We start from the raw sequence: 72,089 nt of genomic DNA on the forward strand, positions 1-72,089 counted from the left end.
TATACCACTGAGATACATCATTTTATAGAAATTTTCTTTAAGTGTAGAACTCAAAGTGAACTTGAGCCCCTTTAACCCACATATTTTTCCACGTCCATTGGTATATTATACCCAAAATGTTTAGCCCATTTTACCATACAGTCTTTCACAGATTCTTCTTCCGTTTCAAATTTCAACAAAAGTTTATACATTTTGGAAATAACATGTTTGTCATTTGTACAAAGCTCTTTTTCAAACTCATCTTTTCTTAATCATCATCTCAGTAACTCTCAGCTGATGGAGACCTTCAACATAATTTTAGATGGCCAGACTGCTAAAATTCCAAATATATTTTGAGGATGTCTTCCATTCTCTTTATGAAGAATGAAGATATTGTCTCGAGCAGGGCTTTTTTTCTGGGAAAAGAGGTGGGGGAACTCAGTGGGTTGCCCTCAGAGAAAATGGTCACATGGCTGGTGGCCCCGCCCCCTGAGCTCCAGACAGAGCTGAGACTCCCCTCTGTCTGGAGCTCAGGGGGCGGGGCCACCAGCCATGTGACCATTTTCAAGAGGTTCCGGAACTCCGTTCCACTGCGTTCCCGCTGAAAAAAAGCCCTGGTCTCGAGAAGTGAAGCATGTTTGATTTCTCACCTGTGCTTGCTTAATGACAATGGTCATTGCCATGGCATTTCAGATTGCACAGTTATTGAATCTGCTCTTGTCGCTTGGGGGTAGGATGAGCAAAAATATATTGCGAGGGGACTGAAGTAGTAGTGAAGGAAACTTAGTTGCTCTCCTATAAATTCAATCAGCTCTCCTGTCATTACATTGAAATGGGGATTTGAACAGCCTGAGGCTATTTTAGATTCTAACATGTTTGTTAGTTAACATTTAACATTTGCCTTAACCAGGGCTTTTTTTTCTGGGAAAAGAGGTGGTGGAACTCAGTGGAGGAACTCAGGACCGCTCAGGTCAGCTGGAACAAGGGGGGAGTTTTTTAAAGTTTAAATCGGCCTCTGCGAAAATAGTTACATGGCTGGTGGCTCCGTCCCCTGATCTCCAGACAGAGGGGAGTTTAGATTGCTCTCCATGTCTAAACTCCCCTCTTTCTGGAGATCAGGGGGCGGGGCCACTGGCCATGTGACCATTTTCAAGAGGTGCCGGAACTCCATTCCACTGCTTTCCCGCTGAAAAAAGCCCTGGCCTTAACAGTTTTTAGAAGATGTGAAAACTGTTTTTTTTTAAAAAAAGACTATTCAATAAGCAAATTAATTTTTTTTTAAACATAGTATTTGGTGTCAAAAATTTGGCAACATTTTAAATTTCTGAAAGATGATACTTTGTATCTAATATATCTTGGATTGTATGTGGATGTGTGAACACATTGCCCAGAAATGGCCCTGCCTTGCATGAAATGCAGTGGGATTATGCAAATTCTCAGTCACCTCAGTTTTCATTCTTCAAATTGCTCAGGTGTCTAAGAACTCATGGTTTGAGCGGAAAGCTTGGAAACTGATGTTCAGGTATTATTACTTGCATAAAAAAAGTAGCCCGTTTCTCTCCAAAGCGTTATCAGTCAGCCCTCTCCTTACTGTTGTGGCTTACTGCATTTTTCAGCAGCGCAGCAGTATGCTTTACAGCCTGTGGCTTTATGCTGGCACTGTTGACATCAGGCAGATTTGCAGCAACTGCTTTAGGACTGCCAAGGACATACACTGCTTTAGGACTCCCCAGTTGCTGATTTCGTGTCAAGGACAAAGGAGGAGCAAGACTCAAAAGATACACTGGGAACTAGAAAAGCGTTTTCTTGCTTGTTTCTGTTAGGGTTGCCAATGCCAGCCTCCAAGTACAGTATAGCTAGGGTTACCAGGTCCCTCTCACCTCCTGCTGGAAGGGTAGGGACACCAAGCACTTACCTTGTGCCGTCCACGTAGCTCCTCTTCATGTGTGCACAAAGTGCACATGTGTCCTAGGGCTGACACGGTGATGGCACTTCTGGAAGTGATGTCACTGTGCTGGCCATGCAAGTGCTCCTGTGCTCTGCACAGGGTTGATTTGGCCTGTTTGGGGCCCAAATTTGGCCCAAACGAAGCACAGGAATGCTCCTGCGGCCGACACGATGACATCCCTTTCGGAAGAGATGTCACCACATCTGTTGGGAGTATGCACACAGCACACATTCCTGAGATGCCTGCTGGTGGTGGGCAACCTCCAGGAGCTTGCCATCTCCCACCGATTGCTGGGTGATTGGCAGATGAGGGGGCAAATCCCTGGGCGTTTGCCTGCCACTGGCGGGCACCTGGGAACTCTAGGTATAGCAATCTCTGGGAATTACAACTGATCTCCAGGCAAGAGAGATCAGTTCCCCTGGTCAAAATGGCTTTTTGGAGTGTGAGTTCTATGGTGTTATACCCCACTGTTGTCCCTCCGCTTCCTCAAACCCCATCCCCAGACTCCACCCCCAAATCTCCCAAAATTTCCTAAGCCAGAATTCACAATCCTCATTTCTACTAATCTGAGAGTCTCTCTGGACATATGACATGTGAAGAACACGTGTTGGGAGATGCAATGGAAGCCAGGAAGGGTAGTTTAAAAAGACAGAGCTGGTGGCAGGGCAAAGGCTTTGCTATACACTGGAGATGTGTGAAGGGGCTGTGTGTGAAATGCCAGAAGGGAAACTTCAGCCCATTATAACCTCTCCAGGCCCAAGCCTGGCTCTGGAAGACAGCTTCAGCCTATTTCCATTCCTTGCTGGCCTCTGGTTGAGATCCCACACAGTTTTTGACTGGAGAGGTGAAATTAACAGAGCCTTTGGGGAGCTGAAGATGAAATTAACAAACCCTTTGAGAAGCAATCTCCACCAGCTCTGTCTTTTTAAACTACGCTTCCCAGCTAACATTGCATCTCCCTACACTTGATGAACACATTCTGAGGTGTTTTATGCAGAGAGACTCTGAGTGTTGCTCTGGATCTTTCAAATAATAAATAGTTCCTTGTTAAGTACAGATTTGCCTCAGACTCAGTCTGCTATCCCCACAACAAAGTTTCCAAATTTGGGGAGGGGAGAGGAATATATTACAAATTAAACTCAAAAAATTAAATGCGTGTCTTTTTGAGTTTTACATATTAAATTTATTAAATTTATTGCAGAATTTGAGCTTGCTGGTAACTAAAGTTATAAGTGTTGATTATTAGAATTAAGAAATCATATTGAAGCCTGATAAACTAAACTGGAAAATCCAACTTTAAAAAAATTCTGGGAATAAATAATCTAACACCTGCTCTGCTAATCTAGAATCTTTCCATTACTGTTAATGGGTGCTATATTTGGCCCTTAGATCAGATATAGCCGAAACCCAATTGACTTGCATGGCAGCTTGATTGGCACAAAGGTGGGTACAATTCTGGTATGAATAAAACGTCTGTGCCAAACAAAAATTCACGCAGGTGCGCGCACACAAAAACACACACACACCAGTTTGTCAGAGGAGGAAGAAATACTGTTAATTGAAATACAGAAATACAGAGAAGAAAGTTAATGCACAAATACAGGTGAGTGGGAGAGAAACCATGAGGAAACAGAATCTGATCTATGAGTAGGAAGGAAGGAAGGATGTTTTGCTTGTTTTAAACACACAAAATGTGTGAATGCAACTGAAGGAAATGAATCCAATCCAGAAGTACGCTATCATAATGAAGTTAGCATAACAGGAAGAACTGTTTTCAATTTATTTTCTGAGGAGAATCAAAATATAATGTAAGGTTTTGTTCTTCACCTACTCAAGCAGGGAAAGAGTAACTGTAAATTCTGGTCTCCACATGCAGAAGAATAAGGAGATAGAATGGGTTGTATCAAACAGTAAGTGTGGGGGTTGTCACAATTTACTGTTAGCATGTATGGGAGAAAGGTTTTAGTTTGCATGTTGTGCAGGTTTTCCATTTACAGGAAAAATTTTAGGGGAACTATGAAAAATATAATCCCTCCCGGTCACAGTCTGAAGCGGTATAAGGTTACCATGGCTGTTTTCACACACGCCCTGGGAGATCACACAAACTCATGGCATGAAGCATCTTCCTAGCACGGTCTCCCAGCACGATTCCCTTTAATGGCCCGATGACGTCAGAAAAAGCGCCATTAAACAGGATCATGCCAGGAAATCGTACTAGGAAGACACTTTTATGCTGTGAGTTTCGCACGATCTTCCAGGCATGTGGCCGTGTGAAAACGGCCCATGTCTCCCACTATGGAGGGAGTCGCAACTCCTGCTTCCTACTACTGCTCCATTGGCCAGTGGGAAGAAAATTAATTTAAAAATTGCCCTTGGTGTGATGTCACTTCCAGGGAAAACCTGGAAGAAATATCATGTTGCTCTGGGAATTTTCAGAAACTCTATGCACTGACAGCACCCTGCCTAGACTCCTGCTGTGTGCTGGCCATCAGCTGGCAACCCTAGGTATAACCCATTTTGTCACTTTAATATTCTGCCACTTCATTCTAGAGTAGCCAACTCTGGGAAATTCCTAGAGATTTAGAGGTAGTGGCTGGGGAGGCTGGAGTTTTGGCAGCGGAAGAACTCAGCAGAGATGTGATGCCATAGACTCTGCCCTCTGAATTTTTCTTGCAGGGAATTGATCTCAGATTAGCTGTAATGCTGGGGAGGATCCAGGCCTCACTTTCAGGTTGATAACCCTACCTCATTCCTACCTCAGTCTGCTGCAGATGAAGACCCATCCTCAGCTACAATTAAATAATCTTTCTCATATTGACACTAGGCCAGGTCTAAACATACAAGAGTTAACATGCTGAGGCACTACAGTGAGTTGCACTAGCTACATCAGGCCACAGGCAGCAAGATATAGTCTGAATGCTCATTTTCATTTAAAAAAACTCCGTACAAATAAAAACCTCAAGAAGTGGACAGATTAGAACTTCTGTCTTCAGTATGCAATTCTGTTGCATGCAGCTGTTTACATGAGGGCATGCTAAAGATGGCACTTTCCTAGGCTTGCCTACTGGCAAGCTCATTTGCCCACTGCTGTTTGGAGTGGTGGTGAGAGGAAAATAAACAGTGACATTGGTAAGGTAGGTCTGGGAATCACCAGTAACTCTATGGTTTAGAGCTACCTTTTGTCACTTCTGGGTTTCACCCAGAAGTGATATAATGTTGTCGGCAGCATTGCTGATATCGCTTCCCCATGTCCCCACCTCCAGCAGACCTGGCCACCCTACCTCCTCCTCATCTGCAATCTGGAGAATGAATTTGCTGGCTTGTATTGCTGGGCCATATTCTAAATGGAGCAGTATGCTTATCAGGTTCATATCCTGAGTCTTGGAGACTGACCCTCCAGCCTCTGCCCTGCAGCTCCCTTCTCTCTTCACTTACCTGATGTAGTGGAAACTTGTTGCACCAATTTTGACTGGCCCCGTTGTGGGCACTGGGCAGAAATCGACAGGGAGATCTGGAGGCTTAAGAGGCTTCTCTTTCCTCCTGGGTGCCAGAAGATGTGGGAGACATAGTAGTCCCAAATGCCTGAGTCTGCAGGAAAGGTCCCATAGACTCCAGAATCCCGAGAAAGCTCTCTCTCTCTCCATGTCTCTCACTCCTGGGGTGCTAACCTTTCTGGCACCAGGGAGGAAGCATCTGGAGTAGAATTGCCAAATGCAGGTTGGGAAATGCCTTGGTTTACAGCTGGGGAGGGAGTGGTTAGGAGAAAGGAGGGACCTCAGCGGGGTGTAATGCTATAGAGTCAAACCTCAAAAGCAACCATTTTCTCCAGCAGAATAGATTTCTGGAGATGAGTTGCAGTTCCGGAGGCTTCACCTGGAGGTTGGCAATCCTAATCTAGAGCTCTCTCTCTTTTATTGCCAAAGCCCAGTCAGATAAGCAAAAGCTGGGTATTGGGATCTTGCTCCTTCCTGCAATTTGCCTCCTTACTGCAGCTCCCATCTCACAGGGCTTTTGAGCATGCATGTTCCAGGACCCCCAGCAGATACTTTTTGGTGGCCAAAAGGGACTGCCCTCTTTGGTTTTTTCCACCAGAGGAAAAAGTGGTCGGGTCTTTGTCTAATGCTTCAGGAAAATATCCCTGTATCATGAGGTCAATCCTAGAAGTATTTGCCCAAACCTAGTAAATACTGAGGAGAGGGAGTACCATATAATTCATCTTCTAATTTATTGTAAGATCGCACCCAAATAGCAGCACTTTCTAATATATCTGAGCTGGGATAATGTATCAGTTGATGCTGTGCTGGCCCATTAAAGCAGCAGTTCAGAAAACTCCTTATATCGAACACACTTTCCACTGGAATCAAAGGGCTTGCCTTCAAAGCGCAGCAGTTAGTCTCATTTCCCATGCATTGGTTTCCACAATGTTCCCTTGGATCAGAAGGTGTTTAAATGAAGCCTTGACAGTAAGAACCCAGAGCAATGTTTTAGTATTCTGTGACGTTTTCTTGAAAAGATTCCTCAGATTCTGTGCTTCAGTCAAGATGAAGGTGCCTCTCCTGCTTTTCTTATTTATCACGAATTTTCAGGCATTTCAAATTGTGTCAAGTTTCGTTTGTTGCCTTCCCCTTCTGCGTGTTGCACTGTGGTTGCTTTTAAAAACTCCCCAAAGAGAAGCACGCTGTAGGGGGAACTCGGTTGCACTATTTTCTATTAATGCCAGCCAAGCTCCTCCGCTTTAGGCACACGCAGCTATGTTTGAAGCTGCTGTCTTTGGCGCTTACTAATCGATGCCGTTCAGCGACTCTTAGATCCAGATTCTGTTCAGCATCCCAAGCACCTCAACGGCCAGCAGCAAAAAGAGCTCAGCACAGTTCGTCATATTTCTGTTTGTGCTGCTGCAATTGCAGATGACTCTCAACTGTAGAGGCAGGGGGTGGGTCTCCTAGATTTTTAATCTTGCTAGATTTACAGAACCTTTTCAAGGCCTAAAGAAGGCTGATCCGGGTTCGGGAAAGTAAGACTGAGTTGTCTGCATATAGTAAGAAAGGTACTGAAATGTACCGTAATTAGGTGAGTGCAGAGAAGGATCAATAACAAACCTGGCAAATTAGACAAATACAAAATAAAGATGGTTCTAGAAGGCACTCTGGTTGAACCCCCCCCCCCCGGATGACAGTGAAGGGGGCAGTTAAGTGATTATTGTCCACTGGAGTGAGATCTGCACTGCTGGTTTCCTGCATGTTGGATGGTGTAGGCAATGCTCAATAAGATCATGGAGGATTAATTCATGGAGGATAGGTCTATCAGCGGCTATGAGCCATGATGACTAAGGGAATCTCCACATCATCATCATCATAATCATCATCATCATCACCATCAAAAATGTATATGCTGCCTTTTTACCCAAGGAGATGAACATTAAATGTTTAAAAACATTTTACCAATTTACATTTAAAACATTTACAGTGCAATCCTAAGCAGAGTTGCTCCATTCTAACCCCAATGAAATCAACTGGCCTAGACTGAAGTAACCCTGCTTGGGATTGCACTGTTAAGACACAGGACGAGTTATCACCAAATTATGACTGGTTTCAGTACAGACAGATCAGAGATCTCTACAATTCGGACTCTGCAAAGGGAGGCATAAGAACAGAGAATTCAGAACTAGAGCAGACACTTTTAAAAGATAACAAGAAGGAAATTTCTAAGGTATACCAAGTACTGTTGAAATGGTATACTGAAGATGAAACAGTTAAAGTACAAATGGTGAAGTGGGCCATAAATTTCAATAAAGAAATAACAATGGAGGCATGGGAATACTTGTGGAAGACTACAATGAAGACTACGACGTGTACTAATATCAAAGAGAACATTTACAAAATGATTTATCGTTGGTACATGACACCAAAGAAGATTGCGCTAGGGAATTTGAACACCTCTAACAAATGCTGGAAATGTAAAAAACATGAGGGTTCCCTGTATCATATGTGGTGGACGTGTGAGGTAGCTAGGCAGTACTGGGGGGAAATAATAAGAGTAATAAGTGAGATTTTACAATTTCAAATTAATAAGAACCCAGAACTCCTGCTACTGAACTTGGGAATGGAGGGCATTCCAGCTCAACACAGGACATTGTTATTTTACATGACAGCAGCAGCTAGACTTTTGTATGCGCAAAAATGGAAAGTACAAGAAGTGCCAACTATCGAAGACTGGATTTACAAATTGCTGTATATGGCGGAAATGGACAAAATGACAAGAAAATTGAGAAACCTTGACCCAGGACAGTTCAACACAGACTGGGAGAAGCTGAAACAATATTTGGTGAAGAAATGGGAGATGGGAGGAGAACTGTGGCAGTTTGAGAACTATTGAAATACAATAAAATGCAGAGGGGGGTGACTTTACCGGGGGGGGGGGGAAGAGGTAAATGAAAATTTCTAAGCAGTTATGTCATTAGATTATTATATATAGAATAATATATAGAATATTGATAGAAAATAATTAACCATAAGGATTAATTATAAGGACTGACTAATTAACATTATTTTTGGTAAAATTTGTATAATGTACCAAACTGAATAAGTTTATCTGAAGATATATATGAGTCAAATTGATTGATATTATATGATGGTAGTTATATAGATTTATAATTGAAGGGGAACAAAAACAGTAATGTAATTAAATATAACTAAAGCAGAAAGAAGAAGATATGTAGAATGAGTAACACATAGAGCATAAGTTAAATTGGTTGACTTATATGAATGTATGGTTTATATGGTTTATGATCTATAGAAATATTTGAAATTATGAAAAATGGGATAAATTGTTTATCCAACATGGAAAAAGGGACTCAAAGTTAGATTACAGACTATCAAAAATAGTTAAAGAATTATTGCTTAGAATATAGGGAGAATATATATTTGTTAGATAGAGGAATATAAAAGGAGTAAGGGAAAAGGGACAAAGGGTTGGAAAACTGTTGGAAGTCAACAAAAAGGGGGGGAAAGGGAGGGGGTTAGAAATTGGGAAATGGGAGAATTGATTGTAATGTGAAAATAATTGATCCTAACCCAATAAAAAAATTTTCAAAAAAAAAAAAAAAGGGATTGCACTGTTAAAATAGTATAAAGCTAATTCAATAAAAGCACACACACAAACACACAATGCCAGTAACAAGAGGAAGGGCCAATAAATAACAGTCACTGAGGGTGATAAATAAATTGTTATATATGCCCCAGAAACCCAATTAAAGGATTCCATGTTTGGGCTGTTAGCAGAGTCTATTGTGTGGCATAGGAAGCATGATTATAGGTGGTTGTGAGATCGTTCTGCTGGCTGGTGTGTGTGCAGGAATGAAAATAATAAATCATACACTTGGTTTATATTTAGAAAAGAAGTAAGAGTTCTTTATTGAAGGAACTCCATACTCTGATAGGAAAGGAGGAGAGAAAGATCCTAACTATCTATCTAGTCTAAGGATGGACATGGATGGCAGGGCAAAGCCTGCATCCATGCTGCCAAGATGGAGGGTGGAGAAGGAGAGAGGTGTTGCCTGGAACAAAGCCAGGAAGAGAAGGAATGAGAGGGAGGAAGTCAGGAGGAGGAAATCCTGATAATAGCAATCTGCATATTAAAGGACAGTCAGAGCAGTAAACAATAGCAAATAGTAAACAGAGTGTCCTGACCTCTCTATCTTTCTAATTCTTTGGTTTGTCCCCCTCTGAAACCTGAGGAGAGAGACAGTGCTGGATCCTCCTCTTCCAACAGGTGGTATACAAAACTAAACAAAAAAGTCTGCAGCTGCTGGTGGAAGATAGCAATAGAGAGGGACAGAGCAATCTCCCTGGGGATGAAGGTTCCAAATCTAATCTCGATGTTGCCAGAACATGTGCTACAGTGGCAAGATCTTTCATTCAGAGGCAGGGCGAGGAGGCAATGTCAGGAGGAGACCTTGGCCAATATGCTGTTATTAGGCCCTTCAGGGGCAACTGGTTGGCCACAATGTGAGACAGGATGCTGGACTAGATTGGGCCACTGGTCTGATCCAGCAGAGCTCTTCTTACGTTCATATGTTCATATGTTCACACAGTATATGTGGGCCACATCCATCTGCACTACCCTGGTTCAATTCACACTCAGCAAAAGTAACCATGGATGAGGTCAGGATGTGGCTGGTCTAGTGCCACATCTGTCCCATCTAAAGAGCAGCTGTTCAACTTGCTGTCATGGAAAGGAAGTGTCATGGTACTCTTATGACTGGCTGTATGTAACCAACAACTCCTTGTGTAAGATTCAGGTTGTGGTAAATACTATTATTGCTGCTGGCTGACACGAGCTTGAGGTGTGGGAATAGGAAACACCTGGGAACAAGCAATAAGGTCTGCTGAAAGTAACTCCCTTCCCCTTTTACAGGTACTGATAAAGGCAGGCCATCTTGCCAACAGGGTCTGAAAGCAGGCATGGTGAAGAACTTAAATTTTCCTCATGCCATGTAACAGTCAGCCCAACCATGGTGACATTCCTGGCTGGCCAAACAGTGGGATGAGTAGGGAGTTTTCATGGCGCCCAAATCAGTGCAGCGGTTCCCAGAGTAACTTCAGAGGGCCTTTTCGCCCCACAGAACTTGTCTTGTTTTTCTTATTCTGCCCTTTGCCTTCTTCCCTTGGCAATCACTGGTAGCAGCTTTTCCTCTGAAGCTCTTGACTCCAGAGGTGATGAGGGTGGGATGAGGCAGGGGTTGCTTTGGCTTACACATCTTAATGGTGTAAATATTTATTTCACTTATTCTCTTATTTTTCTCCCTAATGGGGACACAAATCTTACAACATTCTCCCCTAATCCATTTTCTCCTCACAATAATCCCGTGAGGTAGGTTCGAATCAGTGAGTTGGGTGGGAATAAAGGTGGTATGGGGGACCCAGGCTTGATTTTTGACCAGGGCCCCAGAATCACTAACTGCTCCCATTTCTGGTGAGGGACCTGCCTGCCAGTGTCGGCGTGGTGTGAAGCACACATAGCAGCAGCAACACTTCATGGCCTGCCTCTCTCTCTGCCTCCTGCTCAGCAGACTGCCTTGCCAAGCGTCTTGTCCCAAGGTCAACAAATTTTTATCAATTTTTGTTGAACCCATCTAGTAGACATATTCACAAGATGTGACATATAGCCAAACTAGATGAGACGAGTTACCCAAGGTCATAAGAGTGTCTAGAATCATGTATTTTCCTACCCACCTGTGTCCATTTTACCCCTGATGAACATGTGTCCTGTAGCCCTTGTCCGTGCATGTGTTGGGTAACTGGTATAGTTGCCGTTGCGAGTGTCCATAGTCATAATTAACAAGTCGCCATTGCACAGCGTCGATTTTGAGCAGCTTCTGCTTCCCTCTCCCCTCTTTTTGCCCTCAGATCCAGCTTACACTCAAACTGTTTTGCTTTTAATCTGGCAAGTTTTAAATTCTCCCGTTTTCTAGTTGACGCCGCCACCTCCCTACTCCTTCCTGCACCCTCCTTCCCTCTTAACTTCCTCCTCCTCTTCTTCATGCAGCATCTTCAGTCGGGATAAGGAGGAGATGGGAAGAAATATTGTGGCAACACAATTAAGAATCTGAGCAAGCCACCTTCCATCTCCATTATTCCCTGTGGAGAAAACTAGGGGAGATATCTCAGGGGATAGGGGTGGCATTTTGCAAGCAAAATTCACCAAATTTGCAGGGGAGCTAGTCCTATCTGTCCCCTAAAGACCCCCCCAAGTTTCAGGGAGAATTGATCCCAGGAAAGGCATAATCCATGGGTTTCCCCAGTTCCTGTCTATGTTTCTCACAGTAAGAAAAAATGGGGTGGCTGATGGCATCTACTTTGAGGGGCCTCAAAATGACCTCCCCAAGGTCCAAAATTCACCATATTTGCAGGAGACCTACTCCTCACTGTCCTCTAAAGACCTCCCAAGTTTCAGGGAGATTGAACCCCGGGAAAGGCATGATCAATGGGTTGCCCCAGTTCCTGTCATTTTCTCTTCGTGGTAGTAAAAAATTGTGTGGCTGATGGCACCTTCTTTGGAAGGGCCTAAAATGGCCCCCCAAGGTCCAATCTCCCTGAAATTTAGGAGGTATTTAGAAGACAGTTTGCAGTTGGTCCCCTGAAACCTTTGTAGATTTATTTTGCAAAATGCCACCCCCATCCCCCTGGATACCCCCAATAGTTTCCCTCATAGATAATAATGGAGATTGGAGGGGGCCCGAGGACAAACAGGCAGGAAAGAGTTGATTCTGGCTGACAGCAAGAAACGCTGCCGTGGCTTCCAACGTGGGGATTGCCCACCCCCTTTGCATAGATGCTCCCCCTTCCTGGCAGGCCAAGCTGCAAGATCTCAACAGAGGTATGGAACCCCCATTTTCAGCCCCCCCCCCAAGAAACATGGCAAGGTTTTTTCCCCCGATACGTCCAATTGAGTAAACAATTCTGCCTCTCAGAAAAGCTGCAGAGGAAGGTTTGAACATGCGCAAAGAGAAGGTGCATCATGGGATACCGTCTCTTGTCTGGGAGGAATGGGGAAGAAACATGTGCCAATCCAAGCATGGGATTGAGTGCAGTGCAGCCACATTTTGCAAGTGAACAGGAAAGCAACGGGGAAATGTGTAAGTACATTCACGTGTAATACGCATGTAATTTGTCTCGTCTCATGCACTGTTTTCCCTGCCTGAAATAGCCCTGGGGAGGGGTCACTATTTGCACCATTGGGGGCTACATGTATTGATGTGCTGCCTGTTCCACAGTGGAGAAAATGACAAACCTCCAGAGCTATTTCCGGTTGGAAAAACAGAACAGAAGGGGAAGTCTAAGTCCCCCGCTCCAGATTAAAAAATCAGGTTTCTGAGACCTGGGAAGCAGTGAACATAAGAATATGCCTCTCTACTTAACCCAGGAATGTCCCTGGGGAAAACATAAGGGATTGTTAGGGCTGTGGAATGCAACCACTTATGGTGACTCTAGTAGGATCAGTATGCCTGGTCTAGCAACGAGTGGGAGATTGGGTGGAGCAAGGATATGGGGGAGGGCTAACATTACATCAGTCTCCTCATTCCTTGAGAAGTGTGAAGTCATTTCCCAGTTTTCCAGGAAGTGACATCATGCTATTTTCAATGGCGATTTAAAAAAAAATCTTTCTCCCGCTGGCATTCTCCAGCAGGCATATGACAACCTTAGACACTAGTGATTACGATGTTTCTCAAATGGCAATACCTTTGTAACAATACCCCACCAAAAGAGGGTGCCTTTCAAAGCAGATACTAGCCATTAAAATGTTCCCATTTCTTTGGCTGTGCTTAACTATATGTTTCTTGCCAGAGTGTACCACTTGGATGACTGGTGGAGGAGTGATGGGATGTGTGAATGCTCCCCCACATATAAAACTCCCTGCAAATACAAACTTGGCATGTCAAAGAATAGTCTATCGCTGTGAAATGCAAATCATGAATATAAAGGGAGATTTATTTTTTACTTCTCCACATATCTGAGGTGGTACAGTCCATCTACAGTGACATCACTGTTGATTGTGTCTTTTAACTCTGGAAGAAACTGGTGGGATTGTAGAGGCAAGATTTCATATGTGTCAATAACAACACACCATTTTGCTGTGTGAAATTGTTTTCAGGTTCTCTGTTGTTCTGTGCTTTGTACTGAATTCAAAGCCCCTTCTACCTGAAAAATTGACATTTGTTTTGCTAATTGGTTAAGCACATCCATTGACATTTGACATTTGTTTTGCTAATTGGTTAAGCACATCAGAAAAGAAAATGTGCATGCTGAAGAAGTGCACCCCTTGCAAGATGCTTCCCGACCCCTTGCTACTTGCCTGCTGCTTCAGCATGTATTCAAGTAGTGCAGCCAATTAAATGTGCTTTCAAATCAGTGAGCAGAACCTCCAGCAAGTGTGCTGGCAATGGGAAGCCGCATGCTTAAGACATCGGGGTGAGGATTTCAAGCTGCCTCTTGCCATGTTAGCCCACCAAAGACAGCAAGAGAAAATGGCTTTGGGGGCAGGAACCAGAGATTTTAGCAGAGCCTGCGTGCCCTTTAGCTGGGTCTCTAATTACTCCCCAGCCAACATGAACTTATGTTTCCCATACCGAAGCCACTAACCTCCCAACCAGAATACCACAGTGATGGCCAAATCTTTGGTCAGTTGATTCTAGAATAATTTAACAGAGGAAAATGAATCTTCCAGAGCAAGGAGCATATATGCTTTCTATTTTGTTCAGCTTAATGAAATAAAATATCCAAGCCAATGAAAAAATACTAATAATACAACCACAAAAAGCAGACCAGCACACATATTTACAACTGTTAGATCATGGGGTACATCAGTATCTGCTGTAGCTCATCAACATAGCATGTAAACAGTCCATAAACTATTTCTATTCTCCCAGGACTTCTTCCCTTTACCCTCAAGATTGACAAAAGGTGGGCTTTTAGGGGTACAACATTCCAGAGCCCTCGGCCAGCCATGCTGGGAGTCACTGCTGTAACCAAACATCTTGTGGGTATTTTGGTGAATGTGCGCAATGTCCACAAGTGATAGTTGATTGGAGGGGCAGAGGGCATCTTTGTGTGGGGGCCTGTTGGTGACTCTCAGCAGTTTTACTTCCCCTGACAGTTCCCCAATTATTACCTGCCACGATTTTTTTCAAATAATTTTTATGCTGTTTTCTAGTTTTGATACTTGGTCACTGTGTTTGCTGCTAGTATTTGGGTTTATTACTTTTTTATATATTTAGAATGCATTTTGTATTTTACTCTCTTAGCCAGCATAGTGTAGTGGATAAGGTGCTGGACTAGGCTCTAGGAGACCCAGGTTCGAATTCCCACTCTGCTGTGGAAACTGGAAGAGTAATCTAGGGCCAGTCACTGTCTCTCAGCCTAGCTTACTTCACAGGGTTGTTGTTATGAAGGGAAAATTGAGGAGGGAAATATGATGTTATAAGCCACTTTGAGTCCCTGTTGGAGACCAAAAAGGGGTATGTAAATATCTAAATAAATAGATTTATAATGGATTATTAATAACCAATTTGAGACTGATGCTGGGGTAATATACATGGGTATGTGGCTATCCACCTTGGGGTTGTAGGAGGAAAGATGGGACATAAATATTTCAAAAGAAATGCAATAAATAAATAAATAAATAAATAAATAAATAAATAAATAAATAAAAATAAATAAATAAATAAATAGCACGTAAATTAATTTAGTTCTAGCAGGCAAATGAGCTGAAAAACCTAGTGATTTTTGGGCTATGGGTGGTCTTTTGTTAAGGGAAAGAATACAGAAGCCCTTGGACAGTTCTGAGCTATGCACGGGAGGGGGAGAAAAATACATATGTTTTGATTTTGTTTCTTGAAGTGTGTATGCTCTCAACATGGACAAGCACGTCTCAAAACAAACCTCAGTTTACTCAAAGCTTGTCTTTTCTTAATACGCACATTCCCCATTTGTGGTCTGAATCATGTGCTAGGGTTGCCATCCTCCAGGTGGAACCTGCAGTTCTCTTAGAATTACAATTAGACTACAAAGATCAGTTCCCAGGGAGAAAATAACTGCTTTGGAGGATGGACTCTACAGCATCTCATTCCAGCTGAGGTCCCTCCCATCCCCAAACTCCTCTCTCCACAGGATCTGCTCCCAAATCTCCACGAATTTCTCAAGCTGGAGATAACAATTCTAACCATGTCAGGGTTTTTGAGCTGTATATCAATTGTTCACTCACTCACTCCCAGGTTGTTTTTGTGCTATGCTTAAATTGTCAACAGTAAGGGAGAAAATCATTAGCCTGACAGCTGATTACTTCTGAGGATCCAATTTGTTTTCACAAATAAATTGTTAAGTGTTTCTCCCCTGATCACCTAAATAATAAATTCTGATTCCCTTTTGGCTGCATTTAGTAACCCTTTGCAGAGATGAGTCTTCATTGTAAAAAGAGGAATGCAGATTTGTCAGGATTCATTCCAGTGATACAACTGCAACAAGGAGCAGAAATCCGGCGCTCTGCCGCTCCCCAAAGCACATCAAGCCGCTTTAATTACAAATATGTACAAGCTATTTTCAGGATATCACGGAGACACTTCATCCACCACTGATGGAGCTGCCTGTGTAGAAAAGCACGGCAGCCGAAGGATCCGTATATACAGCTATGCTGCATGACACAGCAGGGCAGAATCAAAATAGTGCTGGTGCCTTTTGTATAGACAAGCAAATCCAAAATGATTCAAGCTGCAATAGAACAAGGAGGATGCCAGCCACATTGACCTTTCCAAGCATCACATAAATGCCTTCCACAGCTGATGAGTACTCTAAGTGCAGCTTTTATGAAGTCCTATAAAAATGGAACTATAGCTGTGTGGTCTCTTTTGCTTCCCTGGTAACATGGCAGCTGATACACATGGTAGAGTAGCTGTGCATTAGTATTACACACTCAGGTTTATTACTCTAACAGTGCAATGCTACGCAGAGTTAAACCCTTCTAAAGTCCCTCACGGGGGTAGTAGTTAACAGTGTGGGATTAGGATCTGGGATCTGCAGCTTCAAAATCCTCATGCTGCCTCTCAGCCTGTCCCGCCTCACAAGGTTTTTGTGAGAATAAAATGGAGAAGCAGATAATGTTGTAAGCCCCTTTGGGTCTTATTGGTGAGAAAAGAAGGGTATAAATAGCTAATAAATTGAAGTCAATAGTTTCAGGAAGAGGCCACAGCTCTGTGGCACAGCATCTGCTCCGCATACAGAAGGTCCCCGGTTCGGTCTCCAGCTAAAAGGACAAGATAGGAGGTGATGTGAAAGACCTCAGCCTAACACCCAGGTGAACTGCTGCCAGTCTGAGTAGACAATACTGACCTCAGTGAATCAAGGGTCTGATTCAATATAAGGCAGCTTCATGTGTGGCTTAGAAGGGGGTACCTCTGATTAGCATTGCTGCATCTATGCTGTTATCCAGGAACATCAACTTGACTGACTTCATGGGGGACAATAAGGAAGTCTCTAATCCTATCCAGGGAGGTCCATACCTGCTCAACTGTGTCAAAGCATCCCTATTGGCAACATCCACGTGCACCTTCATTTAGAAGCTCTTGCACAGATCTAGAGAGGGCCCACCTACCGGATTCCCACAGTTTTAGGTTAGTGATCTCGTTTTGTTGGGGCTCCAGCGCCGCAAACGTAAATCACCTAGAAATCTTCCCACTAGATTTAGCAGATGGTAGGTGTGTCCATGCAATTTTGGGGCTTTTACTCCTCTCTACTGCAGGAGTGTGTGCTCACTTCCATCAAGCGGCATCAATAACTCAATCTCAATTTTGCACCTAAATTTATAAAATGCTACAACTCTTACGTGTATGTTTTAAATATCTGCCCTTGCTTAATATGACAAACATGCCTAGAACAAAGGGAATGGAAGTTCATTGAGTCACAAGAAGACGCTGTGGGGTGCCATGCTGTTCATTCTTCAGGCTGATCATTATGGCACCTGAACACTCCTTGCAAGACGTCCTTGAACGGTGCCCAAAGGTTCTCTCTGAAATCAAGCACGATATAAGGCAAATATAATGGGCACTGCACTGCAACATTCCGTACAAACTCTCTAGTGGTACAAAACACTGATGGAAAGGTTTAGCCTAAATTAACATCAAAGGAAAACAAATCAATTAGCCTTGTGCAAATGTGGTGTTGAAATGGCAACTGGGGAGTTGGGGGGAATGTTAGACCTGGGAGCCGGGACATGCTGTTTCCTACATTTCCGAAAACTACTTCAGTAGATGGTTTCTACCAAAGTCAGTATCACGTTACGTTTTATTTAGAACATTTACTTTTCCTTGCTGCCGGAGGGTAGCCATTGAGATCTTCCTGTTCTGTAAAATCATGCTCTGAGCTGTCATGAGAATAGTCCTTCATGGTGCTGTAGAAGACCGGGGCATTGTAGTGGGTAGTGGCTTCAGTCCTTTTCTGCTCACATTTGCATAGTTTTTTGAAGGCAGCTCTAAACTTTTGAGACATCACGTTATAAATTATGGGGTTGATGGCACTGTTCAGGTAGATACAGAGCCTACAGAAGAGGAGGAACCAGCTGTTCAGGTAAGGAGGATCCATGAAGGAGTTGACCACCACCAGGGTGCGGTACGGCATCCACAAAAGGGCAAAGAGGATCACCACCACAGCCAACATCTTGGTCACCTTTCAGTTGAAAAGAGAGAAACAAAAACAGATGAGTTTACTTATTTCCCAGCAGAGAGACGCCTAGTAGAGAACAGGGAAGAGTAGGAAACTTACTCCCAGAGTCTGATGAGCAATTGGGCCATGCAAGCTACAGAACTGGGACATGAAGTATAGTATCACTTGAGGCCTTAAGAATACCACCTTGCTCGCTGCTTTCCCTCCATTTTAGTTAGTGCTACAAAAAAAATTGTTCTTTTATTGATATTTGGAAGACAAACGTCTGAATGGAGCCTTCCGCAAGTTCCACCCTGCCGATAGGCAAAATTAACAGCTGTCCCTACATGCCCTTCCTATGTGGTGGCCCCCACCTTATGGAATGGCCTGCCAGGTGAGGTTAGGAAGGCTCCCACTCTCCTGACTTTCCGCAAACTATACAAAACTGAATTATTCACAAGAGGTTTTTTTATACAAGTAATAGGTCGGTGCTGTGCGGAAATGGCTCAGGGAGACACGATTGTGATAAAGCGACTGTTGACTATGCCACACTGTCTGTTAATGTTAAGAATGCTTCTACCGATTAGTTTCCATGTCATTTAGTATGCCATGCCAAAGGGGTTATGTTTTATTTCACCACTCTTTTGGCTCTGTATTTGGATTTATGTTTGTGTTCAGATTTCTGCCATCCATACCCTGTTGCATTGTTTATTGAGTGTCCCAGACGTTGATCATATTAATCCTACACTGTGTAAACCACTTTGAGTCTCAGTCAGGAAGGTGGCCTATAAATACTACAAACAAACAAACAAACAAACAAACAAACAAACAAACAAACAAACAAACAAACAAACAAACAAACAAACAAACAAACAAACAAACAAACAAACAAACAAACTGGAATAAGCAACACAGTCCTTGCCTCTTTCACTACAAGGAGTGAGCAATGACCAGAGAGAGGGAGCAAAGACACATACGCACCCGAATTATTATACAACCAACTTGGCCATTCATTTCAGTGGGCTTAAGGGCATCTAACTGGGTATGCATGAGAGCAACATTTAGGGCTTTATGTAAAGAATCAGTAGGGTGCAGCATCACATGATTAGCATCATTGCCTAAACTTTATAAAATGACAGGTTTCTAGAAATTTTATTTATAAAAATATTGGGTAAAGCTCTTGGGAGAAACTGAAGAAGGAACAAGCCCGGGAGTAGAAGGAAAGCTGAAAATAGAAAGTAGCTATTGAAGATGAAGAGGTGGAAGATGGAATGTGCTGAGAAGAGTGACTGGCAGTAAATAAAGCAGATGAATAGAAAGCAGGCTCAAATTTAAAATCAACACAATCAAACCAACCAAGACTTCTGACAGAGACTCTAGACAGATCTGATGCAGGAGTGCAAATAGTTTTAGAGCTGGCGTGGTCTAGTGGTACGAATGTCAGACTATAATCTTGGAGACACCAGTCTGAATTTCCACTCTGCAATGGAATCTTGCTGGTTGCCCTTGGGCCAGTCACTCTTCCAGCCCAATCTCCCTCACAGGGTGGTTGATATAAGAATAAAACAGAAGAGGGGAGAACAACATTGTTAGCTGTTCTGAGTCCCCCCGCACCCCCCCCCCCGGGGATGAAAGCAGGGTATAAACAAACAAACAAACAAGGGGAGATAATCAAAAGTGAGGTGGAGTAGGGGAGGGTTAAAAGAAACTGGGGGGAGTCTAAAATATGCTATCCCTGACCTTGATAACCTATGCTAGCTTGATCTCATCAGATTTTGGAAGCTAAGCAGGGTCAGCCCGGGTTAGTACTTTAATGGGAGACTATCAATGAAGTCTAGAGCCTGCTCTGCAGCAAGACCGGAATGAATGAATGAATGAAGGATAGCTACACAGAGGCAGGCAATGCCAGACTGCCTCTAAAGAGCTCTTGCCTTGAAAACCCCATAGTATATCTATAATTTGGCTGCGACTTCACATTAAAAAGAAAAATGCTAAAGTGCAGAATGTAAAGAGGCAGCAGCAGACATCAGAGACTATGAGAGACAGGATGAAACAGGAAGTGAGAAATGAAAATCTTAAAAAAGGATGGCAACACTAAGTCCACCTGACACTCCTCTTGGCAAACTTTGAAGTTTTCCTCCTGAGTAAGGAGTCTTCCCCCAACAAAATGGGCTGTTTTTCCTGTCTAAGGAGCCTCCTGCAAACTTCCTCTGGCAGAAAAGTCACTTAAAAGTTGTAGGAAGGCTCCTTAGACTGTCGAAAAGCTTCAGACTTTGTCAAGTAGCATGGGAGAGTGCGTGCCAATAAATCACAGGAAACCCTAGGTTAAAAGGAAAGAAAAAAATGTATTTTTAAAAAGTAGAGAGGGACTAGGAAGAGAGAAAAGAATGAACTTGGAAGTAGCAAAAAAGATAGGGCTGTATTTTTTTCATAACGTTCGCAAAGATACAAAAATACTCCTTATTCTGTTTTTTAAAATAAAAAATATTTTTAAAAGTTCACAAAAATGACTGATGATCAAAAGACCTCTGGGACTGGTATTCTCATCTCAAGGCCATTCTACACACAACAAAAGGGCAAGTCTCCAGAATTATAAATAGAAATTAAGGCCAAAAAATCTAATTAAAAATTGGCTCTAATCCAGTCAATTACTTATGACCAAGGACTCGACTTGAGATCTACGAGCACAGCTTTGATTTTCTCTAAGAGAAATGTAGAAGAGGGCCAGTTTGGGGTACCAGTGTGGGAGGGGGGGGGAGGTGTTAACTCTTTCTCAACACACTATTTTCTGGATAAAAATTAGTCCACTTGAGTAGATATTAGATCCAGCAAAGGGGGAGGGAAGGGGACTGATTTCTACCTGCAAAATGGGAGGGGGAGGTTAATCTTGCTTGCTCTAATGGTACAGTTCTGATCCATATGGGTCCTTTTGCCACAGCTAGTTTTACTATTAGATAAACTAAGGTAGTTGAATAAGAAAAAAAATGCTCTCTGCAGATGATATGTTGGCATTCTAGTCACACAGATGGGGAAGCCAACCAACTGCATGTTTTGGAAGCGCAATTCATGTAATCACTTAAAGTGTAAATTAGGCAATGCATGGATTTTCCATGTGAGTATGGCTTCCATTTACATGGGAAACATGGATTCTGGTTCATGTGAATGAATATTGTACCTGCATGAAAAAGCCACATTTCCAAGTTCACAAAAAACAGCAGTCATGGCAAACAGGTGCATCATAGGGTCCTGTTTGCTCCTGATAGACATCAAAGTGGGAATGGAAAGATATATGCCTAAAGAACTTCCCACCAACTTCCTCTGACAAACACAGTAGCAGCCTCCTGTCCTTGCCATGGTCATGGCATGGCAACCAACAAGAGATCAGATGGTAGGAACATGAGGTGGGGACAACTGGCAATGGTGTGACATCACTTCCAGAAAAATCCAGAAGTGACATCACACTTCCCTAGGAATCACTGGAAACTCTATGATTTTATGACAGCCCTGTCTAGGAATCTCTGGAAATTCTACGGCTTTACTATATAGTTTTTGCCAATTTGAGAGGACTGATGTTACTTCCAGGTTTTCCCCATTAGTGACATCATGCCATCAGCGTGACAGCCATTTTAATTTTTCTCCAGGTGCAAAGGCCTGGCAACATTAGCTGGCTGCCCTATTGCTTCCTCCTCCATTCAGGAATAGAGATGGGCACGAACAACAATATGAACGAAAAAATCCCACGAACAGCCCAATCTGCTATTCGTGAACAAGCTGTTCGTGAGGCCCCATTCTAAACGAACAGGTGGTCATTGCAAGTCTCATACGTTGCTGTTCATTGCTGTTTGTCAAGCCAGACAGTCTGGCACCTGCAGTCAATTCCCATGGCAACACAGGCAAGGATTGTCTGAACTCTGTCTGAACTCCTGCTGTTGCCCTGGAAACCCCAATCTAAGCCCAATTTAGCTTGATAGGCAGGTCTTCCTTCCAAGTGTGGACTGGAGCTCCAAATGTTACAAGAGGAAAAGACCAGGGGGGAGGGGGGCTCCCACCTCTGGCTTTCAGGGGGAGACAGCTGCTGTTAAAGAGACAGGGTGAGTGCATTGGAGCTTGAATTTTCTTTGTGTGGTGGGATAGGGATCTACCCCTTCAGGTTCCAGGGCTGCTGCCAGGCTCTAGGGTCAAGCTATTATTTATTATTGGTACCTTTCCTGCTGACTGCTCAGGTAGGGTTTCTGGGAGTGGTGCAGTAGGGATCTTGATGGCTGGAGGAGAGCCTGCTGGTCCCCACGAACAACGAACATGTTCATAACAGGATCATGTTCATCAGTGTTCGTTGTTCATTGTTCGTGGATGGCAATGAACAATGAACTCCATGTTTGTTTGTTTTTCTGTTCGTGCCCATGTCTATTCAGGAACTGGAACAGCTCATCCTTCTGAATCCCTCAGGCTTCTTAAAAAAAATTGTGGCAAGCAGTGACCGACGTGGGCGGGAAGCACGCAAGGGGGTCGGCTCCAGCTCCTCTGCCCAGGAGCCACCTGGATCAGGGCTGCTGCTGGCGGGGAGTGCACAAGGGGGGCGGCTCCAGCTCTTCTGCCTAGCAGCCACCTGGATCAGGGACGCTGCCGGCGGGGAACGCGTGAGGGGGGCAGCTCCAGCTCCTCCACCTGGCAGCCACCCAGATTGTGGCTTTGGGAAGAAGAGAGCAGGTGAGCAAGGCTTGCCCACCACCACGCCCCCTACCCCCGCCCCTGGGATCGTGCTTGGTGGGGAAAGCAGGCAAGTGAGACTTCCCTCCCGCTGCGCCCCTTGCCCCCACTGGGATTGCGGCCCGAACAGGGCCGGATCTGGCCACACGGATGGGGAGCACGCGGGCGGCACCAGTTTCCTGATGGGCTCCTGTGCTGATAAAGTGACTCCCCTCTTATCCCACTAGGGGCGCATTAATGCACCCGCACTGTGGAATCCCAGTGAGTCGGGATTCCCTGCTTTTCTTCTCAGTGAGAACACAGAGCAATGCCATTCTCCCTTCCTCCACTTTATTCTCACAACAACCCTGTCAGGTAGGTTAGGCCAAAAAAGTGTGACTAGCCCAAAATAACCTAGCAAGCTTTCATGGCAGAATGGGGATACAAACCTGAGTCTGGGACTGCAACCATTACACAACATGGCTAGGAGATAAAAGGAAATGTGAGCTCTATCCTCTGAAAACTTAGCACATTACTCTACTAGGCATATTCATTTTTCACTAAAGGAAGGAGGGGACTGTGAATGCCAGAACCACCACCACCCAAAGTCCATGAGTAAATGCTATTTTGCCTGCTCTGTTTTTTAATCAACAAAATATGGAAAGGCCTCTGTGATGGCAGAGTGGCTTCGTTTAGTTAAGCAGGAGATGTTTATTTTTTTTATTTTGGAGGACAATTGTACGGATTTTATTGATTTTTTTTTGTCCCCATAAGCATTGCAAAAGCAAATGGATTAACTAGTGGTTGCTAGTAAACATTCCCAGAACCCAGGAATGTTCCAGGAGAAGTTCCAGGATATCTTCTGACAAAAGAATCCCCCTTTTAATATACGTAGAGTGGTTACATACATCAGACAATCATGCTGAGCACAACCAAGTGTCAAGAATGAGGAAATATGCTTCTGTTCATCTCTGCTATATGCCTGATGTTTTTCTTTTCTACAAAATGCATTTGTCTTGTATTGAAAATCCCTAATTATTGTAATCACTACACCGAGCTATTTGCGTGATAGGTGATTATCCTCCCTCTCAGCATGTATTCACTGAATTCAAGGGGATGTGCTTTCTATGTAAAGAGCAGCACTGGGTGCACAGGGATGGGACATATGAATACATGAAGCTGCCTTATAATGAGTCAGACTGTTGGTCTTTCAAGGTCAGTCTTGTCTACTCTGACTGGTAGTGGCTTCCCAGGCTCTTTCATATCACCTCTTACCTGATTTTTTAAACTGGAGATTCCAGGGACTGAACCGGGGACTTTCGGCATGCAAAGCTGATACTCTGCCACTAAACCATAAATCCTCTCCCAAGGTACGCTCACATGTCAAAAGGGAGGTGATGCATATGGAAGAAAAATTATGCCTTTGGTCAGCTTCCCTGTGGAATCTCATTTGTAATTTCTGTATTTTATTGAACTTTATTCTATGCATATTTTGATAGTACTAGTTATTTTTCATGATCCTCTGTGTTTCCCCCCCATGAGGTATAATAAAGACAGAAAGCCACATAATTCCTACCATGGAGGTTTGCAATTTCTCTGCAATTTCAAAGTGAGTTACGGCTAAGAACTCAATGGGCCAGTCACTTCAAAAATGCATGTTACAATTGCTGTGATATAAATTAAAAATAAGAGAATAAAACAAATCAGTATTTATATTGCTTTCCTTCAGCCCATACTAGTAGATGCTGTAACTTGACACCAGTGAGCTACAGAATATAGATGAGCTATAGGACTGCACTGTTGGACAGAAATCTACATTTTTACAGTCTTAGCCACTGGTCCAAATCAGTGGTCCCCAGCTCATCACCATGTCTTAGCTGTTAGTCCTCAGACCAGAAAGACTATAATCATTTCAATGCTGTGCAAATAAATTAGGGGAGAGACCATGACTCAGTGGTATAGCATCTGTCTGGCATGCAGAAGATCCCGGGTTCAACTCCCCACTAAAAGGATCAGGTAGCAGGTAATGTGAAAGACCTCTGCCTGAGAGCCTCGAAAGCTGCTGCCAGTCAGCCAGTCCTTGACAGACCAATAGTAAGATTCAGTATAAGGCAGCTTCATGTGTTCATGTGCTACTGATCTCTTTTGACTGGCAGTATTTTTGTGCATGCACAATTTGGGGTGGGGGGAGAGAAAGAAACCAGGTAGAAACCTGTTCAGCAGGCAATCAAGTCATTCAGTGTTGAACTTGGTGACTGAGTAATGATTGTAGTGAACAGGGTAAGTTCGACTGTCAAACATGTTCAAAGCAAAATTTGAAGCATGCTGGGGCAGACTGCACTTTTAAAAAGCTTAGAAGTGCTGTACAAACAGCTGAAGGACTGTGAAGGGTTAATGGTTCACAGAAACAGAGAGCTTTGAGTGACAGGCTACTCAAGGGAATCTGATTGAGTAGCATGAGCTAAATGGAAGGAGACTTCTGAACTGGATGCTGGGGAGAAGGGAGTCTGATGTCAGCTCAGCTGAGAGGAGTCAAGCACTGACAGTTTTGAGATTCAGCCCTGACTGAGAGCAGTTTAACACACACAGGAGAACTGGGGGAAGGTTGGCAAGGAAGTTTTGGAAGTCGGCATAGACTCCCATTTGGGCCAAATAAAGGACATAGATCTTCTAGTAAGAGGAGTATTTCCCTACCCAGTCAAATAGAGTTAGCTCTGAGGAGTGAAGAGATCCCTGGTATGGTGTGGTTAGAAACTATCTTTGGAGACCTCAAGTACTCAATATGAGTACTGGTGTTTTAAGAGTAGACATGGGCACAAACAGGAAAAAAAAACCCAAACAAGCTGTTCATTGCCATCCACGAATAACGAACAGTAACGAACATGACCCTGTTCACAAACATGTTAGTTGTTCGTGGCCCTTTAAAGATCCCTTTAAACTATCAGCTGGCAGGTGGCAGGGGGATTCCCCCTGCTGCCTGCCAGCTGATAGTTTAAATGGCCCTTCCCTGCCACGCACAAGGGGCAGGGCCCTTTAAACACCCCACAAACTGACCTTCCCAATGTCCAATACCCAACAAATTTGCAGGGGACATAGTCCTCACTGTCCTCCGAAGAACCTCCAAGTTTCAGAGAGATTGCACCAAGAGGAAGGCATGATGCATGGGTCTCCCCCTTTGTTGTCATTTTCTCTTCACAGTGGCAAAAATGGGACTCTCTGCTGGAAGCTACTTTGAGGGGTTACAAACTGACCTTCCCAACGTCCAATACCCACCAAATTTGCAGGGGACATAGTCCTCACTGTCCTCTGAAGACCCCCCAAGTTTCAGAGAGATTGCATCCCAGGAAAGGCATGACCCACGAGTCCCTTCCCTTTGCTGTCATTTTCTCTTCACAGTAGCAAAAATGGGACTGCCTTTTGGAAGGCAGCTACTTTGAGGGGTTACAAACTGACCTTCCCAATGTCCAATACCCACCACATTTGCAGGGGACATAGTCCTCACTGTCCTCCGAAGACCCCCCAAGTTTCAGAGAGATTGCACCCCAGAAAAGGCATGATCCACGGGTTTCCCCCCCCCCTTTGCTGTCATTTTTTCTTCACAGTGGCAAAAATGGGACTCTCTGCTGGAAGTACTTTGAAGGGTTAAAGCCAGAAGGAAAGCCAGAAGGAGTTCAGACAGAGTTCAGTTTCTGCCTTGCCAGGTGAATTGATTGAAGGTGCCAGACTGTCTGGCTTGACGAATGAGGCTTGCAAGGACCACTTGTTTGTTTAGAATGGGGCCTTATGAATGGCTTGTTTGCGAACAGACGAATGGGCTGTTCGTGGGTTTTTTCCGTTCGTAATGCTGTTCGTGGCCATGTCTATTCAAGAGAAGGGGTTTGGGTACTGGAAAGAGAGTATGAGACCTTCTTAAAACCAAAAGAATAAGAGAATACTCAAAGAAAGTGTATTAGAGTGTTTGGGAAACACTGGAACAAAAGCCTCTCAGATTTAAGTAACTGTGAAGAGCGTAAGAAACTCTCATTAGTCGGAAACATTAGAACTTAGGTCTGATTTTACTGTACTGATTTTACCTCAGAGTTATCTATATTGAGTTACCTCAGAAATTTTCAACTCTGATTTCATCTGACCTTTCCCATCTATGTTAAATAAAATATTTTGTTATTTTTGAATTTAAAAACATTTGTAGTGCCATTTAAGATAAGTTAAAAGGGGGGGAAGGTGTCATACATACTTACTTCTTCCTTCTGCACTCTTGTTGATCTGCCCCCCTTTCCTGTTGTTACAAGTCAAAAGTGCCGCAGTGTTGAAGGGAGGCAGACAACAATATCACAAAGGAAAGGGTGGGAAAAGACGTGACTGCCTTTTCTGCTCTATAGTTTTGGTAGCTGCAACAGCCAGTGGGTTGCAAAGAAGCAATCTTTGCTGAAGGGAAGAAAGGTTAAAATTCCTGAAAACGAGGCTCTTGTCTTTCCTGTCAGGAATGGAGGATTTCCTTCAGAGCACAAAACTTTCCTAAATTATAGTAATTTTAACAAAAATAATCACATGAAGATATGGCTGGCAACCTCCAGCTAGGTCCTAGAGTTCTCCCAGAATTACAACAGTTCTCCACAATACAGAGATCAGTTCCCTGGAGGAAATGGCCGCTTTGGAGGGTGGACTCTATGACATCACATCCCCACTGAGCTTCCAACCCTCCTCAAACTCTGTTCTATCCAAGCTCCAACCCCCCGCCCTCCGCAATCCCTGGGAATTTCCCAACTGGAATTGGCAACTCCACATGCAGAATACACAATGCAGTTCAACAGAACCATTCAGTGAAAGTTAGTGCAATGTTAGCTACTTGGTAGGATACTGATGTTTAGAAAAGTCTTTTAAAAGATTTGTGATTACTACCATTAGAGGCCGGGATACACACGTGATGACTTGTTGGTGGAGATGAATTTTCAGGTACCAGAATACTGCAACTAATAATTACAATGATGATCAACAATGGATGCCTGATAAGTTTGACAGTGGAAGAGGAAACAAAGAAATTACAAATACAGACATATGCATACTCAGACTTAAAAAATTACATCACAGCTGAGATGAAATTGTGCTTTAGAAAAATAGCAGTCAGCATTTTGAAGAGAGTTGTGGTCAGCATCAAAGTAAAAACATAGCTTTTCCTACAGAGGGAAAATTAACCAGAAGTTCAGCAGCACCCTAAAAACGTAACAAAATTTATTACAGAGGGCATTTTTCTTTGAGAACTTACTTCATCGGATACATTAAATAGATATCCATAGAAGATATATTTATACTCAAAATCACAAACAACAAAAGGTGGCCTAGGAGGCAAAATACCTCCTGGACAAGCCCTCAGTGGCCGTGCTCCCAGCAGGGCACTATGACGTCCCTTCCATGAGTGACATCATCACACTGGCTGTGGGAATGCGCCTGCGCTTTGCGTGGGGCTGATTTGGGTCCCAAACAGGCTGATTCTTAAAGAATCAGCCCTGAGTGAAGTATAGGAGCATTCCTGCAGCCAATGTGATGATGTCACTCCCAGAAGTGATATCATTGTGTCAGTGCCGGGAGCACGTGCACGCTTTGCGTGCTTGTGAGGAACATCTTACAGCTAAGTGTCAGGTGTCCCCTCACCGTCCATTGGGAGGGTAAGGGGACCTGGCAACCCTAAGCCAAATGTCAGTATAGTGTAGTAGTTACTTTCAGAGTAGGATCTGGGAGACCGAGGTTCGAATCACCTCTCTGCAGTAGAAGTTCACTGGGTGACTTTGATCCAGTCACACACTCTCAGCCTAACCTAATTCTCAGGGTTGCTGTGAGGATAATATGGAGGCAAAGAGAATGATGTAAGCAGCTTTGGGTCCCCATTGTGGAGAAAAGCAGTGTATAAATGCAGTAAATTAATACATACAGGTGAAGATGGGAGGGGCAGATTAAAAGTATGTTGTTTAGTAGACTTGAAAAAGAGAAGGACACAGGGAAAGGTGAGCATATGGAGGCTGCCAGGATGAGGGAAAGAGGAAATACAATGGGGAAGGGAAAGTAAAGTACCCTGGCAAGTCCATGCAGGTTCCCCACCATGCAACTGGGCCCAGCTCAGCCAGCACCACACAACTGGGCCACAGGTGAGATGCTGCTGGGTGTGGGAAGTGGAGACAGAAGGGCAGACAAAGGTGGGTGGGAAGGAGAGAAGAAAGCAAGAAAGGAGGGAGAGGCTATGGGGGGCAGAGAAGGAAAAGAGGACGTGTGGGGGAAGGGAAATGAGATGCCCCCAAGTCATTGCGGTTCCCCCATTTGTACTGATTTAATGGAAAAGAGTTGGTATAAGCTAATGCATTCAAAGCATGCTTTTAAAACATTTTAAGGTGCTATGTAAGCATTATAATATGAATTGCGGTTGTTGTTCCTTGTCCAATAAAATAATATTTTGGTATCAATATTATCAGATTGTCTTTGAGGGGGAAAAATGTCATTGTTATTCAGAGGAGACTAAACAGCAAATGCCAGGTTATAATGCAGGCCGATGGCAGAATATCAACTCAAATTCATTCTGTGTTTATAGTGTAAGTGGAACTAAGATTGTTTTTTGGAAGTACCAAATTGCAGTCAGACCTGAATGGAATTTTGTGTGTTCTAAGTTTTTTAAACTGCAACCTTGAGTGGGAGAAAGAGCTTTTTAGGCTAGCTGTACAGAGAGAAAGTTTGAAATTGCTTGAGGGAAATAAGTGACTACCCCTCCCCTTGAGTCTCTAGCAATCTTTTTGGTGAGTCTCAGCAGAGCTTCAATATTTTCCCATTCAACTAGTAACTGTTTACTACTTGATTATTATTTGCAAAGTGGAATTTCATTTTGCTGCTTTCTGCTGACTCCAACAGGTTGAGCTGGGGCAAAAGAGTAGAAAATGAAATCTGCAGAAAGAGGCCACAATCATATCCTGCCTTGATTCCACGTCTTGCTGTTATCTTCTGGTTATTCAAAATTGAATAAAATCAGCTCAGCTGTAGGCTCCTTTATTCTTACAAGCTGAATGTGCTTTGGGAGATGAATTCTCTTGGAGTACACACACACATTTCATCCATTCTTGCCACTGGCCACAGCTTTTCTGAATTGCTGATATTGTGCCAGGAGTGAAAACTGGTGGAAGGAACATTAACAATTTGAGATATGTAGATGACATAATGTTACTGGCAGAAAATAGTGAAGACTTGAAACGACTACTGATGAAAGTTAAAGGAGAAAGCGCCAAAGCAGGATTACAACCGAAAATGAAGGAGACAAAAGTCATGGCTACCAAGGAATTACTCAGTTTTAAAGTTGACAATGAGGAAATTGAAGTTGTTCAAGATTTTCTATTCCTTGGCTCAATCATCAACCAACAGGGAGACTGCAATGAAGAAATCAGAAGAAGATTGAAACTTGGAAGAGCAGATGTGAGGGGGCTAGATGAGAGCCTTAAAGATAAAGGTGTCCCTTTGGGAACCAAGATCAAGATAATCCAAACTATGGTATTCCCCATTGCCATGTATGGAAGTGAACGTTGGACAGTAAAGAGAGCTGACAGGAAAAAAAGTTGATTCATTTGAAATGTGGTGCTGGAGGAGAGTTTTGCAGATACTGTGGACAGCCAAAAAGACAAATAAGTGGGTACTAGATCAAATCAAACCTGAATTCTCCTTAGAAGCTAAAATGACAAGACTAAGGCTATCATACTTTGGTCACATCATGAGAAGACAAGATTCTCTGGGATCTGAGCTAGGATCAAGGAATGGATCTGCTGGAGGCAGGCAGTGAATTAAGAGGAAATTCTGCATAAATATGTATAAAATTAGACTGTAGCCACTTTCTGAATGTCTTGTGAAATTCAAGTGAAGCAACTGCTCAGTATCACCTTTGAAGGTTGAAAGTTCAGTCTGATGCAACTCAATCTTCCTGCATAAAGAACAAGGAAAGATTTACCTGTAGCAACATATTGCTATTGGATGATAATCATGTTCAGTATTCCAAGCACATGAATGAAAAAAGTCTTTCTATAGTATTGCAGGCTTGTATTTGTGACGGATTTCCAGCGTAGGACAAAGAGGCAGCCAGACATTGGCAGCGGGGGGGGGGGGAGACTAATTAAATAAAACAAGAATAGACTTTTTCATATTGCCGTCTCTGTGCAATCAGAGATGCTTTTTTCTGTGGAGAGCCTTATTCTGTGGATCCAGCCAGTTTTTTTTACTCTACCTCATTCGGTTTCTCTTCTTGCTATTGTCCCAACACATATGGCTTTCCCCATGCAGATTCCAGGAGCCCCAATGTTGTGTTTTTTGGTGGTCAAAGAAGACTACTCCCTTCTTTCTTGCCAGCTGAAAAACTGATTGGATCCAACCCATGGATCTACACATATATTCCTATGAACCTGCATATTCTGCTTCCCCTCTTCTTCCATTTATCCTGTTCACTTAGAACATCTTAAAAAGGCTTCAATAATAAAGCACATGAAAGAAATATCATTAGACCTAGGTGTATCATTTCCACTGCTGTGAAGTTACAAAAGTGATAAAGTAACCCAGGAATCATCCTTAATACTGTTTGCTCTAACCCTGATCTAGGGACAGAATGGTAATATCCTATCCAAAATTAACTGAGGGAATAGAAGATACTTAGTTATCATCTTGGTGGAAGGACAGGATATGAACGTGAAGTATTTATTTATTATTTATTTATTTGTTTGTTTCAATTTCTATTCCGCCCTCCCCACACTGGCAGGCTCAGGGCAGATTATATTTATGCACATTAAAAATTTACAATTAAAACACAATAAATAGAATATAAACAAAACTAGCTCTGATAATCTTATACAAAATCAACCCATGGATTACAAGGTCAGTAAGTACTGTCTACTGTCAGCAGCTTCATTAGCGGTCTTTCACATCACCTGCCTGATCCTTTAACTGGATCTGCCAGGGATTGAACCTGCGACCCTCTGCACACAAAGACAAAGCTCTGCCACTGAGCTGCAGCCCCACCCCTAAGTCCCATTTTAGAATTAACAGGCTAGCAACAGCCCCTGATTTCTGAACCTCCTTTACACTTGTGTTGCCTCTGCTGATAGAACCTATTCCTGCACTCCACATTGGTGGAATAATTAAGAATCCAATGTCTTTTCTGCAGTGCTGAGGATTCAGAAAAGGGTTTCCTAAATAGTAGGGGGAAATTACAGTTGCCACAGAACACTTAAATTGAATGACGTGATTCTAAGCCATTGTATATAATAAGTAAAAGTCTCTCTTCCCCAAGTCGTCTTCCAACAAAGACCTTCCTCCTCTCTGCCTATACTCTGTCACAGCATTGGATCCTGGGCTTTTCTCTGTTTGATGTGACAATAGTTTCCTTTTTTGATTCAACAGTAAGGGAAAAAAATCACTCCCCCACCCCGTGTTGAAACAACTTACTAAGTTTTACAAGAAAGGAAAAATTTGTCAAAGAAACAGGCCTCTGAAAGTAGTTAAAACAATTGCAAGAACAGTTCCTTGGAAACATGGGCACCATTTCATGATGAATGTCGTCTCTGCATTCTTGAGTTTAAACCTGTTTTTAAAACCACAGGGCTGCAGAATGCCCTCATAGGGTCCAGGCAAAAATTCCCTGTAGAGCCCTCTGAGGCTTGCCAGATCCCTAGTAGTGCAAACTGGGATGTTCTTGTGGTGGGGCCTTGTGAGATCATGGGGAGGAGCCTGGTGACATCACACTGAATAGCAGTACAAATTGTAGTTAGGCAGAGCTGGCCTCTCCATTAAGTGGACCTAAGCAATTGCATAGGGTGCCAGAGTGGAGGTGGGGGTCTCAAAAGAATTTCGTCCCCAGTGGAAAAGCAGAGATAGTCTTAAATCTTATCCTAGCTGCAAAGTTATTTATTACTAAATGTTCAAAGACCAAAGGGCAACTTTTTATAGATGAATAGCTAAGGAATTATTGGAATATTTTAGCATTAGTGAAAATTAAACAGTCCTGTGCTTACAGCTCCAAGCTTACATGCAGATCAAAGGGAGGATTGGATGGGGAGTTTTGAGCCTTGCATGGATCTCCCTTCTTAACAAATTGGCCAAGACACATGCGAAGAGGAACGGACTGTCCAGAGCTGTACTCCAGTTCCTGTGTACACAGGCTAGGATGCATAATGGTGAGCTTAGTATCAGAGAGTGAATAATTCAAGCATGCTGTGGGGCAAGGGGGAAAAACCCAAAGATGAATGATAGAAACAACAGCAGCTTTAAGTAAGAAATAAGTGTAAACAGAACCCAAATTAAAAGGTGGGGGTACTGCAAGTTGCATGACAGGATAAGTCAGACTCATTTACAGTGGATTCAGAGTGGAACAGAAAGTTCATGCTGAACAGATCAGAGCATCAAGACAAATCAATGAGGCAAAGTGCAGTGTTCTATATGGAAAGTGTGTGTGTGTGTGTTTAGTTTTTTGTTCTGTGAGGCCATTGCTATATTCTGGGGGAGCAACTTCCATGAAGAAATTCTCTTTCCCCCCCTTTTTTTGCCTTTTATCTGCTGCATTTGGTTTGCCAACTCTCTCCTTTCTTAGACTCAACCAACCTGGCTGAACTAACCCATGCTTTTGTAACTTCACGGTTGGACCACTGTAATGTATTCTGCTTTGGGCTGTGCTGGAAGACAACTCAGAGACTACAGCTGGTTCGCAACATGGCAGCCCGATTACTGTCAGGGGCTAAAAATAGCGATATTGGCTGTTTTAAAAATAGCGATATTGGCTGCTAGTTTGTTTCTAAGTTCAATTCAAGGAGCTGGTTACAACCCTTAAAGCCATTCATGGTCCCAGACCTATATATCTAAAGGACCATCTCTCCTCATCTGTTCCCATGCAGTAACGACAATCTTCTGGTTGCCACCATCTAACTGTTCATATGCTTAAGGTGGCCCGCTTGGCATCTAATAAAACTTGTTCCTTTTCTATACTGGTGCCCACTTTGTGCAATGGCCTTTGCAAGAAATTGCCTTAAGATGTTTTAGAAGGTGGTGTAATGCTGTTTTATTTGAGAGGGCTTTTAATGGGATCAGTGCTACAGGCATCTTTGCAGGGAGAGGGTGTTAATGGGGTTACTGTGTTTTGTGTTTAATGTTTGAAATTGTTAGCCACTTTGAGTCACAAGAGAAAGATGTGGGATAAATATTTTAATAAACAAAAATAAATATAAATAAGTTATTTTCTCCAGTTAAACCTTGCCTTTCTCTCCAATGGGACCCAAAATAGCATACATTGTTCTCCTCTCCTCTCTTTTATCCTCACAACAATCCTGTGAGGTAGATTAGGTTGTGTGTGTGTGACTGTGACTGGCCCAAAGTCACCTGACAAGGTTCCATAGCAGAGTGGGGATTCAAACCCAGGTCTCCCAGATACTATTCTGACACTAACCACTACATCACACTGGCTCTCCTACCTACTCCTAATTTCCTACCTGCTGGGGTTGATCCTATCCCTATCCTAGCACTCCACAGAGCAAAGTTTATTCATTCACTCATTTATTTAAGAGCGGCAGGACTCTAACCTGGAGAGCCAGGTTTGATTCCCCACTCCTCTGTTTGAAGCCAGCTTGGGTCAGTCACAGCTTCTCAGAGTCCTCTCAGCCTCACCCACCTCACAGGATGATTTTCATGAGGATAATAATAACACACTTTGTAAACCACTCTGAATATGTCATTAAGTTGTCCTGAAGGGTGGTATATAAATCGAATGTTGTTGTTATTTATACTCCACCTGTTCTTGTTTCTCACATTTGTAGCCTGCCTCTGATCTAAGGAGTCTTCCTCCAACATAATGGGCACTTCCATTGGAGGAAGGTTCCTCAGGCCAGAGAAAGTCTAATTGGAAGAAGGTTGGATCCACCCCACTGTCACTTGATGCCCACTGGGTCTCAGTCTCGGTCTCTCAGACACACACAAACACAGACACCAGGTTTTGTTATGATGGCAGTTGTGTCCCATATCTTTTATAATTTTCTAAGTTTCCTGTATCCATCCTGAGCCATTTTTTTTAAATTAAAATTTCTTTCATCCTGTGGGAGAGCTGACAATTTCTTGAACATTTTAATTTCCTTTTTTGTGTTGCTTTGGGGGCTTTATGTTTGAGATGGGCCAACCACAGCCATATATGCTACTGTGGCGGCACGTAGAAGTACAGGATGCATCTTGGTGACGTTATTTAAGTCGACACAGCAAGCCAAGAGTGTGCACGTTGTGTGAAAGGCTTCTTAGGGGGTTTCTCTGGCAATGTTGTTGTTTCCGATTAGCGTTATTATGCTACCAAGAACATATTGTTCCTACATTGTCCCATTGGCACCAACCATGGAGCCCCATGATCAGCTACTCTATAATTGCTCTTCAGCATTTATGTGTCTTCTGGTTGTTCTGTCGCTAAACAAGCTGCATCTGGCATTTGAGAGAGACGCTTTCCTGTGCCTTGCCGTTCATGCCTTCAATTACCCTCTCACATCTAAAGCCTCCTACGTAATGATATTCAATCTTCAGCAAAACATCAAAGCGTATGAGTGAAAAGTCAGCTTCTTAAAGGAAAGTTTTCTATGGCATTTTCCACAAAAATTCTTAAGCAGACCTTTGGCTGTTTTTTTTTAAGAAGAGCTTAGGGCAAGTAACCCCACAGGCTGCCCTTTCCTTTCTGTCCGCTGTAATGAGAATTGCGTCATTGTCTTGGCAAACAAGAGGAGGTTTGCAGAAGATGGGAGAAGGGCAAACACAATGTACATCTTCAAAGGTGGGGTGCCACACTGGAGGAGCAGAGCTGGGGAGTGAGCCATCTCGGAAGCCATAAATAAATAAATGACACTTTTTTATAAAGGGAGAGGAGGACTTTCATGCTCATTGATAATGATCTGCCAAGTGCTATCCAGAGACACTTGCATAATTACTCAGCCCTTGGAAGAGAAACCCCCAAGCCTAGCTAGAGGAAGAATCATATGCTCCCAGTGACAAAATGGTGCAATTTGTGCATAGGGAAAAATACATTATTGCAAGATATCTAGGGACATCAGCAGTTGAGTCTAGGTCAGAGGTGCTTTACTCTCCGTGATAGCTTCTCAGTGGAGGGAAGTTGCTGTCCTTCTCTCTGCTGTGCTTCAGTGCCACCCCTGAAGATGGCCAGGTGGTGGTACTGCATCTCAGTAAGGTTTCTTTTGCTTCTGCAGAGCTTCTTACCCTGTCATGGCTTGAGTGACTTATAGCTCAAGTAAAGAATAAGTTCTCAGATTCTCTGCGTAACTGCATGACCAATTGCAACACTTTGGGGTTAGAAAGTGGCTAATTAATTCACTACCAGCCTTTTAACCAATTAATAGAATGACTGACTGAAGTTACGCAAGATTCGGGTCCAGTCGCACCTTAAAGACCAACTAGATTTCCATGGTATGAGCTGATGAAGGGAGCTTTGACTCTCAAAAGCTCATGCCCTGGAAATCTAGTTGGTCTTTAAGGTGCGACTGGACCTGAATCTTGCTCTTCTACTGCAACGTATCTACCTAGCTGAAACTGACTGTTCTATATATTTGCATATTGCCAAAAGGATAACAGAGATTTTTTTTCCAAAGGTGTCACCCACTGTTGGAAGGAAAAGCCCATCTTAAACATTTTCTTTTTTTGATTCTCCTAATCCTCCTGACTTTTTTCAAATAATCCTAATTTATTTCAAATAATTTATTTCAATGATCCAATGGTCTTGGACAACATAAATTGCACTAAGACCATCTCTAATTCCACCCTCGCATTGAAGCCACTGTAACCAAAACATTTTTGCTACAGCCAGTGTTATGCCAAAATCAGCATTAGTTAGCAAAAAAGCCAGGGAAGCAGAAGAAGCACCAGAAGCAATCATTGGCTGAACCCTGAGATCTCAAAGGGTCCACCAGCATGCAATCAAAGAAGGCATGAGCCAGCATGTCAATTGCACCAGATCCACAAGGACATGTTCCATCAGAGTAAGTTACTCCTTGAAATCTACCCAGCAAAACAGCAAAGGGGAAAGCATTTAACCTAGCCAAAATAAGAGCCCTCCAATATTTAGAGATGGTCATTTGATACATGAATAATGGAAATGGAGGGGACAGTCTCATAATATTGAGTTTAGATTCGAGATTGAGTCATCAATGTGAAACACAGCGACCCAAAATATCAAAAACAAAGGAAACCAGAAGCTCCCCTGGAAAACAGAACCTTCAGACACGGTGAAAAGCTAACTTCAAAGCTCGGCATTCCATTGATTCAAGACTCAGTTCAAATTGGAGAAACACAGAGGCTAGGCAACAGGGAACTCTATTAATTTTCCAAAAGAAAGTTTCAAAGGATTGATCAATAGAGCAATCAACTCCAGTAAGCCAAACAGCCACCCCATATAAAAGCTGTGACAACACTTTAGCCCTGAAGACTTGCATCACTGCAGGAACAAACTGGCCCCCAGAAGAAAAAAGAAAGGACAAATAGCTGCTGAGGAACTGACTGGAAAGAGGAGGGTGCACTCTTTATGAGCTCCCTATAAGAGGGAAGCTTGATAAAGAGTGCCTAGATAGTGAAACTGGGACACCTGATCAATTGGCTGATGGTTTAGCTTCCAAGACAACTACTTAATCCAAGACAATCTTGAAAAAAAATCATAATTTTAGGTTGTTCACAACAATTAATTACCAAACTCTCATCAATACAATAATTCTGAAACACTTTTAGCCACTTATGCAGACCCACTGGTGATAGGGCTGTCAACCACCAGGGATTATAACTGATCTCCAGATGACAGATCAGTTTCCCTGGAGGAAACGGCTGCTTTGAAAGGTGGACTCTATGGCAGTATACCCAACTGAGCTCTCTCCTTTCCCCAAACCCCACCTTCCCCAGGTTCCACCCCCAAATCACCTGGAATTTCACAACCCACGGTTGGCAGCCCTAACCGGTGATCTGGATAACAGAATAGCATTTTCTACATAAAGTAAAACCAGGATCTGACTGACAGCTTGAACAGGAACATGAAAATTCACCACTGATAGTGCCCCAGCAAAGTCATTCATATAAAGATAGAATTGGAAGGGCTTTTTTAAAAAAACCTCCAATATATCATAGCAGAACCAAAATGGGTTCTTGAAATCTGTATGCCAAAAATTCACAATTAAAAAATTTCTGTTAACAATTTAAAAAATTTATTTAAATATTAAGATCCCACCTTTCCTTGAAGCTCATGGTAGCTTACAAATCACAATTGAAAACCAACAAAATCACAATTAAAACCAACAAAATAAAATCCCTGTTTGACAAAGTGGGAGCTGCATTGCAAAACACAAAGGCTCTGGTTCACGCCAGGCAGGCTACCTTCAATTTAGGAACCACCAGTAAGCAGTAGCGTGAGGACCATATTTGGCACACAGGGATATATGGAAGGAGGTAGCCCTTTAGATATGTCGGCCCCAGGCCATGAAGGGCTTTAAAAGTCATAATCAGCATCTTGAGTTGGAAACAAACCAGCAGCCAATGTAGCTGTTTTAAGATAGGCAAGATATGTTCCCATTGGCTAGCTCCATCCTGACACTAACTGAGCAGCTGCGTTCTGAACTGGCTGCAGTTTCTCTACTAGGGCATCATTAAATCAGAGTGGACTACAGTAAACCAACCACGTAATCAAAATAAGATTTACTGATCCCGGGCTAAATCTTTGGTCAATCAAAAGTGATTAAAGGTTTTGTTATAAACAAATTAAACTTTCAAATGTTCCCTTTATACACATTTTTGCATAATTCTTACAACAACCTTCAGTGGTAGATTAACAAATAGTCTCTCTACATGTTACTAAGTACCTAGGGTGAACTTTATTTCACATGGCCCCCCTCCAACTTTCCATGCTCTTGTTCACACAGCTACACTTTAATTTGCTCCACGTGAATACATGTTTGAAATCAGTTCCTCCTCAACTGCTAAAAGTATCCCAGTTCCCCAACATCTGTTCATTGAAATGCAGACCTTGACACTTTCTCATACCTTAAAGAAATGCAAATTGGCAATTCAAAGGAGCCTACAGTACTTGTTCTTGCAGCAAAAACAGAGCTGAATTGGCGCTTTCCCCTTCAGAATAATTTGCAGATGCAGTCACACAAAGGGAGCTCCTGTGAAAGCGGCATTCACATGCACTGAGCAAGAACAGCCTGCACATAAATTGAGGACTACCCATACAATCCTGCACTTGAGCATCCCTAGGTACTTAGTCATGATGACTCATACTCCATTGTGCAGATGGAAGGAGTTAAGCTGAGAGACTGTGGCTTTTGTAGTCACTTAGTGAGTTTCTGGAGATCAAAAATCAGATTGGATCCCTCCTGGTTTGTGACTCTGTCTCTTAGTCCCAGTATCACACCACCTTACATAAATTTTCCCACCACAAAAGTTCTCTCCTTGGGAAAGACATCTGGGTCCCCAGTAACAAACGATCAAAAGATACAAATTAATTATGGAAGAACAATAAGGAAGTGCCCTACAGATATATAAGCTATGCACAAATTTCTACTTCAGTGGGCTTAGAAGGGCTCCTCATTATAGCTGTAATGATAAGCAAACTTCCTTGGGAGTAAGACTCACAGAATAAAATGGGGCTTACTTTTGAGTAGACCTGCTTAGGCATACCTTCTATATTCACACATTAAGATCCCCTAGCCCACATTTGTCCACACTTGGAGGCTCAACACCTTATACCAGAATTAAGGGATTGTGGAATATTGTACAGAGCATGTTGTCTAGGGAAATTTTTTTAAAAGCAAAATTTCTTGTCATTCACATTGATCCATGTTGCCTTTTCATCTTGTAGATTCCAGACAGATGCGGCCTTTCAAGTGCCTGGTTAACAAAAGAACTAGATATAATTAAGCTGTGATCACTAAAACGACCACAGAAGCCTCGACGTCGGAGTTCTAAATTGTCACTAATGACTGTTATGAAAATCATTTGCAGTCTCTTATTTTATGATGAGAAGTGGAAAGCCAGAACTTGGAGCACTGTGGTTTTTAATGACCCTCTTTTATTAGACTGGCTAACCTCACAACCAGGGTTTCGTTTTTCTCCCTTAAGTAATTAGATTTGGATAGTAATGCCTTTCCTTTTCAGTTTAGATGGACATAAGCATTTCTCATTTTAACCCCGTGGAAACTTGAAGAGCTTTGCAGTGCACTGTTAAAACAGCTTGTGGTGCACTGTGCCAGGATTTCTGGATGTATTATTGATCCCAGTTTCGCTATTTTGTAGACCTTCTCATTTACAGAGTAAAATGCAAATTAGACCATTGCAGTTATGAAGGGTTAGAAGATTATGGGACTTTGGGGGGGTTCCTATTCCTCTGGAAAAGGCTGAGCATTTTAATGGTGGTTTCATCTGCCTCCTCATGACATCTCATTTGTACGAGAATGCTGGTCATCTCTCCAACATGATAAGCAGAGGTCTGCAGAGAGCTGTAACCTGTAGCAGAATGGCTGATTTGTGTCTATCTGGAATGACAAATCTGTCCTCTCTTTATAGAGAATGGTCTTCTTTTTAATCCTATGTCCAAAAAGGTTTTCAATGTGTGGTTTATAACCTGGGCATATTAATATGCCCCAGTACCATTCCACCAGCAAAGACTGTTCCACACACGCATTTGAAGTATGTTACAGAGTCAGTACAAGGTAGTGCTTAAAGTTTTGGACTAGGATCTGGGAGACGTGAGTTCAACCCACTGCTCTGCAATGCAACAGAGCAGTTGATCCTGGGTTAGTCATTCTCACCGACTGACCTAATTCACAGGGATGTTGTGTGGATGAAATGGAAAAGGGAGAACTGCATGCACCAACCTGAGCTCCTCAGAGGAACAGAGGATTAAAATGTACTAGACTGATTATGTGCTTTTTTCTGAGGGTCTAGGAGCATATCTCATGCTGTGCAATAATGGCTGGATTATATTCAGTACCTCAATTAAATCCAATTTCCTTTCCTCACCGTCTTCCCCTGCCCAGCCCACCACTGTCCCATCCAGCATCAACACTGGAGGCATGATATTATGACACTATACATTGGCAATTTGGAAATTCTAGAATAATACACAATCTATGTTAAATGCAATGTGTTTTTTTTTAATTTCTGTAATCTGGAGGTTATGTTCTTCTGTATATTACTTACAGTTCCTCTGTAATGGCCCACTAAAGGTTAGAAGGATGGGAGAGATAATGGTGGACCAGGCAAAGGAAGACAATGAAGAGAGGACATTGGATGTATTGAGGACAAACCTGTGAGGCCAAAGTCATACATAGAGGAGGCTTCCCAGTGCATCTCTGAATGAGTCAATTCTCTAGCATCCTAATAATCGTCTGTTTGGGTCATTCTGCCGCATTGTCAGATCATTCAATCATTACCAACACAGACAAGAGGCAGAATTACCTGCCCTCTAAGGAAGAAATCCCAGATCCATGACTCCACAAAGAAACACAGATTCTTCTGATGGTTTGTATTTCTGAATCTTAAAAAATATACACCTTTATGGATGCAAGAATAATGTGTGCCTCCCATTCAAGTCAGGAAGCCTGATAATTTGGAAAACACTGACTTGTGGTCAAGGCGCTAGTGTGGTGTAGTGGCTAGAGTGCTGGGCTATAATCTGGAAAACCCGGGGTCAAACCCCCAGTCTGCCATGGAAGCTCACTGGGTAACCTTGGGCCACTCGCACCCTCTCAGCCACGCCTACCTGACAGGGGTGTCATGAGAATAAAATGGAGGGGAGGAGATAATGTGAGTTGCTTTGGTCCCTACTGGGGAGAAAGGCGGAGTATAAATAAATGCAATAAAAACAAATAAATAAGTTACTTCTTATCTGTTGTTGAAATTTGATTTTTTTTTATGGGGTGCAAGACTGTGTGATGATAGCAGAGAAGTAGCAAAACTATACACTCATTTCTTTTTGCATATCAATGGGCAGTGACACTTTAGCTCCAGTCCCTGGGCGTGATTTAGGGGTGTGCACTTCAAAAAAATTTATATTAATTTCTTTTCAGGGAAGGCATACTTTTCACTATCCCAAATTTCCATGGATGTAGTTACTGGTTCAGGATTTCATTTCAGGTACATTTTTTGGATCCCAGAATTTCAGGACCACTGTTTTTGGTGTATCCTCCTCCTGAGGCAGCAGGAGCAGGGGGTGGAAGAGGGAGAATAAGAAAGTGTACCCTGACAAACAGCTGTTTAGCAGTGCACATGCTGTTTAAATTGTAAGGGACTATTATTTTCTATAAGACCTGGGCCGTTTCCACATGGCTTACCTGAAGCCGGGCCATGACGCAACGTTGCAGATTGTGCCGGGGAAAACGCGAAATATCGTGTTTTCTCGCACGAGTTTTGTGTGACGTCGCGCAAAACTCACGCAAGAAAACGCGATATTTCACGTTTTCCCCGGCACGATCTGCAACGTTGCAGCATGGCCCGGCTTCAGGTAAACCGTGTGGAAACGGCCCTGGCCTCCAAATGATGGGTTTTATTTTGGCTTGGATATATTCTGAATGCGCATTCCTATCATAATTTGTTTTTAGTGGCAGGTGTGCAATGTGCAATGTTGCACTGACGTGCACTTCCTCTCTACAAGCTCAGGGTGCTTTTAATAATTCCCAGGGAGCCTCTATTTGCACTGTGGAGGGATCCCTGTGTACTGATAGGGTACACATTTATGTTTTCCCCAGTGAGGAAAGAAGCAGCTCCCCAGTTTCTGGATGAGAAACAAGCACAGGGAAAAGCCAGGGGGGGAAACTCCCCTTCCCCCTGCATTCCAGCATCTCAAACCAAATCAGGCCCGGGTATACCTGCCAGAATGGTACTCCAGAAAACATCCCTTGAGCCACCATTGGGAAACATACAGGCAGGCCCCACGGCTTTTGACCAACAAGTAGCAGCCTTGGGAAACTGCAAGGATATTCTGCTGCTCGTTCATGCATGTCTGGGGCAAGGGAGGGCAGGTCCAGTGCTGTGATAATTCCTGACTATGTGCTGGCCTGATTCCTCTGCTCAACATGAATACTGGCAAATGAGTATTTTAAAAAGCACTGCAAGCTTCTTGCGTTCTTTTCTCACCAGAATAACTAACCCGTAAATCCAAGACTTCCTATCCCTTGAGGAAGACGGGAACATAAAACAATGTAATAAAGTGCAATTAACAATCAAAGTGTATACATAGTATAACGCACTGCAATAAATAAGTCATAAGAGTGATTTAAAAAAAACAGACTCTTAGAACTGAAAAAGGAAAAATTAAAAGGAAAATGTCATGTTTGTGAAAAAAGAGTACCTTTTTGCTTTAAATCAATAAATGTGTACAGAGAAGCATTACGTGAATCTCTAATCTGCCAAAATGTATTGTCTTCTCTCTTCCCCACTTAGTCACAACCTTATATAGCTCTGTGGAACAATACTTCCTTTTAAACTAGAATTACCTGCATATTTTAGGTGTAAGGTGGTCATCTTACAAAATGAGCAGGGCTGTTATCCTTAAAAACTCTGCAGCTGGGTTAATATTTTGCTGGTGCAATTTCCTTCCTCTCATAATTACCAATACCGTTATGCTTTTAAAAACCTGTTCAGTCTATTGAGTACTCATGGCATCTTTCAGATGCCTTTGCAGCTTGGGAAATGTTTATCATGAAACATTTCTTCACTAAAAACAAAAAAGCCTACTCTTTTTATACACTTAACAACTGTTATACCAGCTGGGCTAAAAATTTTCTTCCCGCTAATCCTTATTCCAAAGCCTTTAGCAGGTTGCCTTGGGACTTGGTCTCTGCCTGGAAAGGGAACAGTGAAGGAAGGTTTACTTCCACTGACCTTTGTTCCGTGAAATCTTCTCAAACAGACGGCTCTGGCCGTCAGACCCAGGGCACTGAAGCTTGACCTGCATTTGAAAGGCGTCCCCCTGCTCATCCCTCCACCTTGAAAGCCCCCCGTTCATTCTTGCAACAAAGAGAGATTGATTTTTGCCTCTGAGTTTATATTTCCTTTATATATTGTGTTTCTCCTCCATGCCAGCAACTTAACCCACCTGCTCCTCAACTCTGTTCTAAGTCCTCGGATGCTGTCCAAGGTGCTGCTCTTGTTTGCTGGTTTGAGCCACTTGTCTGGTCTCAGTTTCCCTATATAACAATATGAAACTTTAAAAATGCTTTGCAGTGTTCTATAGGGCAAGTGCTGTGAGGAAGCTCAGTCACTGATCACAAGCAAAGCAAGCTGGTGGATTTGTAGTAAAGACAACTGACTGCTGTCAGCTTCAGCGGCCCTTAAAGTAGCTCCAATGTACTTACATAAATATGTGAACCAAAGTAAGTTGTGGATCACCAGGTAAAGTATTATTATTTCAGCTTCCTAAGAAAAGCCCTGCTTGTTCAAGCCAGTGGTTCATATAGTGAAGCAATCTGTTTCATACAGCAGTCAACCCGTTGCCCTGGAAGACTAACAAATAAGCCACAGAGCAAAAGGCATTTCCGTAATATTGCCTCCCAGACTGATATTTAGAAAATAGAAGTTCCCTCTAGCCATCACATTAGTAGCTACTGATGGACCTATCCTCCATGATTCTGTCTAATCCCCTTTTAAAGCCATCTATGCATGTAACTATGACAGACTCCCCTTCACTCCCTCACTATGAGGCAGATTTTCCCACCAAAATTTAAGTTTGTTTGCTTTGGCTGAGCAGCCCCAAGTAGTGTGTCTCTATTTATGATTTGAAAGTCTGTTTGTCCCACCCTAATAAGCAGTTATAGTTTTAGCTTTTTAGCCCAGCCCAGAAACTTGATGGAGGAAAAGCAGGAGCCCTCTTCCTTTGTGTTAGAAATGGTATTGGGGACTGTGTAACGTTCAAAAGGAAAGAACAACTTTATTGAATAGGCAGGGATGGAATAAGTATAGCCAGGGAATGAAAGTACTAAGGTAGAAGTTGTTGATAGTACAGATTATAATAGGCAAAATATTTTTCTTGAAGCTAGTTTCTTACGTTCTTGGTTCTTAATAGTGAGAAGTGTTTTACTTAATTCTTTAGTTACAGCAACAATGTTTCTTCACAGAGTTCCCTTTGACAATTCAGGTTTCCTGGAGTTAGTTTAAAACTGTTTTCCCTTCACAATAGACCCAGGATCTTCCTCTGAGCCAAATCTCCTTTAGAAACTGGACAGGAATTAATCTTCTTCTCCTAAGAAGATATAATCCTCTGCTTTTGGCTTGACACTAGTTTCAACCCTATCACTCTTGCCAACATACACTCCCAGTTCTCTCGTGGCGGTGTAAACAGGTTTCATCTTGTGCTGACTCTTATACTTGGAGTTCTTAACTAGAATTCTTCCTCAGGACAATGATGTTACAGTTAAGGCAAAAGATTCCTTTTCTTTCAATCCAGAGGGGAACCTGTCTGACCTTCCCTGTTAGACTTTCTCACACACTCCCCTGAAAACAAAATCCTGTCAACAACCAACTGTCAGCCTGAAGACTGGTTCTCACCTGGCCAATCAGAGAGGAGGAAGCAGCCTGTCAAACAAGCTCTCATTCCAAGCAATTGTTAACCCTTTCTCTTTCAATTCTCTGATTACTGCACTTAGAAAAACTTTAAAGTGCATTCCATCACAGTAATCATCACTACGTCCACTGCCAGCATATTTCATAATTTAATTACTAACTGAATGAAGAAGTACTTTCTTTTGGCTCCCCTAATTCTATTGCCCATGAACTTCATTAGGTGCTCCTGAATTCCCATATTCTATGAAAGGGCCAGCTGCTCATTGTTTTAAAACAAATTCTAAATTCTACATAGGTGCTACAAAGACTTAAATAATGCTACAACTAGAAAGCTCAAATTGTGCCTTCAACATTAAAGCAGATTTTTTTTAACTGAAAATTTCAGACTGCCCCCCTCCCTCACTAGACCTTCTATGTAGGTGTGGTTTTTTGCCAAAGAAGTAAAAAACTGTTTTTGTAAATTTTTTCCTCGTTTTCCATTAATACAAAGCAAAAGGAGAAGTGATATGCATCACAGCGGAGGAATAAGATTGTAGGAGAGAGAAAAAATCATGCAAGCTAGAGAGGCTCTAGCCATTACATAGAAAACTACACTTTCCTGGCTCCAACTCATGGGACCTATGATAATTAATCAGGCTTAAGACTCACATTTTTAGTGTACAAATGTCTTCAGGACCATAGAGATTTGAACAGATCGTGCCTAGGGGATAACAAAACACCTAAAACGACAAGGCTGTCAGATGGCAAAATCTTTGAAACTAATTGGCTGTCTTTTGAACAATTAATTAGTTGGTTCTTAACATGTCAGTGTAGATGACTGAGAATATTTGCAAACGAATTCTTTACAAATTCATTCACACAGATTAAAAATGCATTAGTCGTCGTAGATTTTCCGGGCTGTATGGCCGTGGTCTTGCCATTGTAGTTCCTGACGTTTTGCCAGCAGCTGTGACTGGCATCTTCAGAGGTGTAACACTTAGGAAGGTGGGTTTGGGCTGAGTCATCCTGTAAGATTTTCCCAGGGTGTGGAATGCTAATGGGGGGAAGCTTCACTGTATCTTGAGGAGGTTCTTTTGCATATGGATTGGTGGTTGATATGCTAATCTTATCTGTAGGGCTATTGTAAGATGTGGGGTACTTTGTTAGTCTGGTGTTTTTCAGGACTGGAAACCATGCCCTATTCATTCTTAAACTCTCTTCTTTCCTGTTGAAATTGTGCTTATGCTTATGAATTTCAATGGGCTCCCTGTGCAATCTGACAAAGTAGTTGGATGTGTTGTCCAGTATTTTAGTGTCCTGGAATAAGATACTGTGCCCTGTTTGAGTTAGGCTATGTTCAGCCTCTGCTGATTTTTCAGGCTGGCCAAGTCTGCAGTGTCTTTCATGTTCTTTTATTCTTGTCTGGATGCTACGCTGTGTGGTCCCGATGTAAACTTGTCCATAGCTGCAGGGTATGCAGTATACTCCTGCAGAGGTGACAGGGTCTCTCCAACCCAATTCTGATCACATGTAATGTTTAATTGAGCCCTAAGAGGCAGCTTCAAATAAGCTTCTATTTGGGCATGCAGAACTGCTACTTTACATAGGAATGAATGTGGAATCCCTTGCAGGGGTGGGATCCAGGTGTAATCACCTTTCTGGCAGTGGGAAGAGGTACTCCACAGCAGCCATTGTTAGGAAACCACACCAGTATTGCCAGGCTTTAGGCCTCATTTCTTCCAGTAACAGGTTGGGGAGGGGGCAGGGCCCCAAGGCTGTTTTGGCCTTTGAAGGACTTATGGGGCCAAGCGTAGCAGCAACCACCAGGTGACTTGGCACCATGTGACTTGCATAACTTATTCAGGCTCAGCTGCTTGCTACTTCTCAACAGCAGCCACCTCCTGAAAGCCGGTGTGATGTAGTGGTTAGAGTTTTGGACTAGGATCTGGGAGACCCACGTTTGAATCCCCACTCAGCTGTGGAAGCTCACAGGGTGACTTTGGGCTAGTCACATACACAGGGTTGTTGTGAGGATAAAATGGAAGAGAATGATGGAAATGCTTTGGGCCTCCATTGTGGAGAAAGGTGGGATATAATGAAGTAAATAAATAATAAATATAGCTGGGGGGCAAATAAAAGGTAGGTTGGCTGGTGAGTGGGAGGAAGACAAGGAAGCAGACAAAAGTGAGGATAGGGCTGCCAGGAAGAGGGGGAAAGGAAATACTGGGGGTACAGGGGAATGTAAAGCACCCTCCATAAGCCCTTCCATGTTCCCCACTGCACAACTTGGCCTGGCCTGGCTCAGCTGGCATCATTAGGATTCCCAGGTTCCTTCCAGCAGGACGGGACTCGGGACTTACCTTTCTTATTCTCCTTGCATGCACGCTCCCGGAGAGGTGCAATAACGTCACTTCCAGGAAGTGACATCATGCTGGCCATGGGCATACTCCTGCACTTTGCATAGGCTAATTTTGACCCATTTGGGGACAAAATTGACCCCAGTGAAGCATGGCAGCACAGTCATGGCCGGCACGATGACATCGCTTCCGGAAGTGAAGTAGTTCCGCCTAGATGGAAACACACCCGGTGCATGCTTCCCCTGTGTTGCCTGCCTGTGGTGGGCCATCTCTGGTGAGTTTGCCAGTGATCAGCGGACAATAGGCCAAACCCCCTGGAGATTGCCCTCCACTGGTGGGCTTCTGGGAAGTGTAGGCTTGGACAGAGGTTTCCCAGGGAGGAAAAGAGGGATAGCTGAAAACAGGGAGGGGAGGTAGATAAAGTTAGGTTGGCTGGTGGGTGGGAAGGGAAGCAGGAAAAGAGGAGAGGCTATGGGGGCTCCCAGGGAATGAAAGGAATAAATTGTGGGGGATGGAGAAATAAGCCCCCTCCCCACAAGTCCTTGCAGGTCCTCCACTTGTTCTTTTCACTATTTTTCTTTGCTTCTTTTCCAAAGAACATACTTGCATTTGTTCAGCTTCCCTAGTCTGACATTAGGACCAAGATGCCAAGAGAAAGGAAAAGACCTCCCCCTACTGGATAAGCATGGGAATTACTGCCATTCCTAGGGGCATGGATGGATTCGTTCCACTGAATGAAAAATTCATGACACTGCCGCAAGCCTCTTTTCAATTAAAACCCCGCTATATTACATCCATGCACAACAGATAGAAAGAGAAATGTTTGCGCTGGAAGGAGGGAAAGCCTAGCTACTGCTCTCTCCCCTGTCTTTTCCCCAGAATTTAGACAGAAGCTTGTATCAAAAGGTAGGGGAGCATGCTGCCTTAAACTATTTTGTTAAGAACTCAACAAGATAGTGGGAATTTGCTGATGTAGCAGCACGAAGTCTTGCTGCTGTATGACATGGTATTAAAACACTCTAAGAAGAGGCACTTTATTCACTAATTCCAGTGGGTGGCCATTTCGGTCTGTAGTAGGACAGCAAGATTTGGGTCCAGTAGTACCTCAAAGACCAAATAGGTTCTTTGTGAAATAATGAAGTTGAGCAGCCAAGGGGCAGACAGCATTTAATTGTATTTTTAAAAAAATAATAATAAAAAATAAAAATTATAAGAGGATTTGCAAAATGATGTAGTTGATCTGGGGAAACCATGTTGTTCCTACTTGATTACACCATCATTGAAATAAAGAAACCAGCCAATGGATGCCCAAGAAAACCACACAACGTTCTATCCTGCAATCAGCAGCAAGCAAGGGAATGTACTCTTTGGGAGTCAGACAACACTGTTTGATCTCCAGAAGAATATCAGAAATCTAGGAATGATATAGATAATGACATCTAAAATGATCAAAGGGCTGGAACATGCAATTGATGAGGAAAGACTGACTCTTTGGCCGGGAGATAAAAGAGAGTTTAGAAAGATAACACTGCAAACAGTGTGAGGAGTTCACACAAAGAGAAATGCATCTTTTCTGGGTCTCATAATGAGATACTCAATGGAAATTAATTGGCAGAAAGTTCAATGCGCAGAAGGAGGATCAATGCCCAGCCTGTGGAACTCACTGGTGCTAGAGCTACTAGAATTAGGCCATTTCCACACTACTCACCTTCAATTGGAATGCTGCGGAATGTTGCAAACAAAACCCAGAAGATAGCGTTTTCTCACGCGAGTTTTGCACGATGTTGCACAAAACTCATGCGAGAAAATGCTATTTTCCGTGGTTTTTTCACAACGTTCTGATTGAAGGTGAGTAGCGTGCAAATGGCCTTAGATGGCTTTTTAAGAAAGAATCAAACGAATGAATAAAAGGCTAAGTCAATCAGACGTCTATTAGCCAGAGAGAAACTTCCATGTTCAAAGGCAGTCTACTTTTGAGAAACAGATCCTGGGAACGGACAATAAGGGAAGACGTATGCTGCTCTCATCCCCTTGTGAGCTTCCAAAGATACACGACTGGCCATTGTTGGGGGATATTCTTCTTCTACATGGGCCTTCTCCTAATTCAGCAAGGCAGTTCTCATATCCTTATCTTCACAAATGCAAAGCAATGCCCTTTATTTGGTGAATGTGATAACAGAAGCATAGCCTTGGGAAAAGCTGGGAAGGCAGCATACAAATAAGCAACAAATAAACAGATTGTGCAGAAAGGCCCTTCAGATGCAATGGGAAGCTGTCTGATTAAGTCCCCCCTTACCCTCAGAGTTAAGGTAAATGATCTTAAATTAGAGGAATTAATTAAACCTGATCTCGGTTTGGAGAGGCAACCAATCTGGTTAGCATCATGCAATCTAAAATCACTCCTAATCAGGCAGTTAATTAACCATTACACTATAGACTGTGCAACACAAGTCGTCTTTGTTCACATGCACACTTTATCTTTCCCTCATCGATGGTAAGCAGGAAAAAACCCAAGGTTCCTTCTCAAATATCCAGACATTCTACAGGTTTTTTGGCCATGTTTAATGAAAATATGGGGTGGGAATGGAGTTGAGAAGAAATCTGGAATCAGAATTTTTCTGGAGTCACAGAACTGGATCATTTAAATTAATCTCCACCTGAAAATCTCCTTATACTTAAGAGCATCCCAAGCAGGTATCTTTCAGTCTCCACAGAACAGGGTTCAAAGGAACCACAAAGAAACCAGAGGTGCCATGTCTACATCATGTCTTCTCTGGACAACTCCTGACTTTCTTTTCAAAAACCCTAATCAGTTTTCTCTTGTTCTCTTTTGAAATGAACCTTCTCCATTTTCCAAGTTTTTAAAAGGATTGTGTGATGTTTCCTCAAAACTTAAAAAAAAAATCTTGATAGTTATTGCAATTTTAAAATGTTCTTTAAAGAGGTCTAGACACAGGAGCTGCCTTCTGATTTCCTCCCCCCCCCCACCTTCTCTCAGTTTTCCACCGCACAGATTTAGCACAGCAGTTAGACTGGGGCTGTGAATCAGCAAGTTCCCAATCAAAATCTTTCTTCTGCTCACTACAAACCAGGATCTTTCTGCTTCAGTCTCCTTCCCCATCCCTGACCTCTTACAATTTGCCATATAGGGATAACAATGACGATCTACCTTACAGGGATGTTGTGATAACAATCGTTGTATTTTAATCATCCTACCTTGTTGGCATGGGATATTATATAAGATTATCATCGTTTTCCTTCTGAAGGGCTTAAGTTTATCCAGAAATTGCATTCTGAAAATCCTCTTCCTGCCCAGTTGCATAGGAGTGGCAGTGGTCATTCGGCAGTGAGAGAAATTCACAGCACAATCCTAAGAAGAGTTACTCCAGTCTAAGCCCACTGATTTCTTAGGATTGCAGTGTTATGCTGTACATGTTGCATCTGACGAAGAGAGCTGTAGTTCTTGAAAGCTTATGCTACGATAAAGTTGGTTAGACTTAAAGGTGCTACTGGACTCTTTACTATTTTGCAACTAAGGACTAACATGGCTAACTCCTCTGGACCCATGTTCAGAGGCACGCACTTTCAAAATTCCTGCTCTCTCTTTTTTTAACAGCTGAATCCTGGCATTCAAAGCAGACTCCAAATGCCCCATATTTGCTCTTCCATTCATCCACACTACCAACTGTTGCTTCAAACATTGTAACATTCATATGCCAGCCCATTCAGAGCAAGAGTTCCTCAAATACCTGGATTTTGTTGGCTTTTTTCCTCCCCAGCCTTCCATTCATGCCCCTAAATAATGTTTCTCCCTTTTATCTACATCAAAGTGCTGCAAATGCATTCAGAATCAAACCATCCCCGGACTACTCCTGCTAAGCCCACAGAGGAAAAACAGAGTATCTATAAAATAGAATAAAATTTTGCATGCTGCCTGTACTGCCTTCTTAAGCAGTGTCCTTTCGTGCCCCTGTGCAAAGACAGTGCCCCCTACTGGCTACTCTCCTTCCTCCCCCTACCAGGGCCGGTCATATCACGTGGGAAAATGCAGCAGTTCAACTCAAGCAGGAAATGTTGAATCATCATAAGTAATGTATCTGCTGCCTGAAATGGGCTGTTTCACCCTTTCTTATGGCAGGGCTTGCTCTGATAGCTGCCTGGTGCTGGCATTACCAACTTCGGGAAGAGAATCATTTGGCATTTCAGCCTCAAGGGCAAAAATACTGTGGGCTTTCTCTAGGTTTCCCCCACAAGCATAAAACCTGTGTTCACACGCATGATGCACCCCTAGGATGCCCACATTCCCCACCCGAATTTGATTATGTGCTTGTCCCTTGAACCAGCCGTAAAAAGGAGCAAAGAGGACCTGTTTCCTGGAGCTCAGAGCACCCTTGTTTCCTCGGCAGGAGAGCTTCATGGAGCTGGAGATGCTGATGGAACCGCCATGTTTGCTCAGCCTGCCAGTGTGCTGTGGAGTGGCAGGCAGCGGGTTCATGAAGAGGATGCGTGCGATCAGGCCATACAGGACAGTGGCCAAGCCGAGGGGGATGACGTAGAAGATGGTGAAGTCCAAGAAGTAGATCGGCATGTAGAGGTTTCTGGAGACACGGTAGCCACAGATGACTTGCACACCATCGGCAAAAATAACTTGCGAGGTGTCCACAAGGAAGAACCACATGAGGCAATAGAGAGAAGTGAAGAACCACACGCAGGCGATGATGCGCTTGGCTCGGGCCACGGTACACAGCAGCTGTGCTTTGATGGAGTGGCAGATAGCAATGTAGCGCTCCACTGTGAAGGCGGTGATGGAGCATGCTGAGATGTTGATACCCAGATACTGCAGGTAGGTGATGCACAGGCATCCTGCATAGCCATACACCCAAGAGGCCACCACTTCCGAGATGTTAGGCAGTCCCGCTGCCAGCAGCACAATCAGATCGGCCACAGCCAGGCTGACCAGGTAGCAGTTGGTGGGGGTCACCATGTGCTTGGTGCGAAGAACCACCAGCACTACCATGACGTTGCCTGCAATGCCCACGCCGCAGATCAGCAGCACCAGCAGGATGGTGACCACCTGCATCTCCAGGGGCAAACGGGGCATGCTGCCCAGCAAAGTCTGGTTGGTGCTCACATTGCCCACCGGAGTCCCAAAGAAGTCCCAAGACTGGTTCTCCATTGCTGGATCCTCAGGTCTGCTTTCTTGATCCAGAGGATGAATGCAGCTGGCTGGGCTTTCCTACCCAATAGGATGTTCAACAGGTAGCCTCCTGGGTCACAAAAAGAGGAAAAAATATTGGGTAGGATCAGTACTAGTGTGGTCTGGAAGCAAAGAGGGCTGGGTGGAAGCTTACATTCAAATCGCCACTTGGCTACAAATGCATTGAATGACTTTAGGCTCAGCCTCAACTCTCTCCCCCAAACATACATATGGGCACGACAACACTGAGCTACTTTGCAGGATTGCGGTGAAGATTATTGAGATTGGTTCCTCATAACAATCAGCCCCGGAGCGCATGCAGGGCACATTTCGCCTCCCCCAAAGCAGCTTGCCCGTGTCCCGCCCCACCTAGAACGAGAGGGCATCCAAGAACGTTTGAGCCGCAACATCCTCTTGCGGCAACAGGCTCGGCAGGCTCCTCTCGAGGAGTGACGCCTCGCACAGCCCCCCCCCCCGCCCCATATGTCATTCGGACTCTGCCCTCTTTCAACCTCTCGGCCCCGTTCTGCTTCAGCGTAAAAAGCCGCCTCTCGGGGCCAGTCTTCTTTCCTCCTTCGGGCATTGAACTGTATCAGGCTCTTCGCCACCTCACCTTTCGATCTCGAGCGCCTTCCTCGTTCCGCGCGGCCGTGGCTCGGGCCACCCCGGACGCCGGCGGCTGCCTCCTGGCACGAGTTTTCCCAGGCGCTGCGCTCCTGCCTTCTTTCTCCCGCGGAAGCGCACGCCACAGCCCGCCCGCTGTCCTCGAAAGCGCCGCCGGACCGTTTGCGGACGGCGCGCCAAGAGGCTGCGGGGCCACCTGTCGCCCTTGGAGCCGCGGCGGACTGAGGCGCACGTGGGCGCCCCGGGCCCCACACGCCGACGCCGCGCGCCCTGCCGCCCGCGCGAACTTCCCGGGGGAGGCAGGCGAGCCCCCCCCCCGGGACGGCCGGAGACTTCCACCCTCGCCAGAGCCTCCCTCCCGAAAGCCTCCCGGTGCCCCCCAACTCCCTCCAAGAGAAGAGACGAAGGAAGAACTTTACCATGGCCGGGGAGCGGCGGGGCGAGGCAGCCGGCTCCGCGCCGGAGAGCGAGCTCTGTCGCGGGGCTTCTCGCCCGCCCGCCCGCCGGCTTCCTTCGGGTCTTGACGGCCACCTGGCCCTGCCGCAGTCTGCTCAGCCCCGCACGGCAGGCTCCGCATGGGTGGGCAGCACCCGGGCCAGCAGCGGGGTCCTAGCGCCCCGCCGCGACCGGGAGGGGGCCCTACGGTGCTGGGCGCAGCTTCCGAGGAAGAGCCGCCCCTCGGCTGGGTCCAGCGCTTCCTCCTGGCCCTTCCCACGCGGCACCCGACGGGAGTTTGATACCCGCAGGACGGGTGTTCCCCTCCCATAGCTCTAGCCCCAAACCAAGCGTCACCTGTTGATTTCTGCCTGTCGTGAGGCAGGGGGCAGGTTCTGCCTCGGGGTACAGGGCGATTTGTGGCCATAGCTTGCTCAGAAGGGGGAGAAACAATCATTGGACTTCAGCGCGCACCCCCCCCTCACCCCAGCAGTTCTTTCCCCCCTTTCTTGCCCTCCGTGGTTTAATTTGATTTTGCTGGGTGGTTTGGAACATAAACCCGTATAGTCCATATAGGGATGATCAGGATTTCTTTCTTTCTTTGTGTCATTTATAGCCCACCTTTCTCACTGAGACTCAAGGCGGATTACACAGTATAAGATTAGTATAATCAGTATCACGTACATTTCTATATAGTATCAAGGACATTTCATAAACAATAACATAGGGAAAATAGATCCAAGTTTAAAAGTATTAGCAAGTATTAGCAAGAATCCAATACAGAGTAGAAAAAATTCTGAAGCAGAACATAATCAGTTCTAGGACTAACGTTAGGTAACATGGAGCACTGGTAGTACATAGGAATTTAAAGCAGCAGATAATATGTAAGGCAATATAGTGATGAAGAGGTATGCTGGACCAAAGCAATGAAGAACTTTGTATGTAATAATTAATACCTTTAACTGAGCACGGTAACTGATGGGTAGCCAATGGAGCAACCATAGGATGGGAGTGATGTTCATGCTTCTACTCGCTCCTGATAACAATAGAGCTGCAGCATTTTGCACTAACTGGAGCCTCCTAGCTAACTTAAATGGGATGCCAATGTATAGAGCATTACAATAGTCAAGCCTCGATGTTACCATAGCATGGATCCAAGTGGCCAGGTCAGCCTTGTCAAGATAAGAAGCCATCTTCCAGGCTAGAGTGAGGTTGTAGTGAGCATTTTTTGCTGCTGCATTAACTTGTTTTTCTAGTAATAACGCTGGATCCAGTATAACCCCTAGGCTTTTAACTGAGTCTGCAAGGGTCACACAAACTCCATCAAAAATGGGGAGTACAATGTCCTTCAAGATCTCTGCTTTCCCAGTGATGGCAAAACTGACAAGCTATTTAAACAGAAGACCAACGAGAGAATCCAAAAAGAAATGGGGGAATTATTTTACTCACAAAGGAGAAAATGCATACAATGTTTTTAGTTTCCAGGGAAGCCTCTGATCAAGTTCTCCTTTCTTCTTGAAATTGAGCATTGCTCCTGGTCAGGTTTCGTTATGAATTTCTCCTGTCCTAATACACGAAATCTGGTAATTTCAGGGTGTTTTACACTGGATTCCAAAGATCCCTTGTTTGCATCCCTTCTCCCCCCACCCCAAAAGATTAGGAATAAGAAGCAAGTGATTTGCAACCTCTGAAGCAGCCAGGTAACTGCTGGTCTTAATCACTGTGCTGTTGAAAGATCTGCATGGGCTAGTTATCTGTCTGTTTCTGGACCCAATTGAAAGTGCTGGTTTAAAGTCCTCAATGGCTCGGGGACCAGGTGCTTGAAGGACCACCTCTGCCCATACTGCCCTGCCCACCAGATAAGAGCCTCCACACAAGTCCTGCTCTCTATGTTCACACCTATAGTGGTGGGGTGGGTGGTGATGACCAGAGACAGGTTTTTCAGCTGTGGCACCTTGAAATGCCCTTCCCTTTGAGGGTCACCTGGCATCTACTCTACTCTACTCCCTTTTAGGTACCAGGCCAAAACGTCTCTTTCCCCCCAGGCTTGTAATGAAGGTGTTATCTTTTAATATCTCTTTTATAATCTGCTTTTATCCCAGGAACAGTTTTACAAGACACATTTTAAACTACTCGTTGTTTTGTGGCGCTTTATCCTCCAGTTGTGTTTTTAATGGTTAAGAACTTTGGTTGTGTTTTAAATTTTGATTATGTTTGATTTTGTAAGTTACCTCAAGCAGGTTCTCTGGAGAGGTGGCACAAGCGCAGATTTCATATGAACCATTATCTAATAGGGAGCAATCTATTAAATCCTTTCCAGCCTGATTTTAGGCCTGGTTATGGGACTGAAACAACTTTGGTCACTGTTGTATGACCCTCTTTAGGAGACTGGACAGAAGGAGGTGTGACTCTGTTGATTCTCCTGAACATCTCAGCAGCTTTCAATTCCATCTGTCATGATAGCACCTTCTGTAGCACCTTTCTGAGCTGGGCTTGGGAGGCATTTTTCTGCTGTGATTCTGAAGGGTGGTTTTCAGAAGTGGTGCTAAGGGACTGCTGCTCAGCCCCTTGCCCTTTGGCTGATGGGGTCTCACGAGGTTCCATTATTCCCTATGTAACATCTACATGAAACTGCTGGGTGAGGTCCTCCAGAGATTTGAGCTGGGTTTTCACAAATATGAGGATGACACTCATACTTCTGGATTATCCCAGGGAGGATCTTTAAGACCTGTATGGCATACCTGAAGGACTGCCTACTCCCTTACTCCCCACCCAAGTACTTTGGTTATCTTCAGTGGCCCTAATTTGAGTACTCCTCCTTCTGACATTATGCAGATGGCAACATGGGAAAGGACCTTCTCAATCATGGCATCAAAGCTCCCCCCCCCCGAAAGATGTGTCTGTCCCCTTATGTTGCCATCTTCTGCCAGTGTGAAGACCTTTTTTGCTTCATTTGGTTCCCCTCAGTGTTCCCTCCTTCTTGCCCAGTGTTTTAATTGTTGTTTTTATGGTTTTGGATGCATTTTATTTTTGGTTTTAATTGTTTTAATGATGTTTTGTTGTTCTTTTTTGTTGGGTTTAATTGTTTTAAAACATGATTTTACTATGTATGTTTTAATTTGTTAGCTGTCTTGGTGGCCTTTGTGAGAGCAATAAGGTGGGATATAAATTTTGTAAAATAATTTTAATGTGTTCTTTGTGGTCTTTGTGGCATTCCAATCATAGAAGCAATCCGGAAAGTTCTAGAACTCTAGCTGAGGAAAGTGGCATTTGTTCCTTCTTCCCTAGGAGAGACCCCCCCCCCCACACACACAGTTTTCTTCTGACCAGCTTCCAGTTAGCAGCTCCATGTGGGTTCTCTGAGAATTTCTCTTCTCTCGCACACATGCTTTAGCTCCTTCAACCTCCCCCTTCCCCCCCAGTTAGTATCACTGAGTGGTCTTACAGTGGCATCCTAAGCAAAGTTACATTGTTCTAAGCACTTCGAATCCAGTGGACTTAGAAAGGTGTAACTCTGCTTAGGATGTCACAGTTTGTGTTGTGTTTTCCATTCACATTTCTCTCTTCCTTTCTTCCACGCTATGCATGGCACCACATATGACTCCAGCCATCTAGCAATGATTATAAGCAATGTATGTTTGGCACCATATTAGTGTTCGTAGATCTAGTTTTGCAATAAAAATAAAAGAATATTATTAAAATGCTATGCACTCAATAGCAGAGTGAGACACACTGAGGACAAGGACGGAAACAACCTAGTTTATATGTACAAGGATAATGAAAAAAGTACTATTGAAGTTTAATTTGAAGCTATTGGCAAGGGACTTTATCAAAAGCTTTCTGGAAGTCCAAGTATATAATGTTTACCCACATTGCCTGTATTTACATGCTTGTTGACACTTTCAAAGTATTCTCAGAGGTTGGTGAGTCAGAATTTTATTTCACCATCATGCTGGTTCGTTTCCACTAAAGCTTATTCTTTTTGTATGTCTAATAATTTTAGCTTTAATAATGCTTTCCTCCAGTTTACCTAGGATAGAATGTAGGTTAATGCCAGAGTGTACAATTTCTGGGCTCCCCCCACTCTGCACAGGTAACTTTTCTAATATTCAAAACTGAATATAAGATTAGCTACCTTCCAGTCCTCCAAAAAGGAGACCAATTTTAGAGGAAAATTTGCAAATTTTTGTTAAAAGATCATGTCCATATTTGAGCTCTATAACAACTCTTGCACCTCCATTCCCTGCAATTTGTTAATCTGTAACTTACCAATTGGCGCCAGATCTTTGTCTCTTGTTACATTTTATTACCATGCCCCCCAGGAAAAAAAATATATACCTGTTTCATGCTCATGCATGGGTATCTATGCAACAGATTCCGCAGTGAGGTCTGATAACAGAATTCACATATTAAAACATTCATTTGAATATAATAAATCGTTTACAGAATGATAACAGCTAATACTTTATATGCAGAAACTGAGATAAACTGAAAATTTTGAATGGGAATCACACCTCTTGGCAGCCAGTACATAATCAAAAACAGTTACTGAAGCAAAATATCTCACTTCCAATTGGATATTACAGGATGAAGTTGTTAGCATATCAAAGCTGGCAAATCACCTGCGAGAGACTCTCACATACAGCTGAAAGGAAGCGAGTAAATCCTACTGAGGCACCTTCTTGCAAATAAATTTGCATAGGGTTGTGGTTTATGATAAGAGACCCATATCTTCCTGAAGAAATTTCCCAATATATGATAGTCACATTCCATCAGTGACAAACATTATTTTCCCAAAGGCTGTATTTGGTATGGCAGATATTGCCCTCAAATGTAAGCAAAAATAACTTCTTGGCCTTACAAAGACTTAGTACATATGCTGTTCTTTCAAAAGATGTGGATGTCCCCAAACTGAAGCTGGTCATGAACAATTTTGACCAAGTTTGTGAAGCAAGCTATAGGTAAGAGCTATGGGGACCCTGTTTGTATGTTTTCTGCATGTAAACAACCTGCTCGTTAAGGACCAAGTTACCTATAACATTGGAGTTCCGTGTCTAAAAACATATATTTTGGTGCTTAAAGGTAGTTCCAGTGGCCCCAAAGATGAGTCCAAGCTGTGGTGCTGGGAAAGAGTTTAACTCTTTCCTCCCCTGGTACTATTTCCCTAATTAAAAAAAAAAACCTTTCTGGGCTGCTTTGAGCCTCAACAAAAAAAGACCTAAATTATGTCTGTCTTTTTCTTCTGCTGATACTCAAAGCAGCTGGGAAGGGGCATTTTTGATCAAGGAAATGGTGTGGGTGGAAAGAATGAAAAATCCTCATTTCATAGTGGTGCTGCCCTGATTCATATCTCCCCCCCCCCCAAAGACACACCTGGAGTTCCGATCACATGCTAGTTAGCCCCTTACTTGACAATATGTAATTTTAATAGAACTATCCTTCATATTTGGTTTCTAACTTGTTGCACTTCTTCCATTTGTTAAGAATTTTGCATTCCTTCAGTATCTATAGAAACTGTATGGGGGAGTCATTAATCAATATTTCATTAATACAGTTATGTTTTCCTATTTTTAAACCTTGCTTTTAAGTAACAATCAGGATTTGTCTGAAATTAATTTGACCATCGTCCTTTTATCAAAACAAAAATGGTACGTGAACTGGAAAGTGGGAAGATTTTTTTACCACATTGCATTGATATTTGAAAAAACCTGACAAAATCATCAAGGCTAATTGAAAATGCCACCGTTTCAAAATTCTTTGATGCATTCTTCCTAAGTTTAAAGCATAAAATGTTCTCTGAGAGTCTCTTCCCTTTTCAATTCAAACAAAGCACTTATGAAGTATAATTACTTTTCATTACCAACAGTGAATAGGTTTCCTGCTTTTGACCAGGTGTAATTTGCACCCATAGAAACCACTGTTGAAATATCCTTTACAAAATGAGTTGTCCTACCGATTGTTCTTTACCTTTCTTCAAATAGCGCATGGGGCGACGGGAGACACTGCCATTCTCCATAGATGAGGAGATGATTATAACCCTGGTGTGTCAAATTATGGGAAAGTACAACAGCAACATTCGTGAATGGTCTGTGTATATAACAGCTATGGCTTCAACAATGTGTGGTCTGAATGCCCACAAGAAGAGGCCCATCAGCATTTATAATCTGTGTGTGAGTCTAGACAATAAAGGAGCACAGCCTGCTCTTTCGCATATTGGATTTGACATATATGCACCTTTTTGAAAGTTATATTCACGTATGGATATTTGGTGGTGCAGGCTGGGCAGACCTTTGTGGGCAACTGGAATTGCATTCAGAGATAGTAAACCTCTGAGTACCATTGCCAGGAACCAACATCAGGGGAAGGCCTCAGTTACTACGGCTTGCCCTGTTGTTGGTCTTCCATGGCCTCTGCGTGAGACAGGGTGCTGAACTAGAAGGAACACTGGGTCTAATCCAGCAGGGCTCTTCCTGTGTTATGGTCATGTCCTTCTGGGGCAGCAGCAGGGTCAGAACGGTTGGAAATTGCAATGTCTGGTGTACTGCAGCAGCAAGAAGGGAAGATGAGCCTTCTATGCAGGGGACAGCGAGGATCACTTAGTTAAGACAGTGAGAGCAGCATCTCTCTTGTTTCCTGGGGGTCATTTCCTTGTCTTGCCTCCTATTGGGCTAAACAGGGCAATATCCTGCTTCTTCTCTCTCCTGCCTTATTCACTCTTCTGCAAGATGTAGTCAGATAGCAAGGGCCCTATATCTCTCTTCTTCACTCTCAAGTATGTATTTATTAAATAAACTTTTTAGCCTCTTTAATCAGCACAGCATAACTTCTCTGCTCTTTGCACTCTGTCAACAAGAATAAGATATGGTGATTATCGAGATTGTAGACTATGTCAAGTTAAGATGCCCTATCGTATTACCAAAAATGGTAATTTAGTATTTTTAGCTCCTTTTTTGTATTCAGAGGCCCCTTGTGATTGGAGATCCTAAACTTACTTAGCTTATGCATAACTCCAGCTCTCGACAGCAGCCAGTAAGCTCAACTGTGCCAGGCTGAGAAAGCTTCATGTAAGATGCCACAATCATCCAGGAAGATGCTGAGGGGCTTTTTAATAAACCTAGAGTAACTTTATTTAGGAGAAATGAATAAAGAAACCCAAAGTCTAACAGAGTTCTTTATAGTGGTTTCTCTAGCCAGCATCTCCTGAGACACGACTGAAACCTGGGCTGGAACTGTTCCAGGTTCTAGTGCCCTGAAACTAATATAAAACGTGAAACAGCCTATTGAATAGTACACTCCACATCTGTCCACTTAACTGTGGGCTGCATTGGTGGGACCCAGGGGGGATGAAGAGGGCAGAGGGCAGAGCCAGAAAGAAGAGAGTAAAAATCTATCTTTCCCTCAAAGTAGGGAAACAGGGAAGAGAAAGAGAGCTGGTGGCAGCTCCCTGTGGAGAACTATTAAGTCTCACAATATGGCTTCCTGCCAGGAAGGGAATCCCATCAGGCAATGGGGCAGTCTTGAAGCCAGCAACATCAATGGGGAGGAGGGCTTCTGAGACCTCATGCTCTCAACCAAGTTCCCTGCAGTAAGGCTCTTGTGACTCATACATCTGTGGGACACATGTGAACCCATAATGGTGGTGCTCCACCAGGTGCAGAAGAACGATCCAGGTAAATATATTGCCTGGTCTATCCTTATTTCTGTGACCCCCAAGAAAAGGGAGGTAATTATCTCTCCCTAACACTACCTTTTCTGTTGTTGCAAAACTTCAGTTTGACCAATTCAGTACCAAGGTTTGGGGACTAGGACCCCTGTTTAAAGCCACAGCCATTAAATGTAACAGTTTTTCATTGTTACAACATCACTACCTGATCCCCTTGTGTGGATTACAAATTCAAAAATACATGCCTGCAAACCCACCAACAGACTGCAGAACTCTCCCTTCTCAATAGGCCCCATATGAGGCTGTCTCCTGGAACTTTCTTCCATTCAGGATGGTCAAAATTTCAAATAAATGTGAGCGGATTCTATGAATCCCCTCACCAAGATTCAGATTTGTGCCTGAAAATGTGAGGCCGACCTTTGAGAATCAACCTCACAGGCTTTTGGCAGCAAGAGGAGAATCCAAAAGTAGCATTTACATGAGAGAAAAGTTCAGCAGTAATTGGAGAGATCCTCTTTCCGCTTGCTTTCCAACCCCTGGGAAGTTTTTAGTCGCTCTTTGCATCTGAAGGGCAATAAAGAAGACACATATTTCAGAGGCATTCCTCAGTTTTTCAGAACTGTTTCCTTAGGCATAGGATGTGTTTACAAGAAGAATTGCTATCAGGTCCTATCCGAAGCTGAGTGGGAGTGAAAAGGGCAGAAGGAAAAGCAAGCAAGAGTCATTTCAGTTGTCTCTTTGAACTTCTTCTTAGGAATGCATTATTAAAAGGAGCAGCTATGCGTCTGAAAAATAAAGTCCTGTCCTCAAGTCATAGCTGACCTATGGCAAGCCCTGGCGGGGTTTTCATGGCAAGAGACTAACAAAGATAGTCTGCCATTGCCTGCCTCTACATAGCAATCCTCATCTTCATTGGTAGTCTCCCCTCCAATTACTAACCTAGGCCGACCCTGCTTAGCTTCTGAGATCCAACGAGAACAGGCTCACCTGGGCAACCCAGATAAGGCTGCCCAAGTATCTACCCAAACACAAACTTCATCCTTAGGACTTGAGGGCCCTGGTGCACTTATGTGTATGAATGAAACCCTTTTCAATGGCATTTAATCCCCCTCCCTCCAATGATTTTATGAATGCATTTAAAACTCTTGTGCCTCACCTTTCTCCCAGAAGAGGGATCAAATCACATGGCCTTTGTAACAGGTATCTTTGAGTGTCCAGATTCACACACTGGAGACACTATCTGATATGTCAAGAACTTAGCACATTTCACATATTGCAGAGAAGCAAACCTGCTCTTTGATTTAAGCCCCTAGGTTGTAAACACAACCCTTTTGATTTCTAAATGCAGAAGGGGAGAAGCAGGATTTCAGATGGCAAGCTTTGCCTCTGACCTAGAATATTCCCATAGGTAGGGTTTCTTCACATGATCAGGAACCCCAAAAAAGCAGCATTCCTGACTGCATAGAGAGAGAGACATGCATGCTCTCCAATGAACATGCAGAGTTCAAGAGTGGAGCTTGTGTCTGTGACTTCACTTTTATTTATTTACTTTATTTGTACCTCACCTTTCTCCCCAATGGGGATTCAAAGCAGCTTACATAATTCTCTCCTCCATTTTATCCCCACAACAACCCTGTGATGTAGATCAGGCTAGAGTATGTGACTGGCCCAAGGTCACATAGCAAGCTTCTATGGCAGAGTTGAGATTCAGACTTGGTTTTCTAAGATCCTAGTCCAATACTCTAACCAGTACATTTCACTGGTTAACCAGTACACTTCTCTTCTTACACTTAAGTACAGTATTTGCAAAGGGCTCACATTTGTCACATTCACAACTTAGATTTTAGGCATACATTTGAACTACAGACTCAGTCTAACCCAGAAGGTGTCCCCCTACTTTGACACAGCTGATCTGGCTGACTGGATCCATGACCTGGTAACTTCGAAACTTGACTGCTATAATGCACTCTACAAAGGTCTCCTCTTAAAGTCAACTTAGAAACTCCAGTTGGTGCAGAACACTGTAGTTCAGCTATTATCGGGAGTTAGGAGGAGCAGGAATATTACTCCCATTCTGAAGTCATTCCATTGGCTACCCATTAGTTAGGGTTGCCAGCCTCCAGGTAGCAGCTGGAGATCTCCCGGAATTACAACTGGTCTCCAGGCCACAGAGAACAGCTCACTTGGAGAAAATGGCTACTTTGGGGGGAGGGGGTGGACTCTATGGAATTATGCCATGCTAAGGTCCTTTCCCTCCCCAAAACCCACTTTCTCCAGGTTTCTCCAGGTTTTACTGCCCAGATCTCCAGGAATTTCCCAACTTGGAGCTGACAACCCTACCATTAGTTACCAGGCTCAATTCAAGGTATTGGCTATCACATATAAAACGCTTCATGGCCTTGGTATTGGGAATATATATTTAGTCTGGTTTAGTTTAGTAACTTAGCAGAGTAACATAGCAGAGTTATTTAATCAGAAGCGTTTAAACCCTTTAAAAAAGTGCTAATTAATTAATTAATCTTCAGAGTCATAGAAAGATAGAACTTACAGTTTATTGTAGCAGATTTCTTCCATAGCAATATCTTCTGGTAATAAGAAAGATCCTAGTCTAAAGAGTTACATTCCCTATTCTAATGCCATGGCCTGAAAATGCTCCATGCTCCTCTATGGAGCAAAGGCAAGCTGAGTTGCCTATTCCAACACTTGGTCCCTCATTGCCTGTGAAACTGCTTCTTATCCCATGCTCCACCCCGGCTGCTTTGCTCATCTAAGCAGGGCCTTCTGCAGGCACCACCCTCCAAATGGGCAAAACCAACATTTTCTGTGGTGGCCCCCACCTTATGGAACAGCTTGCCTGAAGAGGTTAGAAAAGTTTCCAGTCTTCTAGCTTTATGCAAACTCTGCAAAACCAAATTATTCACAAGGGCTTTCTTAAACAAGTGATAGGGCTGGGCTGTAAAGAAATGGTTCAGAGAGATGTACTGATGATTGGACTATACTGCTGTGTATTGTCTGTTGCTGTAAGTATTCTCCTACTGGAGAGTTCTGCACTGCTTTTTGTTTTGTTTCAACATTATTGTTTTTTCCTTCAGCTCTGTATTGAATTTCTTCTTACTTTCAAATTTCTCCTGCCCGTACCCTATTGTGTTGTATTTGAATATTTCAGCCAATATTTGTATTGACTTATACTTGTAATCTGCCTTGAGTCTGTGAGAAAAGTGGACTATAAATAACATTTTTAAAAGTTTCAGATGGGAGCCGATGCCGTGTTGGTCTGCAGTAGAAGAGCAAGATCAGGGTCCAATAGCACTTTAAAGACCGATAGCACCTTAAAGATCAACATATATATATAAAAAATCTTGGGTGTACATAAATTGGTAATGTGGGAAGCAGCCCTTTAAAATCCACTGTAAATGAACTCATCTTGCATTCAACCAGTTGCTGACTGTGACAGCTGTGACGATCCTTTTCTTACCTTCTTTGCACAGGTTGCGCACTGAACATTCACTTTCTGTATCAGGACAGTCAGAAGAGACCAGTGCGGGCGTGATTCTTTCCTTCTCCCTTTAATTACTGTAATTCAGCAAGACGAGCAATGTGAATAAAAAATAATTTTGGGTTGTGTTCTCGCCGCCAAACAATTTCTGCCTCATTACCCTTAATAGGCTGCCATTGGCCTTGTCTTCTGAGGCCGTAGAGTGGCACATGAATGAAGAGCATGCTGCATATGCATGCAATTTCAGTGGCCTCGTTTTAATGGCTGTGTATGAATTAAGTCACCACGAATCGTCTCACATCAGAAGATGCGTTACTCCACTTGTTCTAGCCATGCCTGGAGGAGACAGTGCTGAAGCTGCCTACACTGAAGAAAAGACACATTTGGGTCAACAGCATCCCATAATGAAATTAAAAGAATAGCATGAGTGTATTTTACGGACAGAAATTTACCAAAAGGGCATGTGCTGAACTTTAGGGCACAACTCAGCTCTTCCTCTAAATGTAGAAATGGTGGGGGAAGTGGGTTGCCGGCATGGAATCCCTCTTGCTCGAACGCCCAGAAAAAGGCACACCAAAGAAGGAGAGGAATTGGATTGGCTCCGTAATTTGTAGTTCCAGGGGTTACATGGGGTTCACATTAGGTAGGAGACAGAGGCTGCAATCCTAAGAATTCTTTCCTGGGAATAAAACTCATTGAATTTATTTATTATGGGGACATTTGGAAATAGGTATCAGAATTGTGACATCATCCACGCTAGGCTTTTCGTGTCAGCGTCACTCTCCGGATCATAGGAATGAATAACATCTCGTATGGAGGACCACTTTTAAGCCCCTGAGGAAGTCCATGTGATGAAATCTGTGTGCGTGATAGCTGGCCCCAGTTTGGGCTCCATGTTCAGATCTTCACTGGTCCGCCAAGACAACTGTAACAAGAAAAGAAAGAAGGTGCTTGTTAATGAGAGAAATTGATCATACTTACCTCTGACTTGGACTTTATCCCAGAGTTTTCTCCCTGCGGAGAGTTGTCTTCTATAGAACTGGTTATAAGAGATTATTCACATGAACCGTTATTATAAATGTATTGCATCCGCTTGTAATGAATTTGACTGTATTTTGATTGTTGTGTGAGCATTTGACACTGGATTATAAACCATTTTGTTATGTATACTAGTTCATGTGTTATTATTCCCGGGTGGGACTGCCCCACTTTGGTGCTGATTACCTGTACTGGGATTAGCCTTGTTTGTTAGTTAAGATTTTACTGTGGCAAGAGCTCTTTATTTCTGCCAAACAATGCACTCCTAAGCAAAGTCACTCCCTTTGAAGCCCATTGAAATCAATCTGCTCAGCCCGGGCAAAGGGGTGCAGCATCAAACAATGGGACATGCCAGCAGGTAGTTTTGAGGGTGAGGGTTTCTTTACCATCACCTCCTACCATCCTGTCAAGCAAAACTATTGCCTGTTCAGGCCTCTATTTTGCTGCTTTAAAAGAAAGCTTGACATCACACAAGAACTGCTCAGCCCCATATGGTCTTTTTGGCCTTTTGTGGTTACAGTTGTTGTAAGTAGGATCAATATCAACCTATCAAGCCCTAGGTGAGAATCCAGCTCTCTGAACTATGAAAATAACACCCTTAGGTGCATGTGGATCTTTGAAAGGTAAAAAATAAAAATGGGACAACCCTGCTTTTAAAACTGGTTTTGTATGAAACGTCCCTTTTAATGTGCGATCAACCACCAGCAAAAATGCTTTACTCAGCTATATGAAAAGCCCCTTAGCCTAGATGGTAATATGCATCATGCAATTACTTCTTCCATCTTTGCTGGGTCAGAGCAATTGTATGTATCTTTGGACTTTTTACCCCCTCCACTGAAATATTATTACTATCTTTACTGGAATTTAACGTTTGTGCAAGACCAGCCATGTGCTAATATCTAGCTCCAAAGTAGCATGCAAGACTTTACATCCAAAGCTAAACATAAAATGGCCCTTGGAATGCCAAAATTGCATTTTCTTTGATTTCTTTATTCCTTGGTTTTATAATTCTGTTTCTTTGTTTATTTCTTTGAAGTGGTTTTATTCAGCTGCTCATTTCCAGCAGATCCTTCAAGCTTTTGGCTCTCTCATACTGCATATGATTTGCTATGATTACTTGAGTGTCTAACATATTGTAATGGCTGTAAGGAGATGCCCATTTTTTTCTAATCTTTTGCTTAGCTAATACATTCAACAGTTATCTCAATGGACAATAATGACTGTCTTTTGATTGCTGGAAGCGACTAGTTAGAACATATCTCTGCCAGGATGGGAGGCCAGATCAGTGTTTTACCTGTAAATGTACTTTAGTAAGAAACAAAATGGGAACTGGAAAGCAACCAGCCAAAGAAGAGAAATCCCAGTAGTGGCAGGTGGCTCTTTGTGTACAAGAGCTGCTTCAAAGACTAACACCAACTGTCTGACTGCTTATCTGCTCAGATTTATAAACAGATATTACAAAGGGCCCTAAATCTCCAGTATTCAGAACAGCATGGAGGGAGGGGAGGGGAGGGGGCTGAAAGCACTCCCAATTCATCTCTGTGGGGTGTAGCATCTAAGGTAGAGGGAGGCAGCCAGGGCATACAATATTTATATATTTATTTCATTTCGGAAATGTTTATGCCCTCTCTTCAGAGTCCTGCTTGAAGCAGCTAACAAGTAAAAACACCCATAATTAAAATATCAAATAACAATAAAACCCCAGTCGATGGAGTTCCCCAATCAAACCAGTAACCAAGCAGCATGTGTCACAAATTAGTCAGTGTTGGGTAGTGGTTAGAATGTCAGACTATGATCTGGGAGATTCAGACTGGAAACCCCACTCTGCCAGGGAAGCTCCCTGGGTGACCCTTGGGGCAGTCAATCTCTCTTGGCCTAACCTACTTTATGGGATTGTTGTTGTAAGGATAAAATAGAGCTGAGGAGCATGGTGCTGTAGCTGATTTGCGTCCCACTGGAACGAAATGGAGCACGGGACTCTAATCTGGAGAACCGGGTTTGATTCCCCACTCCTCCACTTGAAGCCCGCTGAGTGACCTTGGGTCAGTCACAGCTCTCTCAGAGCTCTCTCAGCCCCACCCCCCTCACAGAGTGATTGTCGTGGGGATAATAATAACATACTTTGTAAACTGCTCTGAGTGGGTGTCGAGTCATCCAGAAGGGCAGTATATAAATCGAATGTTATTATTATGTTGTTATAAATAAGTATTTCTCTCTGTCTGTTCTAAACATCAAAGATGTTTCTCATTGGTGGCAGCCATTAGTATGTATGAGTGGTGGCACCTAAGGAACTACATATCTGATTTTTTTAGAAAAAAGAGCCAGTGTCAAAATAAAGCTTTCTAGTACATCACCAGTTTAAATAGTCACCCTGTACTTATGGATCAGGTTTCTGTCTGGGACACCATGGTGCCTCTCAGTAGGGAAGAGGGGAAATAGTGCTGTCCAGGGTTTGCAATGAGCCTGCTGCTTGTTTGGCAAATATTGTGCTTTCAAAGACATGGGCCAAAGGCATTTGGGTTCAAGGTTAAGGGTTCAGAATAATGGCCACTTTGTTCCCCCTGCAAGCAGTCTCACCCCTAATGCCCTGTCTCTAACCATTGAATAGATGTCATTTGCTCAATTAACTTTACAATGTTCTGTTGCATTAGAAAACACCCTCCGTTGTGACAATCAGCAAAGTGCCAGCTGCCTCCCCCACACATGCTTGGTTGGCACAGCCGGGTGTTGAACAGATTGTGGCTGAAAGCCTGCCGCCTCGGACAAATGCCTCTTCTCAGGTACTGCCATCATGTTTAAGGAGAGTAACCGAGTCCGTTTCATTGTTTGAACTGATGAGCATGATGCTGTGTGAAGAGCAGAAAATAGGTATTATGGAAAGCAGACAAGGGCTTACATCAGGCATATTGCAAAGTGGGAAAAGATGGAGAGAGAAGAAACGTTTTCTTGCACTGCTACCATTTTTGCATTCAGGAAAGTGGAGTCCCCAGGAACAGAGGTAAAGACCAAAATAAATGCAAAAGGAAGCCACAATGGATGAGGCCCAAGAGAGACAAGATGCTGGAAGGTTAGATCCTCCCAGAGTCATTCAAAGATTAACAGCAGCCAGCAAAGGTCTCAGACTGGACAGAGACAGTGTGGCCATGCAAGAAGGGAGTAAATGCATTCACGTTCTCAGTTACACATATTGAAACTGGGTTCACGGCACTAGTGGTGGTGGAAGAAAGTGCTGTCAAGTCATAGCTGACTTATGGCAAGCCCTGCCTCAGTTTTCAAGACAAAAGACTAACAGAGGTGGCTTGTTATTGCCTGCCTCTGCAACCCTGATCTTTGTTGGAGGTCTTCCATCCAATTACTAACCAAGGTCAGCCCTGCTTATCTTCTGAGATCTGATAAAAGGAAGCGGCTGACTCACCGGCAAGCTAAGTTGCCACCTGGGGCCAGACGAAGTGGAGGCGGGATGAAGAAAGGAGGCGGAGCATCCATCCCGCGAGGAGTAAACCGCATGGTCAGCGCCATTGCGGCTCGAGCATCTGCAGGAACAACATGCACCCTCCCACCCTCCGCATTTTCAGAGCTTTTGAGGGGGCTCTGTCACAACTTTAGGTGTTGGCGGTTTTTGAGGCATTGGGCTGGATCCCAACAGGGTGAGCGGGCCTGCGAGCTGCTCACCCCGACGGATCTGGAGGCACGGGTCGCCAGGTGGGGCTGGCGACGGGGCAGATGTGCCGTGATGGCCAGCGGGAGGCTGGCGGGTGATGCATCGGTTCGGCAGTGAGGCCTACGATGCCAACGGGGATCCAGCCCAGATGCCAGGCCAATGCTCCATATAGCTGTAATCAATAAAGTTGTGGCAATTTATAACCCACACAAGTGTCTGGTGTGTTCATTCAGCTGCAACGCAGTCCGACATAGCCCTTAGGTGGCAAAAGCGGTTTTCCTGGATAATCCCAAAGTAGCAATTTTGTTGCTGGAGTGAACATAGTGTGACAGATTTGGCATCTTGGTTTATTCCAGGCCCTGGTCCCAGAGTTTGTGTCTGTGTTGGGAAGTGCATTGCTGTGAGTGAAGAGCTGTTTAAGGTTGGGGGGCTCTCTGCAGGCAAGAAAATGTTTGCCTCCCAATGCCTGTGAGAGAGCAGAATCATTGTCCAGCACAGGTCAATGATGTGTTGAACTGGTTTGAGCTGGGAACTGTATATAACTAGTCATGTATATGACTAGTCATATACATGTATGTATATGACTAGTGGCGTTGTTTTGTTTGGGCTTATCTTCTAGCAGGTTATTCCTTGGCATCATTTTAGCTTTGTTGATCTTTTTTCTTTCTTCATCTGGTGGATATTGTAATGTAATGCAAAGCGTCTGTATATGCCCTGCTTAATGTGTGGAAATGGGCAGCTCAAGCTTGACATAGAAGTAATCACATCCCATTAAGCCTCATTTAAAGGAACAGGAAATTTCCCCCCTCCTGCCAGTTGGCATCCCTACCTGTGGCAAAACGTTACTGTCAGCTAGGATTGCAACCTGCAGATCTCCTGGAATTATGGTTTATGACTGATCTTCATACTATAGAAATCAATTCCCTTGGAGAAAATGGCTGCTTTGGAGGTTGGCTTCTGTGGCATTATATCCTGCTCAGGTTCCTCCCCTCCCCAAATGCCACCCTGCTCAGATTCCTCCACCAAATCTCCAGGAATTTCCCAAACAGGCAAGCCTACAGCCCTTTAAAGAATTAAGATGGGCACAAAAGATGCCCATTATATTTTCTTTGGAAGGCTATAAAAGTGTGGGGAGAGGGGGCACTGAATTTGATTAACAAAATCATGCAAGAATGGAGAGGGTAAATCCCTTCCATTCCTTCTGTTGCCCTCCCTCCCTCCCTCCCAGCACATGACCCCCATCCAAAGCAGGACTTCATACAGACGTACTTTGCCCTTGGGTGCCCATGATCTCTGCCACATTCAGTTCTAAGCTGATTCAGGGAAGCAACCCACTCACATTAAATGCTTTTTGCCACTATCTTCAATGAAAGATTGGATGCAGAGACCAACCTTGAAATGTTCCACTGAAATCTACGGCAATTGGTCCCAAGGAAAAGTGTTATTAGGGCTTGAGCTATATTTGCTTTCTGTTTCAAGTCTGTGCTTCTGCTGAAGTCAAAGGCATTATGCACTCAGAACAATGTTTCATCAGGGACAAATACCAGAAAATTGGAACTGCCTCTAAATAGTTGCAGAATATGGGGGAGGATTTGGGCCATTAAGGAAGAAACCACTGATGCCATAAAAAGGGCCTGCAGGCCAATCTTCAGAGGAAAGGCATCGCTATGTAAGTTTGTCAAGTCTCCTTACGCTCCCAGGAGGAGGGGGGAGCCTGGTAGTTGCTGGGCACAATGACATCACTTCCGGAAGTGACATTATCACGCCTGGCAGAGGGCATGCTGCTGTGCATCTAGGGTTGCCAGGTCCCCTTAGCCCCTCAGCAGGAGGAAGGAGGATCTGGCACTTACCTTCTGGATGCCCCTACTTGCGAAATGTGCACACACTCCTGATGCACCATGATGACATCACTTCCAGGCATGACATCATCATGTAGGCCTTGGCTCTAATTCTTAAATCTTAAACCTTAAATCGACCTGGTGCAAAGGGCAAGAATGCTCCCAGGGCCTGCGCGATGACAACACTCCCATGAAGCCCTTTCCCCTGCCTTTTCTGCCCACCAGCCAGGTGAGTGGTGGTGGGGGGGAGGGGGGAAAACCCCACCTGCACTAGGGGGTTGGCAACCCTACGTGCTTCTGTGAAGTGCAGGAGCATGACAGCTGCTGGGTGCATTGATGTCACTTAAAGAAGTGACATTGTCAGTGCCAGTGGCAGCACGCCTGCTATGCACTGGCTTGGGAGGGTTTTTTGCCTCCTGG

General features: G+C 43.6%; 1 protein-coding gene across 1 annotated transcript; it reads right to left on the reverse strand.

Annotated features, from left to right (window-relative positions):
• Positions 1–17,760: 17,760 nt before the first annotated feature.
• On the reverse strand, positions 17,761–52,893 carry LOC129331237 (thyrotropin-releasing hormone receptor-like). Its single transcript, XM_054981665.1, has 2 exons — positions 52,084–52,893; positions 17,761–18,141 (listed from the first exon to the last, which is right to left on the reverse strand). Exons 1-2 carry the CDS (start codon positions 52,891–52,893, stop codon positions 17,761–17,763), a joined length of 1,191 nt encoding a protein of 396 aa, XP_054837640.1.
• Between the last annotated feature and the right edge of the window lie 19,196 nt (positions 52,894–72,089).

This window comes from Eublepharis macularius, chromosome 5 (genome assembly GCF_028583425.1).
Source record: "Eublepharis macularius isolate TG4126 chromosome 5, MPM_Emac_v1.0, whole genome shotgun sequence".
Taxonomy (NCBI): Eukaryota; Metazoa; Chordata; class Lepidosauria; order Squamata; family Eublepharidae; genus Eublepharis; species Eublepharis macularius.

Coding starts and splice junctions, on each gene's coding strand:
- LOC129331237 (XM_054981665.1), bottom strand. CDS start 52,893: ATGGAGAACCAGTCTTGGGACTTCTTTGGGACTCCGGTGGGCAATGTG. Junction 18,142..52,083: donor CTCTGAGCTCCAGGAAACAG/GTCCTCTTTGCT, acceptor TTCAACTGAAAG/GTGACCAAGATGTTGGCTGT.